Genomic DNA, 72,089 nt, shown 5'->3' with positions numbered 1-72,089 from the left:
AAAGGAACAGGCGTTATAAACAAGCTTCATGGCTTAGAGTTGCACACAATTTTATTCACATGGTGAGAATATTTCGTACAGAAGTGAGGAATGTGGAGTAATGTTTTGAACCAAGGAGAAAGCCTACCGCCTCGAATAACACATCACATGCTTCAGTTCATCACAACTGAAAAAAGCACGAGCTACGCAAGGACTGCTCCTCTTCCCCCTTTTCCCTTTCTTGTCCCTGTTTATCTTGCACTTTTCTCGCTCCCTTTTATGCAGGACTGGAAACTTTGTAACGTGCGTCTGAAGATATTGATGCAAATTTGCGAACTACCTGGGCGCACGTGCTTTTAGCCCGTTGTCTTCTTTTTTATCAATCCGGTCTTATAAATGAGACGCGGAAAAAACAATTTGATACCACCTTGAAAGGCAGTGTGACTTGCCGGGCACCAGAATACATGCTCCTGAAGAAACAGCTATCAAAGGCCAAAATGTAAGTGATCCACGCCTACAGCGCAAGTTATGGCAAATTTCCTGCTGGGATGCAAGTGACTACGCAATGAGCACCCTGTGTAGAGTGTAGTGTAAATACTGCAAAAACAATGGCAGTGGTTTAACCAAGCTAAGCCAGGATACACAAAACAAAAGTGGTAGCAGTCGTGGAAGAGACCGAGTCGTTTTTTGTTTCTTGCTGTTGTTCTTGTACTTTTTCCGCCGCCTTGCGTCGTCGCTTTGCAAGTTCCTTTTCTCGAACTTCAGGAGTTTGTATGGCTCGTTTAGTTCTTTCAGACTAATTGGTCATACGTGCCGCTGCGTCACAGTGACTGATGTCGACAGGATGAGTAGAATCGGTTTTTAGGCGAGCATAGCGAGCGCTCCCACTAAGAGGTTTTTTTCCTTAGACATGGCATATATCAATACAGACTCATCACAATTATCAGCGTACGCATATATGCATTCGCAAGCGAGCATTGTGTTGTTGTGGCTGCAGGTCAAAGGAAAGGAAAATGCACGGGCCTGCTACAGGCTCTGTAGCTGAGCCACCTCTGCTGCCTCGTGCAGACAGAAGAGACTGATGATTTATTGATTGATATATCTGATTGATTGAAGAGAAGGAAAGCGTAGCAGGGAGCGGCAGAAATTGAGGTGGGCGGATGAGGTTAGGAAGTTCGCGGGGGTCAAGTGGATGCAGTTAGCAAAGAACCGGGTTAAGTGGAGAAGTATGGGAGAGGCCTTCGCCTTGCAGTGGGTATGGTCAGGCTGAAGAACAAGAAGAAGATATAGGAATGGAAAGGCGCGGTAACTGTCTCACTTGTTTCCTGTGGACACCTCTACCACGCCGTAAGGGAAGGAAGAAAGGTGGGAGTGAAAGTGGAAAGAGAGAAAGAGTAGCCGTAGTGGAGGGCTACGAAGTAATTTCGACCACCTGGGGATCTTTAAGTGCGCTGACATCGCGAAGCACACGGACGCCTCATCGTTTCGCCTCACACAGAAGAGAAAATAGAGAATAAAGAAAAATAAGAGGCAGAGAAAGACGCGCGCCGCAACAACGGCCGTCGTCCACCACCAAAGCGGTGGCGGGTGAAATGACGGCCTACAACAGATAAAAATTCGGTGGCTGGCTAGCCCCCGCTGCAAGCGAACGGCTGCTCCTCGCCTTATATCCCCGGTTGCGGCGCAGCAGCTGAATAGCATTTTTTTTATTAGCTGGGACACCAATCTGGTGTCCACCCGTTACAAAGGCACTAGCTAACACTATCATCATCATCATCATGTGCATGCGCAGTGAGGCGCATAGTTAAGTAATGACGTCACGTCTTATGGCGCGGTTGAGGTGTCCACAAGAAACAAGTGAGGCAGTTACGGTGGCCTTCTCTTCCTTTAAACCAATCTCTTCTGTCGGAACGAGGCAGCGGAGGAAAATTTCTCTGAGACTCCCAGTTGCTGCAATGCCGTACGAGAGATGACCGCATTGGCAAATGTGTTATCCGAACCTTGCAGCGATTTGCGGAGTTTCACTTGCGGACACTGGTGCGCCAATCCGATCCTTCCAGCCGCCACCTATTGGCTGGAGCAGAGACGCCGGTACGTTGCTACCGTACACGCCAGTGTGCTTCCAATCCGCCGCCGAGCTCTGTTCACGGGCCTGCCGTTCTACTACATGGCCGCTTTCTACGCGTCCTGTGTCGGCGTGCTCGAAAGTAGAAAGGCCAGCATCACAGATTCCTGGGCTGCCGCCGCCATCGACGTGCAGCGCTGGATGAACGTCATCGACTTGAGGGCGCTCGTGGCGCTCATGGTGGATGTCGCTAAGAACTCTGGCCTGACGTCCGTCTGCAGGATACGCTTTCTTGACAGCTCACGTTGAAGGGTGGTTTGATCTTCGTTTATATCGACGTTGTAAACGACGCAACGCTGCAAGTCAGAGCCTTCAACTGGATACACTTGCAAAGGCACTGAGATCTCACTTGTGACTGGAATATAACTAAGCTTTTGGATACCTTCAACCGCAGTAAGTGTCAGGAGCCACACAGCTATAGTGTTTGTCTTCTTCCTTGCCATGAAGCCCCGAAAACCTCTGGTTCCGAGACACGCGTCTAAATTGGCCTGGGTGATCCTGTTTGGTATGTCGGTGAGGCTTTTGTTGGCTAGAGATTTAATCGCCACTTTGTAAGATGACGATCCCGGTGTAGGTGCAACCTGGTTTTCGATAGTAGTTAAACAGGAGCGCTTTCCTTGATAGCCACTACTTGGCGAGGATGAATTCGGCTGATTATCTTCGGAAGGACGCTTGTGAGGGGCACGGGTTCTCGTTGACAGGGATGATGGAGCTGAAAGTCCATTGGAGAGCACGTCTCCTCAGGTCGCACTGTTGGATGTCCATCTCGGCGTGTTAGCTGGGTGGCCATAGCCGTGCTCCGCCCAGAGAACAGTTCACCTATGGGCTGTTGTGCATTTTGGGAAGCCTGAATGGGCGCTGGTGCTGAAGAACCTGAAGCACCAAGCTGGACCTGAGGCCGATGGTCAGGTTGAGTTGTCGACGGCAGGGCAGAAGTTGCAGCGAGCAACTCCGGCGCAGCTACCTCTGCTAGCGTGGCAGCGGCAGCACTAGGCCTAGACTCCGTGCCGACCTGAGCTGCAATCATGCATGGGTAGCATGCTCCGGAGGTCTCGCAACCTGACTCCGAGAGGACGTCTGGAGCTTCCTTGGAAGTAGATATGCACTTCTCTGGAGACAGGACAGGTGCTTACAAGGATGGCAAGAATTTTCAGAGGAGCGATGAAGCCACCTTAGCAGGGATACACTTCTTCTGTATGCTGTATGCAACGAGAAACCGTATGTCATCAACTACAACGCTGTACGAGAAAAAGGATTACGTCACAATCTTGGTATAACTGGTGGGAGCACTGTCGCCGCATAGAAGTACGCCTGCAGTGAGTACCTCCGACTCATGATGGTTTTAGTCGTGGGGACTGCTGGACAATTTTCAGTTATTTATTCTTCGAATTGAAAATAAAATCGAAGATATATAGCATGACACACATGCACATACATACTTGCGCATACACAAACGCACGCACGCACATACATACACGCACGCGCGCGCTTGAATTTTCTATAGCTGACCATAGAGAATGCTAAAGACTGCAAATACTTAAATTAGGACACCAGAATGAGTCCATAGGTTATAGACTTCTATAGTTGCATCTTGCCTGTACTCACCTATGGGGCTGAAACGTGGAGGCTAACCAAGAGAGTTCTACTTAAGTTGAGGACAACCTAGAGGGCTATGGAACGAAAAATGGTAGGGGTAACATTAAGAGATAGAAAGCGTGCAGAGTGGGTCAGAGAAATAACTCAAGTTAACGACATTCTAGTGAAAATTAAGAAGAAATGGACATGGGCAGGACATGTAGTGCGAAGAGAGGATAACCGATGGTCATCTAGGGTAACAAATTGGATTCCAAGGGAGAGAAAGCGTAGCAGGGGGAGGCAGAAAGTTAGGTGGGCGGATGAGATTAAGAAGTTCGCAGGGGTCAAGTGGATGCAGCTAGCACAGAACCGGGTTCAATGGAGAAATATGGGAGAGGCCTTCGCCCTGCAGTGGGTGTAATCAGGCTGATGATGATGATTATGATGATGATGATAGCAGACTATAGCTTTTTGGGCCAAATATCTATAGCCGACGATACACAGGATTTTTTATAGCTGGCCATAAACGTTTGTATGCGACCATACAAAATGCTAAAGACTGCAGTACATAGGGAGCCATAAGTCTATAGAATAGGCTAAAGACTTCTATAAAATAGATTATCGAAAAATTTAAAGACTGCCACAGGAACGGCTATAGCTTTTTGGGCCAAATATCTGTAGCCAACCATACAAAGAATTTTCTACAGCTGACCATAAAAGTTTATACCTGACCATAAAAATGCTAAAGACTGCAGTAAATAGGGAGCCAAGGGTCATTAGAACAGGTTAAAGACTTCTATAGAACAGACTATAGAAAAACCTAAAGACAGCCATAGAAACGGCTATAAATATTTGGGCCAAATTTCTATAGCCGACCATACAAAGAATTTTCTATAGCTGACCATAGGAAATCTTTGTATGGGGTATTAACCTGCCCTCCTTAAGTTTGTCGTTGACTGACAGGTGCGATGATGTAATCAAATATCTCTGATGTTTGGAAGGCAGATGCATATTTTAATGTTGCGCGTTACCGCTAGCTGGTTTTCGTCAAAAGTAGATACGTTTAAGTCTACTGCGAACTTAAAATGCAAAAATCAAATCAGCTGATGGGACGGTGGGCATAAAGTAACAGTAGACAGGCTGAAAGACGATGGGAAGTCGAGTTAGAAAAAACTGGCCTACCTGTGTACGCCATTCCTTGCAACTTTGAGCCTATGGAATTTAAGGGATGCGAACATTTTACTCAGAACGACGAGGGCGACCAAAGTAAGTCTGAAAAATTACCGATTTTTCAGTTGTCTGTTGTCAAGGCAATATTTACTGATATATTAGCCGGTAGAATCAAGGCGATATTGGAACTTCACTCAGCAAAAGGGCCAGACAAACGTTCATTGAGGCTATTCCAATATATATATATTGCACTATCATTCACGTGAGCAAGCGATGTATATAACATACCAAGTGTCCACCCGTTGCCATCATATATTACGAAACAGAATTTGACGCAGTGCAAGGAACAGGGATAATAAAAACATTATTGAAACTAAGGTGTAAAGTAGTCTGATGTAAATATTTACTGGGTTATGCTCTAACTGCTGCGCAGCCAACAGTAATAAAACACAATGACGAGGGGTGTTAGACAGAGACACGTCGATGACATATGCTGTATGCGCAAGTTGCGTGTAAATGAGGCATTCATGGTCTGGTTTGTGAAATGTTGGGAATCAGAATTCTTCGGCAGTCTGCGATTGCCCAAGTAATCACAGATTACTCGGGTAATCGGAGACTGCCAAAGAAAGGCCCAGCTCTATGCTGGGCTTTTGAGCCTCGAGCCAACAAATCACTTTTTCCTTTTGACTCAGCACGCTCAAAGTTATTTAAGCGCAGTATCATCAATTCATAGAAAATATACCTGAATGCATCAGTGTTCGATTGTTGACTTGAAACAATGTAGGCGGCCTGTAACATAGTACGCCAGCCAGCCACATTAACCATTTTTGCGACAACAAAATTAGGTAACCAGAGAACAGGAGCCGTTGCATACTTTATTAAGCACACTTTAAACGTGGTATTGTAAATTAGGGATTTTTGTGTATTTATTACGACACACATAAGCTAATTTACCCACCCGGCGGCGAGAGAGCGAGGATTCCTTGGTAGGCGTATGCACTCCTGGTTTTGCGGCTATTACAAATTTCTTCCTATTCGTCTAAGGACGGCATATGTAGCTTTAGGCACCGCTCCCATACTCCTTTTGATCCGAAATTAGATCCTCAATTAGATCATCATGAGAGGAGTATGGGATGGATGATGGAGAAATAATTTATATACGGGAAGTACTTCGCTGATTTTCATGAAGTACAGAAGCGAGCGGTGATGTGGTCCCTGCATCACGGCAATATTTGAAGCAGCATTTTTTGGCGAGTGACCGGCTACCGATAGGTCGATTTAAGTGCTGGGTAGACTCACAGGAAACCTACTTCCAGGCACCTTAGCGCTCCCGTCCGGATCTGGTGGACACTACACGACCGAGGAGAAGGGTTATGACCGTTTGTGGTCCAAGCCATCAGCGTAAATAAATAGCCCCTGGCGACGGAGGGTGTTAAGACGCTTTCAACAATGGCGTGCCCCGTAGTCGTTCCCATATCATTGACCTGGGTGCTTAAAAATTTATCCCTATCTCCCCTTTATTTTCCACCTCTCTTCAATGAAAGCTCCAAAGTGCACACTCCTGCTGTGCCCGAGTACGGTGACGATTTTGTAGCGAACATCATCCTGCTTGCCCGATCCGGAGCTCTTGTTGGGCAGGACACGCTTGCCAACATCGCATTCTTGGTCGCTAACAGCACCGATGCTGGCAATTGTTCCCGACTTTCTCCGCCGGAGACCGCCGCGGAAAAGGCCGCAGTCCTCAGCGATTACGTGGAACTGCTTCTTCCGGATGCCTACTACAGCGAGGTGCGCGAAAAGCTGCTCAACTATGGAACTCTGGGTGTCCTTGCAGCTATGGACATATTCGACGCTGTTGTTCCTGCAATGGCAGTAGGGCCGTATGCGGGATGCTTGACTGACTACCTGAACACCCACCTGGGCGTCACCATTAGCCAGGTAGAGGAATTCTTGCTCAGTCTTTATCGACTCTTGAGGTCCGGTTCCCCGACGACTGCCTAGTTGCTGTGTTATCGTATCGCTGACCAGAGCAACGTGATTGCTACAAGGGGTGCATTTTGTGCCTTGGTGTGGTTGACCACCTGGCTTGCGAAATTTTACGCAACAAAATCACGCCAAAGCCTATATTTAGGCAATGAGGACGAGAAATTTACAGCTCAGTTGGGTCCACATCTCCCCAGCGCGCGCTACCAGCATGATTCTCAAATCCGGTCCTGTTCGGCACCCTTATCTCGGCCACTTTATATTGGCAAATTTGTAAACGAGTACTTAATCTCAGGAGCCCGAGATGTACGACGCCTCGAAGGCGTCCACAACAATGAGCCCTATTTCTAGGAGATAGGCTTAACGCCAAAATGTACTATATACTTTTCGAGCAAAAGCATCAACATAATCAACATCTGCATTCAACCTAGCTTCGATACACTGCTGAGCAAAGGCCTCTCTCATTTTGCGTCAGTTACCACAGGCCTCCGGCAGCAGCCGCACGCTTATTGTTCCAAACTTATCGTGGACACGGCTATTTTCCGACGCCTGACCTGGTATCCACTTCATTGACTTCAGTAACTATCTTCTTGTCTTCATTGCTGTTTGTGTTCAGATCAGATTCCTTTCTTTGTCTTGATTCCTAGACGCATAATATTAGCTTATTGTTTCGAAAAATGTGCGAACAATATGTAAGTATACTGTGTATCCAAGTTGGAAGGACTGCACTACTCGAATGTGGTCGACTCATTGACGAACCAATAAGTGAAATACGCTGCTTGATGAAAAGACAGCATTAGCGCTTTATCTAGGGATGTAAAAAATTTATCGCTGTACTAGCTACGCCCTTAACCACCAGTCACGTTAGGGTCCACCTCTTTCATTTGCTTCTAATTTGTTTTGGATTCAGCCTGGCGGGCTCAATTATGGCTGTTACTATCGTTTACGCTTTACAAACCAATGACTCTCGAAGGTTCATGTTAAAATGTAATGTATTTTTTTTATTTTTAAGATTCAGGATCAAGTCCACATTCAAAACAGCTTTTGTTCTTGGACAACGCTGTTACCTGCTTGCGGACATTTATTCCACTGCATGACGACATGATGTGCACAGAAAAAGCAAGGACGTGACGACATCCTACCTGAAAAGGAAGTGTTTCCCGGAGGTACGTGCTGTTCAAAACAGATAGATTATGGTTCACCGTCATCAACCTGGCATATGCGCACAGCAGTTCAAAATCATCATCATCATCAGCTTTATTGCGTTAACGGAAATACAGGCACTTACCATTGCCCTCCAGGTAACTGTCTTGTGGGAGCTACACCCCCCCCCCCTCATAACGCGGAAGGGTGTCCTAAAAGGAAACAAGGTCTCTGCAGTGCTATTCGTCATGTACTTAAAGGAGACGTTTGGAGAGTTGGAGTTTATGAGGTGTAGATAAGAGGTGATCATGAATGCCTTAGTAATCTGTGGTTCACCAGTGGCGTTGTCTTGTTGCACAAGCACCTCTCCGGTTGATCATTTCTTGTGCCAGCACCATCCAGCTTTCACCCACTAGCTTATTAAGGTTGTCCACATCTTCCCTTATTTATTTACAAGAAAAACAAAAGACAAGTTGGTGCTGCATAGCGACGCCGGCTACTCCTTTTCACCAATTTATAAGAACCACCTGATCTGACAATATACAGATCTACATACATGCACACTACTAAATACCATTACACAAACAAAAACAGTACACAGTGTCTACAACAAAGTACAAGGGTCAGGAAAAGTAACACTGATGAGCGATATAAATGTGTGTTCAAATGTGTAAATGTGTGACTGTGCACATAATAGAACAAACTATATTATACATAACAGATGTGAATAAGCAAAGACATAAGCACAAAAATAAGTTTATTTGCGATATTCACAACAAAGTGAATAGAAAGCTTTTCAAGCACTTACTAACAGTAAATCAAAATGTCTCTCCAAAAATATTCTTGCGGGCGCAAACACAGGATAAACAAATAAGAAAGATATTAATACACGCATTCAGTTAAAGGGAGATTTAAGGTTGACTGGGCCACACGACCTAAATCAGTAGTTACTAAGTATCCAGGTAGAATGAAAGGAAGAAGATGGTTTGCTCGGCATGAAGAAGAACTGAACAAGAGTAAATGGGGTACGCCTCAGTTCGCAGATGAGCCAACGTTTCGACAAGTGGAATTGTCTTCGTCTGGGCATGCCAGACGAAGACAATTCCACTTGTCGAAACGTTGGCTCATCTTCGAACTGAAGCGTACCCCATTTACCCTTGTTCAGTTCTTCTTCATATAGTTACTAAGTATGTCACTTTTCTCAAGGACTGTTATAAACAGCACAGGTGCTTGCGTCTGCAGTGCACATGTTGGCCACGGGCCTAATAGTTTTCGTCGTCATAAAGTGTTTTTGTCAAGAACGCTCCACCGTGTTTTCAGTTGCGACCTTAATGTGTCATGCATTTGTCAGATGCGCCACGTCCTCACTTTCATAGCCCCACACACTTTGTGAGCTGTCTACATGGCCAATTATATGAAGGAAGTGCTTCGTGTAAGCCATATCCGGACTCATGCGGTCAAGGAGAGTTTCTAAACTCCGAAACAGGAATTTCAAACAGCAACAAAGAATCGACAAAATCATCATTAATCAATCAACAACCAGTTATTGACAACCGGTTATCTTGACTGCGCTTAATGTCTTGTCCATGCTCATTCCTTATACTTAACTTCGGCTGGGATGTCAACTTTTTTTGTTGACTCTCTCTACTTCTTTCTGATCAGGTAACTCTAGAAATATATTTTTATAGCTAGTAAAATTATCTTGAAATTAGGTTGAGCCGTTTGCTTAACCTTCATTATTCTGTCCCATGGGTGAGTAGTGCTTAGATACAACAGTTATACACTTTCATCTTGAACCCCGCCAGAGCGGCGCAGTGGTTACGGCGCTCGACTACTGTGCCCAAGGAAGCGGGATCGAATCCCGGCCTCGGCGACTGCGGTTCGATGGAGGCAAAACAGAGTGGCGTCCGTGTGCTGTGCGATGTCAGTGCTCGTTAAAGAACCCCCGCTGGTCACAAATTCCGGAGTCTTCCACTACGGCGTCCCTCATAGCCTGAGTCGCTTTGGGACATTAAGCCCCACAAACCACAAACCAAACCTTTAATCTTGAGGAATACTCGCAAACTTCCGTGCATTTCTTTTGTGTACCTTTCATATGCAAACCACCCAGATTTTTTTCTGTTAAATATTACCTTCAATCTCGTGGTCTGTATGTGCGCTCAATACGTGTGTTGATTAGATTCATTTATTTCCTCTTTCAAAGCTTCACTGCCTATGTAAGCTTCATTTTTGTTTTTGAGGCTGTTGAAATTACTTTCATTCTCTGCACAATGAGTGCGCTGCATTTGGTCTCGCACTTTCTCACGCTTAACCTTGGTCACACTGAAGCTTCTACCATCTCGCCTACATTAATGTTTATTTTTGTCCATCATTACTGTGCATAATGTTGTTAATTTACTCATTGTCGACAACCTATGTACAGAACATTTCGACTGCTTGGTAATCATGACTGAATAAAGGGGGCCGACAGCGTGTTTTATTCTCCGACGCTTGTTACCCTTAAATAAGTGCCAGTTCCTCGTTCATGCTATAGCATTGTAATTCTCCCTAGCTAATCAAACTGCACTGCCCACTAGAAGACCTTTACACATTATGCTCAGACTTGAATGGCGGTGCTTTTGTTTCTAGATGAATGTAGTATGGGAAGACAGAGACTGAAGTGGGCAGATGAAAAATGGAAGTTTGCAGAGAATTGGTCGGGCCGCAGGTGGCTCAGGGCGTAAAAGCTATATCTATCTCGCCGAGATCGGCTTTAATTATTGTGACGATGATGGCGATGGAAGTTCCTTGGACCTCCATACTGCAGGAAGAAAGCTTTACCGTGCTACGGACATCTTGGGCCTTGGAAACAGCGCACAGGGCTGCGGCACTCCGAGATCCGGGCGTTGTCAGTCGCTCCCTGAGGACGAGGTTGTTCGTCTTGCGTTTCCTGCGTACCCTCTGCGGTGAACCGGAGGCCACCGCAAGGCTTTTTCGGCTGGCGCTCATGACGCTGCTTTTCTATTCGCTGGCGTTCAATTGCTCTCACGTTCCTCCACCTAGCTGCTGATTTGGGGGCTGAGTGGCGGCTTTGAGAACATGGACAATGACAGTGCAATTTTAGTTCATATAGGGTGCTCACACATGAAAATTAGCTTTTCATTGCTCACTATAAACTAGTAATGCTGGGCAGTGAATTGAAGATTATGATACCTCATTCTTAAACGCCGAAGATTTAATTTTTTGAAATTGGCGCAATTCCGCCAGTTATGTGGAGACGTGGCAATAAATGGATGATACAGTAGCACTAAAATTTAGATGACGTGACGAACGTCAATAAAGAAAAAGGGGGACGAGAGACAAATATGTTTCTTGGTTTTGCAAAGAAGCATGTGCTTTAGATGCGACCTTTTGGCTAGTGACCTGCAGCCAGGATATCCAGACAGTGACATTTTTATCTTCAAAGTAAAGCACAGCTATTATTATTCATTTTTCGCTCCCATTTGTATCCGGAGTTCACCCCGTTTCAGGTTCTGATCCTTACAAAATTTTAGAGGCTGATCTGGTGGGAAGAGCTTCTCTACAAACAAAAACAATATTGTCGTAGCAATGTTAATTTTCATGTAGTTTTTAATAATGCTTTATTGATGGTCTAAAAATATGTCGGTGTAAAATGTGCATTGCCTCTTATAAACGCTGTAACCAGTCGAAGAAACGAACTACAACACATTTTCTGTTGTTACGACAGAATTTATGTGCGGTTTTTGAAGGGAAACGTTTTGGCAACAGAAAGCTCAGAAATTTCTTTAGTTACGACAGAAAAGTGCTACAGAACTACAGACAACGGAACTATGCTACAGCAAAACTACAGAAAATTCTTAGGTTTATGACAGAACTACAGAATATTTTGACGTATTCTTGACATTATCCCAGTCGAAAAAAACTACAGAACCGTTTCAAAAATACAACACAATATTCTATACTTCTGTCGTAAACGTCAAATTTTTCTGTAGTTCTGTAGTACTTTGCCGTGGTTCTGTAGTTTTCCTGTAGTATATTTCTGTTGTCCGTAGTTCTGTAGAACTTTTTTGTTTTAACTACAGAAGTTTCTGATGTTACTAGAGAACATTCTGTTGTCACAACAGGTTTTCCGGCAAAAAATGCACAGAAATTCGGTCGTAACAATAGAAAATTTCTTTAGTTTTTTCCGACTGGGCGGGTCTGTAGTTTTTTTTGACTGGGTATTAAAGCAGTGTAGTTTTGCTGCGAAATATGGGTTACTTGCATTATCCCAAGGGCCGTATCCTGGAACTACTTTTTGCCGCGCTTGTTATTCCGGACTTCTACAAAGCTCTGATCTATCCCGCCATGACTGACGGTTAAACAAGGAGCGTCATTGACAGTCCCTCGCATCGAAGGTGGTGCTGTCCAGGCTGTGTGACACCAAATATTAAGTTTCCTAATATGCAATGAAAATGCTGTCCGGACTATGGCATTCAGGGATATTCATCCACAGTTATTCGCCATGTGCCGTGAGAGCATTGGCTTTGACAGCGCCTGTAACGTGGCCACTGCTCTGGATGCTTGTAAAGGCTTAAGGACGAGAGTATACTGCATGCTGTAGTATTGTCATATAGGAGTGACAATACCGTTGGCAACAAATCAGGAGACTTGATCTTCACAGGAATCAATTAACTCTTGATTGCGCCCGGAAAAGAAGTGCCGTCGTGGATGACTTTATAGTTAAGCTATCAGATTCGTAGAAGCCCTTTGTATGGTCCGACGTACCGCCGCAAGAGCTTCTCACTCTGTCCGCGACGGAATATCTGCGTCCAAACCCCGAAGTTGAGTTCCTAGTTTTTATTCTACGTCGCGTCGCCGCAAGTTGTATCTTCGTGAATCGGTTTGTGGCTGGACTTCGACACTCAGCTTGCCGAGTCGTCGCGCTTTCTTTGTACGCTGCAGGTAGGCGACGATGTCGAGTTTGTCTTCTGTCAGACGCGGAAGTATCGTTTCGAGCATTGTAGTGGGCTCTCTACAATACACAAGCTTGAACGGGGTCGCTCTCGTTGTTTCTTGGACGGCCGTGTTATACACGAAGATCACGTAGGGCTGGATGATATACCAGGTCTTGAGCCCGGAGTAAACGTTGAAATCGTTCATGTCCACGATAGTCTTGTTGAGGGGCTCCATATCTGTTCGTCTGGGGATGGTACGCCTTTGCACGTCTGTAGATTGTATGACTGTAGGTCAAAATGGCTTCCGTCAGCACCACCATTAATGCTGTGTCCCTGTCCGTGATGAATACTTCTAGGGCGTCGTATCGCAAGAGCATTTGCTCGATAAAAACTTTCGCCGACTTGCGGCGCGGTACCATTGGAGAGTGCTTTTGCTTCGGCGTTGCGCATAAGGTAGTCAGGAGCCACAATTATACACCTGTTACCCCCAGATTAACTCGAAAATGGGCCGAGCAGATCCATCCCAATTTACTGAAACAGTCTTGTCGGGGGCAGTATGGTTTTCGGTAACCCTGCTGGTCTGATCTGAAGCGCCTTGTATTGCTGGCAGTCACGACACGTTTTCACGTAATGAGGAACGTCGGCAGTAAACCGCGGCCACGTCTGTGATCCGATGCAACAATTCGCGCCATCCCGAGGTGCCCTATGTCGGCTCATCGTGGAACACCTGAAACATTTCCTTTCGGAATTCCTTAGGTATGACAAGGAGGTATGTGGTATTGTTAGGTGTGAAGTTTATCACGAAGACGTCGTTGTGCAGCTTAAAGGACGACAACTGACGTCTGAAAGCAGCAGGAAGGGAAGCGTTCTTTCCTTCTAAGTCTTTTGCTATGTTCTTCAACTCAGGGTCCGAGCGGTACTATTAAGCGAACTGCTGGCGCTTATCTGTCCTAAGAAGGCGTCAGAATGCTTATGACCTAAATTATAGGCTGTCAAATTCTTGAAGACATGTAAGCTCCATCGAACATGGCAACCAGAGGAGTCTCAAATTGGCGAGCCAGCAGAGCTCATGATGATCGTTTACTACTTGGAATTATTTCCTGTATATATATGGGCGGAACTTTGAGGCGGCTCAGACTGTCGCCAGGCATTTCTTCTGGGTCATCCAGTGATTGGCTTCGGAATTTGAGAGGGAGGTGCTAGCATAGGCGATTATTTTCTGCAGTCCGGCACTCTGAACGAGAACTGCGCCTAGTCACACACTGCTTGCGTCGGTGCGTATCTCCGTCTCGGCGTTGTCATCAAAGTAGCCTAGGACAGGAGAGGGCTGTAGGTGGCGCTTAATTTCTTTGCAGTGCTTCCCATTGAACTGGCACTTCTAAGTTTGTAAGCTGCGTTAAACGTTCGTCGAGGCGCAAGATGTCCTTTAAAAATCATCGGTAATACACGCACAGTTCGAGTAATCGGCGTACTGCTTTCTTTTCACCAGGTTGTGCAAACTGTGCGATCGCAACTGTTTTCTATTGGTCGGGGAGAACTCCCTCCTTGCCGACGATGCGACCAAGAAACATCGCTTCGTAGGCGAAATACATTTCTCTGCTTTCAAAGTTAAACCTGACAACTTGATTGCGTCACCACTGTTGGAAGGCCTCCTCAGATGGTATTCAAGGTTTAAAGAGAAGTCAACAACGTCGTCTAAATATACCAGACAATTTTGCCAGTTCAAGTCAGCCAGTATGGTACCCATTATACCCTGAAACGTCGTTGGGGTAGAGCAGGGGCCGAATGGCATTACCATGAACTCGAAAAGGCCGTCTGGCGTCATGAACACGGTCTTCTAGCTGTGTCTTTTGTCGACCTCAATTTTCCAGACCCCACTCTTCAGGTCTATCGACTATAAAAAGTTCGCGTTACTGACGCGATCGTGTGTCGTTGATGCGGGGAAGCTGGTAGACATCGTTCATGGTTATGTTATTCAAGCTGCGGTAATTAAGGCAGAAACAAAGCCTTCCGTCTTTCGTTTTCATCAGGACGATGGGTGCTGCCCAGGGGCTCTGAGATGGCTGGATAACATCGTCAAGCATTTTATCGACTTAGTGTCGGATGGTTTGGCGTTCTTTCGCCGATACTCAATAGAGTCTTTGACGGAGTGGTCTGGCGTGTTAATAATTGATTAGGCGGTTCGTTGCCAATGGAGATCATCGCAACTTCGACGCTGACAGAAAGCTCTCGCTGTAGCTTTAAAAAAAGACTGCAAATCTGGTCTTGTCTGCACCAGGCTAATGCTGGGTTGAAGTCGGAGGTCGGCATATTTATCGAGTGGGTCCAGGCTGGTCGGTTAGGGCGAATACATCTCGGGTGTCTGCTAGTGCATCGAGGAAAAGAATCATCGTGCCCTCGTTAAGGTGCCGGTATGCATCGGTGAAGTTCCTCACCAGCACTTTTGCTTGTGTTCCCAGGAACTTGGCGATGCCTCTTGTGATGCCGAGACCTCGATGCAACAGTGACAATCATCGCGTCCTTTAAATCGAACGTATTCGTAGATCAACGGCTGTTGAACACGAAAGTACAATGCAGCACCATTTAAAAATTTATTCGTTCTTTTCCCACAGCCGCTCGCATGTGGCCTTATCACCATGACTGTAGCTCACGGATCGATTATGTACTCTTTGTGTGTTTAGCTCCTTGTCGCGAGACGTGGCTTTTATCATTTACTTTGTTTAGAAAGATTCTTCAAGATGTATCTCGAAAGATTGCTACCACGCGTGTGTGTTTCTACAATGTTCCCGGGTATAATAGTCACTGTTTGCGGTTTTATCTAGAACTTTCTTCACCTAATTTGAACAGAGCGCTGATGCGCTAAACGGACACTCGTAGATCGACGACCGCTGAGCACAATTGTTGCTGTTGCCACCGCCGATTGCTTAATTCTTTGGCGCGCACAAGTCAGCCCGATATAGAGTTGGTTCCTGCGAAGATCATGTCTCTTCATTTGTGGCCAACGGCATTCTCGCCACCACGTGACAGTATGTCTTCGTCGGGAATTGTACGGGGGCTGGCAGCGTTTTCTGCATTCTTTTATTCGTGTGTGCAGGAGAAGCAATGAATATGAAATAATAATTTATGATAGAAATCCTTCATAAGGCAGTCATCGTAACGAATAGCAAAAACCGCTCTGATAAATCTTTAGGTTACTGAAGCAGGCGGCAACATCATATAAAAGCTTCTAGCTAAAAGAATAGTTCTCGCGTGTTTTTACGAAATACAATTGGTAGACTTTATCTATGTCCCTGACATTCTGCAAGTGCATTTTTGTTAGGAAACTTTCGAGTCATGCATTCTAAGGGGTAAGGAACATATTGGCAAAATTTTTAATTGTCTTTATATGGCAATTTTAATGGTCTTTATATATATATACCGACCACTGCTGCTGAAGAAGCTGACGTTGAGAGATTTTATGCGGACCTACAATGCCTTTTAGACCGCACCCCATCATCAGACGTCGTTTTTCTCATAGGAGACTGGAATGCTAAGGTCGGGAGTGAAGAAATATCCGGAATTACTGGCAAGTTCGGTCTTGGTGAGCCAAATGAAGCTGGGCAGAGGCTAGTAGAGTTCTGTCAAGAAAACAACCTGACCATAGCGAATACTCATTTTCAACAGCACAAGAGGCGCCTGTACACATATATTTCACCGGATGGTCTGTACAGGAATCAGATCGATTATATTATTTGCCGGCTGAGATGGAGAAGCGCTATACAAGCAGTAAAAACAAGGCCTGGGGCCGATTGTGGCACCGATCATCAGCTTCTTGTTGCCAAAATTAAGCTTCGAGTGAGGAAAACGCAGAAAACTAGGAGGCCTTTCAGGTATGATCTGGATCAGATTCCACTAGAATATGCTGTAGAAGTGAGAAATCGATTCCAAGAATTAGATCTAGAAGACAAAGAGCCCGAAGAGATGTGGACTGATGTTCGTGATATAATACAAGAAGTTGCTACTAAAGTAGTTCCAAAGCAAAATAAATGCAAAAAAGCAAACTGGTTATCTGAAGAGGCTTTGCAAATAGCTGAGGAAAGGAGGATGGCAAAAGGTATGGGGGAAAGAGAAAGATACAAGGTTCTCAATGCGGATTTTCAGAAAATAGCAAGGAGAGATAAGAATGCCTTCCTGAACATACAGTGTCAAGCAGTTGAGGACAACAGCCAATTAAGGAACACAAGAGCTCTGTATAAAACAATCAAAGATATCAAAGGAAGCTTCTGTGCTAAGCTGGGCGTGATAAAGGACAAACGAGGCAAGGACCTCACTGAAGCCTCAGAGATAAAGAAGAGGTGGCAGGAATACACAGAAGAACTGTACAAGAAGGACCCGGATGTGCAAACACAACATAGGACGGTTGTGATTACTGATCTCGAGCCGGGCATCCTGAAGAGTGAAGTTGAATGGGCCTTAGCCAGCCTTGCTAAGAACAAAGCTAGCGGAATTGATGGTATTCCAGCTGAGTTGCTTCAAAACCTCAACCACGACGCTGTTAACACACTGCATACATTATGTCAAAAGATTTGGACAACCCTGCAGTGGCCACAGGATTGGAGGAGGTCAGTTTACATCCCCATTCCAACGAAAGGCAGTGCCAAAGATTGTTCCAACTACCGCACGATCGCGCTTATTTCGCATGCTAGCAAGGTGATGTTAAAACTCCTGCAAGGTAGGCTGCAGCAGTATGTGGATCGGGAGCTTCCGGACGTGCAAGCTGGGTTTCGCAAGGGCAGAGGAACTAGAGACCAAATTGCCAACCTTCGCTGGATCATGGAAAAAGCAAGAGAGTTCCAGAAACCCATTTACTTCTGCTTTATTGATTATGCGAAAGCGTTTGACTGCGTAGATCACAGCATATTGTGGCAAGCTCTCCAAGAGATGGGAGTTCCAATTCACCTCATCTGTCTCCTCAGGAACCTTTATGAAGGGCAAGAGGCCACAGTCAGAACTGGGCATGGTCTTACTGATTGGTTTCCGATTGAGAAAGGGGTGAGGCAAGGCTGCATACTGTCGCCCTGCCTATTTAACCTACATGCAGAGTGCATCATGAGGAAGGCCGGTCTGGACGAGTCTTCAGCTGGAGTGAAGATTGCTGGAAAACGTATCAACAACCTTAGATATGCGGATGATACCACTTTAATGGCAGAAAGTGAAGTGGAACTCAAGAGACTTCTGATGCGCGTACAAGAAGAGAGTGAGAAGTTTGGGCTTAAACTGAACATTAAAAAGACGAAGATCATGGCGTCTTGCCCTATCAAGTCCTGGAGCATCAATGGACAAGAAGTGGAAGCTGTGATAGATTTTCTGTTCTTGGGCAGCAATATTACCTCGGAAGGAGACTGCAGCCATGAAATTAGGAGACGCCTGCTTCTGGGAAAGAGAGCAATGGTTAGCCTTGACCGCCTAGTAAAGAGCAGAGACATTAGTCTGCCAACCAAGATCCGTATAACCCGTGCTATGGTCTTTCCAGTTGTGATGTATGGATGCGAGAGTTGGACTGTGAAAAAGGCTGACCGCCGAAGAATTGACGCGTTTGAATTGTGGTGCTGGCGAAGACTTAAGAGCTCCTTGGACTGCCAGAAGATCAAATCAGTCGATATTGTCGACCATAAACCCTGACTGCTCATTGGAGGGTCAAATTCTAAAGTTAAAGCTCAGCCACTTTGGTCTTCTGATGAGAAGAGAGGAGTCGCTGGAGAAAGATTTGATGTTGGGAAAGGTTGAGGGTCGCCGGAGAAGGGGTAGGCAGCGAACGCGATGGTTAGATGGCATTCTCGAGGCATTGCAGATGAAGCTATGTGATGTTAAGAAGATAGTGAGAGACCGGAAAGCATGGCGTGACATGGTCCATCGGGTCACGAAGAGTCGGACACGACTGAACGCCTGAACTGACTGAACTGATATGGCAAGTGTTGTCTGAAAGAAATAAAATATATTTGTGAATGGTTTGAGTAGGAGTAATGGAGATTTTCGTTCAAAGCGACACAGAATAGCATCTGAAGTACAATGTACACTTAGGGATAGAAGCTCAATAATTTACATTGTGCAAACAGTAATACAAAAAAGATAGATTGTAAATACAAAGGTGGGCTTTGAAGTGCTGTGATGTGTGTTTGAAACAAGCGCTCTGGCTCAAACCTCGGCAGATGCAACGATGCTCAGAGCTGCCTATTATATTCTTACTAATTTCCCTACACCCTATTTCCCGTTAGGTGGAAGTCTTTACCCCTGCACTTTATTGTTTTAAACTCTCGTTAATTCTCCCGATAAATTCATTCATTTATTTATTTATTCATTTATTCTTTATTTTATTGACATTTATCCATCCATTCATTCATTCACTGTCTACAATTCAGAAATACGCCACCCTGGAATCATCATGAGCTTATAGCGCTTTGTATCGATTGGTCTATTCAAAAACGTTTTATTTCTGCTACAAACGAACGTTGTGACAATCTGCCAACACATAATTCCCGGTAATACCCTTTCACTTTGGAATCTGGAACGGTTGTATGTTCTGAAGGATTGCTTGTATGTAATCGACATGCAGTAATGCTAATTGCAAACAATAATTATTTCCTTAACATACTTTTTATAAGTAATATAGCATAGGGGAAGTACAAAGTGAACATAAATCGATACACAGGTTTATAACGTCTTGACGTATTCACATTTTTAATTTTAAAATAAACGCTAACGAAGCATACTGTAATGCAACCAATTTTTTGTTGTAACTATGCGCGAAAATTTTAAAAATTTATTGGGAGTAAGCTTTAAACGCGTTTCCTCACACATTGTATACTTTCATGATAACATTCAATGTATACAGATCTGCTTTGGGAATTTGTAGTTGTCTGCTAATAATTTTAAAACAATGCGTCATCGAGTAACTATGGCAGTCTACTGAATTATATTTGGTGCGCAGGACATAGAAATCAAGATTTATTTTGCATCCAAGCCTAGACCATTTGCATCAATATGTTCATTTATAGATGTTCAATTGTACCATAGCAGCATCACAGCGTTTTTTTTTTAAATGGGGCCCACGTCGGTGGCAGATTTTAATACTCGCTGCAAGCTCAGAAAGAAATCTAAAACCAATTTTAAAAGCCTTTTATCAACATATGCATTACAGTATATAACAATATCCTACAGTTATCGCACAAGTAAAAGGACTGATAGAACCCAGGAACTTTTTCAAGGAGATTTGGCCCAATTCTAGGTTTTGAAAATAGGTCTGGGTGCCTTAGAAACGCAGCTACAAAAGCAATTTAACCAATATTGGACATGTTCAGTGCGTGGTAAAAACGTATACAGTATTGAACATCTTATACTAGAATGTTAAGGTATCCATGCGAAGCAAGTGCAGGCACACATCCCGAGGCCCTGGGGTTTAGAGACATCAGTTCTCGGGTGAATGAATCTGTCGTGCAAGTTAGCAAAAAGCGATTGGGAGATTAGTGGCTGAAAAGCAGAAAGACAACATAAGGTTTGAAGGCTAGAAATTAGAGCTTCGTAATGAAGAAATATGGGCCGATTTTACATTATTTAGGATATAAGAAAAAAAGGCGGCCTTGGTAGAAACTGTCACTGACCCGTTAAACAAGGTACCTTTCATGAAATCTATCCAACCATTCTGATTATTTCGATTTATGGCTACCGCTCTAATACTCGACCCCTCGGAAATGTTTTGATCATTTACAAGGAATACCTGAGTTGTGTGTAGCCCCACATTGTCTTCGCTATATGGAACTACAAATTGGTAATAATTTTTTTTTATTTTGTGGCGAATGGGATGTAGTCACAGTAAGCCTTGAAAGCACACTCGGGTATACCATATTTGGGATATTCCTCTCCTCATAAAACTACAATGACGAAGGGTCGGCAGTCTTAACAGGTTCGTGTTCGTACAGGTTCTGTATAGACTCTGAAGCGTAGCGAGCATGATTTGTATTACTGAACTCTCCCTGTTAGACGTCCGTTCTTTTTCAGTTGGTGACAGCTGCCATCTAAAAAGGCCTATCACAACGTAGCAAAAAAAGGCCTATCACAACATAGGACATGCGCGGGCTGATGGCCTACATCACCCCTAGGGCTTCAAAACCACATCTTCTATGTCAGTATTGCATGTCCTAACCGCTCCAGTGGATGTTTGTACACGACTGTAATCATACACAAGTAAAACCAGTGAATGGACTCTCGTTCAGAGGGCCGAGATCAACAAATGCGGAAGAGGTGCCGATCGCCTTGCAGCCTCTTATTAGGACCCTAATTTCATCCTTATACTCAAGGAGCCCACCGTGATTTTAAGCTTGGTTGGATAACTCTACTCGGCCAGCAAATTCATCGCCGCCTTACCTGTGACTGCGATCCAACTCATTGCTCGACCATTGGCTCCCCGGCCACCAAAGCATACCAGATAACGATGTCGCATGCGAGTGCCCGAGCGCTCACCGGGAAGTCATGGAAGCGCATTAGGCTTAAAAGTGAAAACTGAAAATGGCAATTTGAGGAAAGACTCCTCTCGACAATTTGAATTGTTTGAATTGAAGGTTTAATTGGAAGCATAATGGGACATTTAACGTGCTCTAAAATCATAGCACACAGACAGCGTTTCGCTTCTATCGGTAAATATGTTCGGAAAGGATTGGAGCTGTGATACAGTGTTTCATCCTCTGATGTGGCTACATCGTCTTTGAGACCATTTAACGGTTGTCTTCTTTGTACCCATCCTCTTTATGGGAAGATTCCCAACCTTCTTGTAGGTTTTTCGCTTTTTATTTGAACCTGCAGATCATAGAGGTAATTGAGAGGCATTCTATGAGAATTTTATTCAATTAGTATCGACGGCGGCAATATAAATACTGAATTGTTAATAATTAGCCTTTTAAGAGTGTTGTCGATGAAAATTTTTAATCAGGATTTGAAAAATCAAATGATTTTGTTTTCAACGTTAGTGTGAACCACGACACTGAGTGGATAAGCCAAAAAAAAAGTAATAAATACATTGTATGTCTAAGGCGTATATAAACGTACTCCATGGCAACAGGTGCTATGCACAGCAATTACTGGTGGTATTCGAAATCGTACTCAGTAAGCCTTCACAAACAAATGTGATATATTAGTTTTTTTTGTCTTTGTGCTCTCATCTGTATTCTGAATTTTCACACTGAATTAGTTTGCGCACAGTTCAAACAGCAAGACAATTCTTCACCTTCCTTTGCGCGCTACAGATATGCAGATATGAGTGTCGGTGTAAATACCGGACCCAATCTTCAATGAAGTAGCTCTATTTAACAGTCAGGATCAGGATCTAGCTTAATCGCGCTCTCAGAAACTGTTTACAGAGTCAGTGCCCTACGTAAGGGTACTTGCTTAACACAAGGCTTCTTGTTGGACTTATTACCGTTGTTCGCTATGCTTCATTCAGGCTAGACAGGGATGAGCACAGCTGTCAAAGCTGCCTATCATTCATGATACGCAATGTTTCTTTTAAAGGAACACTGAGGGGTATAGCTCAGAAGTTTTTCGAAGAAAGAAAAGTACAAAAAAATTTTATTGTTGACTGGAGAAGAGACTTGTGAAGAAAAAAATACATTAGAACTTTGCTCATGTATTGAGTCCTTTATGAACCTTTCTGCAGCTTCCAATGTATTGCACATTTCAATGGTGGACGTTTTATATTCGTATTTGCGAGCGTTCATTAAGGTTCAGCGTGAACAAGAGGGCATAAAAAGTTGCGAGACCGAAAAATGTTTACTTTAAGCACGAATTCAAATGAATAATACTGTTCTGCCCTCATATAGAAATCTTTTAAGCTACGCATAAGTTTAAATTTACGGGTTCTGTTTGTACTTTTGGAGGGGCAGACTTCACATCACCTTTGTTCGGTCAGATGAATGCCTTATTCTAAGAAAATATCCTGAGATTTAGCCCGAAAATAGAGGTAAATGAACCGCCATTTTTGAATTGGCCATCCATTTTATCGTTTCAGGCAAGCGCTGTGCTGTAAGTGCAAATTTTAAAGCTCACTTTGTGAGGACGCGATGGATTTGAATTCTATCTCTACAACGTCAACAAAGAAGAGCACAGACAGGCGCTGGCTATGTTTGCATCTGAGTTGCAGCTTTACATGTTAAAAGGCAATACTTCAACCCTTCGCTTCGCCAAACGACGCCGATGTTGGACTTGTCTCGTTTTTGCAACCATTATAAGCTGCTAAATGCAGAGTAGTCCACACCATCAAGTGCTAGAGAAGCGGTGCGATCGAAATCCAGATGTACAACTTTCTAAGTATACTGCAACAACTGCACACATCCTGTTCATCTGTTATGGCTGGCTGCACGAGTGGTTCCGTTATTCTGACACTCCGGGTTCTTATCTGACAGCCTGAACCGCATCCACCTAATGGCGTGTCAAGTAACCGCATGAATTGTGTATCTGTTTTAGAACCCATGGAGGTTCGTAAAATAGGGCTTTGAACAGTTTGCAGCTAAGCGCTCCCCTTTCACAGACTAAAATTCCGCTGCCAACAAGTGAAGCATTTCGCAGTAAAATTTCGCTGGCTGCAGTTTAGTTTTGATTCTTTTTTTTTGAAAATTTACCTGCAATGCTCACGTTTGGAGTAAACAACCAGGTTATTTCAACAGAGAAGGCAGCAGTGGAAAACAGCGCTTACATTACACATGGCCTTGTCTATAGGATGAAACACCACGTGCTGAATGCAACTGCTGTCATACATGTTTTATCAAAAATATTTTTGGCGTTGGTGAATCATTCAGAATTTGCACGCGATCGCTTTAAACATGACTCATGCTATTGCTCACCATTGTCAACATAGACCAGTTGTGGGTATCTTGTATATAAGGAGGTACGCGTTCCTGGTGGCGCCACGCTTGGAGAAGCACTCTCAACGAATCCTTCCCAGCCGAGCCTCCGAAAGGGCAACGATGAAAACCCGCACACTTATACTGCTTCTTGGTCTGGCGATAGTAGTTTTCGGTAAGTGGGCAACATTCGTAACGGCAGCGGAACGCTCTTTTGAAGCCCTATGCCAAATAAATGCTTTACAGTTAATTTTAAAAGGCGAAACAAAGAACTTTCTCCTGCACGCCCAATGTTTCTCTTCTGTAGGAGGCAAACTGTATTCGTACGCAAATACAAACTTTCGTAGCCATTTATTAAGAACTTTTGTCTAGGCAGCGAACACGAATTTACTGGTATTGCTTCTAATTTGCCCATACCGAAGATAACCTTATTGAAGTTTCAACAGCATTCTGATGTGCGGAGTTTGCACAAACTCCCACACATCAGAATGCTGTTGAAACTTCAATACGACTACCTTCGCTATATATTTGACCAAAATCACCTCTTAAATATATGCGGCTCAATTCGAGAGATGCGCGCGTGCCAAAGAGGGAAAAGATGTGTACTTTAGCAAGGGGCTTACTGTGGTGAAACAGTGCGCAATAGAACTAGGAGAATTGAACTCAGCTGTATATTGCGTCAAAATATTATAGGTGCGAAGTGTATGAAAAACGAAGCTATTTTCCCTATTTTAAACCACCGGTATTGTCGTACTTGCGTCCTAGATATTTTATTCACCAATCAGTGAAAGTTCCTCTAAAGGACTGGGGGCGGGGGGAGATGGCTTTTTTCAAGATTTTTCGACGAGATGGAAAGCGTTTACGTCCCTAGGCAATAGCAACAACTGTCCGGGGATAATAACAGCTGACTTTAATATTAATGTTAATAATGAAGCACATAATGAATATCTGCACTTACTAGACGTTTTTAACTTCAAAAACATGATACTGGAACCCACTAGGATCACATCTACAACTGCTACAATATTAGATCATACTTTATGCAATATCAAGAATATTACATCAGATGTGTATGATACAATGATTACTGACATTCTCCAGTGTTTGCACTTTATCATAGGGTACAACAAAGTTCGAACCACTCGCGTTCTAAGACCACCCGACTTAATAACGTTTTGTTAAAAGGAAACTTTAGCTACTGAATCCAGAAAGTATATTTGATGCTGATGTGCACTCAGAGTCTGCAACTTTTGTAAATGTTTTGAAGACTGCAATATCTGAATTCACAATTTCTAACCAAAGAAAATACGACAGGCCTTTTAATCCTTGGATGACCGAGACGATACTGAAAGCAATAAAAGAAAAGGATACTTGGTACAGCAAGTGGAAGAAGCAGAAAGAGAATGTGCAATATTTGCAGCATTTTCGCATTGTTCGAAATGCAGTGCTGTCCATGAAAAAAAGAAGGAAGAAAGAATATAACACGTCGCTTATTGAATGAGCTAATGGGAACACTAAACGAATATGGGATGTGCTAAATGATGTAAGTGGCAAGCCTCCTACAAAGTACGTCTATCCCGAAGTAGTGAATGACGACCCAGCATTGAAATTTAATACATATTTTACCAGCATAGGCCCGCAGCTGGCACAAAATATACCACTTACTCCGTGGAAGATGCATTCGGGACCTGCCAATAGTAGCTTTACATTCACTGCACTTACAAGTGATACAATTACTGATATAATTGGAGGCTCCATATATTTACTCACGCAATAGAGAAAAGTATGTATCCTGACAGACTGAAAATAGCAAACGTTATCGCTCTATATACAAACGATGATAACAATGAACCAGGCAGCTATCGTCCAATAATGGTGCTTAGCGTAATAAATACGATTTTTGAAAAAGCTATAGCATTACAAGTAAGCCATTATTTGGAAGAAAATAATATTGTTTCTCAATGTCAGCACGGCTTCCGATCTAACAGATCTACATCCACAGCGGTTCTCAAACTTACATAGTCTATATATACATCTCTACACAATAATGAAATTCCGGTTGTACTGTTTCTTGATTTAAAAAAAGCTTTCGATACTGTTAGTCACTCTATTCTGTTGAAAAAGCTGGAACACTACGGATTCCTCGAGTCTACACTTGACTTTTTTGCAAGTTACCTCTCAAACAGGAAGCAATACGTTTATCTTGATGGTTTTTCCTCCCCCTTCGAACAGTTGAAACAGACGTTCCCAAAGGTTATGTTCTCGGCCCTATTTTGTTCTCTTTATATATTAACGATTTCCCGCAGATTTTGCTTCATCTAAGGCTGTTATATACGCTGATGACACAGCAGCAATATTATTATGCAAGGTACTTCTACAATTGGAAGCAGTTATTAATTCCGAAGCATGTCGAATAAATGAATAGTTTAACTGCAATAAACTCACGCTAAATAAATCAAAAACAAAATGTGTTTTATATCTTCCCAGAAATAAGTTCTTTACCTCTTATAGCCTCAATATTTTAACTGATGGAGCAGCATTGGAGGAGACAGAATCAATTATATATTTAGGTATTATAAGTGACAACCAGTTAAACTTTAAAGAGCGCATTACAAATATGTGTTCGAAACTTGCTTCAGCTTGTTATATTCTTTTTCGAACACGAATATATTTCTGTACCCGTATATTAAAAATGGTTTACTTTCCATATTTCATTCTTATCTTATATATTGCAGCGGGTCGTGGGCATTCAGATTTAAGACATACACAGATCCCATCCTTCGTCTTCAAAAAAGAGCCGCACGCATAATGAACTTCTCGCACTGGCACTCATCTACACCATTATTATTATCAGAGCTTCATATACTCCCTTTTACTCTTGCATCGGAAAAGAAAGTTTGCCGTGTAGTAAATGCCATTCTGCTGAATGCTCACCCTTTACCAATTACATTATTTGTTACACCAAACAGGAACACCAGAAATGCAAGCAACATAAATTTTAACCTTCCTATCCCAAGAAACTTTTACGGTCAACGCCTAAAAGAGTATGTCGGTGTAAAAATATGAATTAGCATTCTACATGAAATTAAAATGGCTAATAACTTTTATTTCCCCTCAAAAGATTTTATTTTGACAGAACTATATTATTATAACACTCAATAAAATAGATAAGAAGTGCTTACATTTCTGGCGCTACCAAATGTCTATGTCTTGGTTGTATTCATTTTCTTCAGATAGGGAACTGTATTCCGTGATCTCTCAACTATGCAAGTCACCTAAAATAATTTCTGTATGTGCATGCCGGCTTTTCGTTTCTTTGCTGTTATATATTTTATGTTTTTTTTTGTACATTGTGTGCTCATTTATTGTTACGTTTGCGTGTGTATAAGCCTGATAACATTTGTTACATGTCCTTTAGCGTGTCTCCACTGCTGTGTATATGTAAGCATGTATGTGCGGGCCTTAACTAGCTTCGGCTATTGGCCCTACATTTTTTGCAATTCGTATATTTATTGAAATAAATGATTCATTGAATACCACCTGCCTACTCCTACGTCAGAGTAGCGCCAGAAACAGAAACAAAGTACAACGCACGAAATTAGAAGACAGCACCCCTCCCCCTCGTCCGCTTTTCGCCGAACATACACCTTGTGATGCATTTGCAATTTTTGTCCGGACTAATGTTAGTTAGACGATCGTGATATTGAAGTAGCCCGGATGAACGCACGGGTTATTTGATGTCCAATATATAGACGATAGACAGCCCAGGCTGATGCATATTGTCCTGCTGTAGCTTAATTGAGTGAGCAGCAAAGAGAACCTTACAACCTTGAGTTATCTATGTGACTCAGTTTTTGTCGCCTTTTAATTAGAATTTATCTAGAGCACTGGGATGTGGGCCGCCGTAACGCTTTGCAGCTAGTGATAAACAGCTTGTTTTTTCCACAGCCTCTACCGGACCAGGTGATATTCAGAGCTCTTCACTGCCTCCTCCGTCTCCTCCTCGCAGGGATCGCTTTCCGTTTCATTGGGTAAAGTACTCATTAAGCTGTATAGTTTCTCTCATATGAGAGAAAAACGCGAGCAGAAATAATAAAGCGGATAGAATGAGAAAAATGACAATCAAATCCAATAGTTTGAAAGATGATAGTTGAGCTCGAAAACGAATGTTCGCCGCCGGATTTAGTGAACGGCTTTTCTTGAAGATCCTGTTGTGAGTAAGAGGTTAAATTGTTGTGGCCAACAGTTTTCTTTTGCTGTCTAATATATTCTTTCGGTGCCAGCTACTAAAGTGCATAGAATGTGTGAAAAAACATTTTGATCGCATTAGCTTAAGGCCACTTTATAAACAGATGTGATATTGCCCGTACAGGATTTCAAGCTTCGATATTCTTTTCTCAGCGTCACCACCGGCGTCACCACAACAGGACCGAAGGGACCGTCAACGCAACTGGGACGGACAATTCGACGTCGAGCTCATCTGGATGAGGTTATTCATCCGCGGCAACGACTTGTGTTACCAGGATATGGAGAATTCGGCTTAAACAAAAAAGCGTTTCCTCTTTTTCTTTATAACAATAAAGCAGCAGTCTTGCAAAAACTGCCACATGCAGCGCTTTTTGATCAGCTATTAATTTCGGCTTATAGATGTGGCTGGCACAACTGTGACCAAACATTTTGTGGAGCAGGTCCTCGTTCTTCTCTCTTGATATGAAGGCTATAAAAATAAAATAAATTGCTAAAAATAAAATAACACTAAAATAACATATTAATAATAGAATAATTATAAACATTAAGTAAAAAGTGTGTAAAATAAAAAATGTAAAAATAAGAGTTTGCAAAAATATCACAGTGTAATGTTTAAAAATCGAATGTCACGTCGATATTTTATAGCGAAGTACTGTTTAAAACCGTCGAGCACTAGTAGCCGGTGAGTAACATGGGGATCCTACACACAATGCTTATGACTCCAGTTACTTTCCCTGATCTGGACTGCTGTTATATTTTGCTGAAAATTCTTGCACCACTTAAATTATGGTAGGTATGGTAACGTCTCACGATGAAACGATATGCCATGTGTTAAGCAGCATTGTTGCCTGTAGCGGCACTGCTCACCACTAGTACAAGTGCAGCATCGCCTAAATAGAGCTCTGATTTCAAGACCAGCAGGTTAATTTATCCACTCATATGCGCTTTTCTACTGAGGTGATCACTAATCATGATGGATTTGAATAGGCTTTCTACCAATGCGGCGGCGACACTAACTGCCTTTCAAGTAATCAGTCTGGAACAAAAAGAAATGAACGAACAAACTTATTACTTTCACATTATACTACTTCATTTTGAATGGGGTGCACACTGATATGTCGCCGTCAAAATACTTTAGGACCGTTTTAAAGTGGGAAATGACAAGCCATCGATATTCACTCTTTGATCACGAGTTGGACTTTAGAGCACTGATTGGATGAAGCCATGGTGAGGCCGTCAACAATGCAACAAGTTTTACAGAAACTACCATATATTTGATCTGGCGTAGTCCTTATGGCGTAGCCAGACGTAGCTCTTATGCTGTTGGATAGAAAAACGTGCCATATCCCGCTGGTGGCATTTCATGGAAGCCCCAAATTCTCTACTTCGAGGTTCCTATGGAGAGATTAATTTTGATTTATGGCGTCCCGACAGAAGAAGTTCTTGCTAATTCTTTTATGCCCAATTCTGTTTTTTTTCTTTATGCAAATCAATCCTATTTATAGATACAAAATGTAAGTCCCTGAATCGGAAAAGGCACGCAAAGTAATTGTTCTGCATCAATTTTTCTGACTGGACATACTGAGAAAGTATATAAAAATCTGAAACGACTTTGTACCTTTTGTTTGTGTTGTCCTCCTAAGCTATTTATGCGCCGATATTGACATCAAAAGGAAGGCATTGACTAAGTCACTCGTTGGGTTATGTCAAAGATAGCTTTTGCTTTTAACATAATCGGGCGGCAAGAAATGTGTCCGAACATGTGTACCGTACGAATTGTGGACAAAAGGTTATAAAGCGCTATTCCTTGCACTCATCAGACAACCTTGTCGCTTACCTACATTTGTTCTTGTAAGAAAAAATGCTGTTTAGCAAAGCGATGTGATACGGACTTTTCAAATGTGTTCAAGAAGCCTGTGCTGACAGTGAACCAATGAGGCCTGTTTGATTACATTGTAGAAATCTTGTTAATCAGACCTGACCGCTAGCGTGAAACGAAACCACGTTGACGCATTGCGCTGTGTTTAATGCGCTCGTTGCTGTTATCCCAGAGTCGTGGGTGTAACGTGCAGGCTGAGACGGCTGCATCTAAAAGTAGACAATCTTGGCGAGTGCATGCAGAGATCTCAGTGATCATTGAGGAGCCACAAGGGGTAAGACATTATTAAAACTGACTCACTGGTGATTAGAGGGTATTATTTCTTTCAATCAAATATTCATAAATACAACATCAACCAAAAATCTATTTAGCTACATAGCTTAGTAATGCGTGAAGTTGGTATTTATAACCGTGTTATTGAGGCATCATTGCTCCTCTTCGTCAGTAACTTCTGAAAAACAAAACTGTGCTGCACAATCATCCTTATTTCGTCATGGGCGCTTCGCCCATCCAGATAAGCGTTTCACAGATTGAATGCACTAATACTTTTGAAGTACCTGAGCAGGACTAAAAGAGGATTTTGGTCTCCAGTGGATCATTGCAGGCTCAGAGAGATCGACAAAGAAAATTCGAGGTCAACAAGAATAGTCGTTTAACAGGTACCGCAGGGTTGTTGCCCTGAAGCTCCTAATTAAAGATCTGCTTCAATATTTTGCTATTCTGCGTAAATATTGCCATCAAGCAGTATGTTAAAATGTCAACTTAGCGGTCGGTTCTCAAACGACCAATGTTCAGCGTCATCATAATGGAATGCAATGTTATAACTGCGTAATACCCGGTGTCTGATTTACCATGATCGTTTAAAGCGGAGTGCGGCGCATTCCTTTTGTATTAATATTATAATGTACTACTTGCTTCCAAATATATCACTGTGATGGACATTAAAGGGGTCATGCCATGGTCATCCAATATATTGCAGTTTTTAGTCTGGCATATAACACTGGACGATATTATTTTATTTCCGAAATTTTAATGCCCTAGACGCATTCTTTTCAAAATAAGCGGCTGAAGTTGAGATCGCTAAGCTCCTTCCACCGAGAACGATCGCCATGTTGAGACTATTGGAGACGTCACAGGCGGACCGGTCACTTCGTGTATTTGCTGCCGTGTCGGCGCCGATGAGCTGCCGGTACACTACTGTGTTCGCGCTTGCTCAAATCAAATCAAATGAAGTTCCTTTTTAACAAGTGGATTGCCGGGTAGGCTAACAGCTGTACAAACAGCTTGACAAAGGCCCAGGAAACCCGTACACAACACAGAAGGAGCAAACAGCAATTCTTGAACAATACGACCATGACATCCAAAAGTGTTATACAATGCATAGATCACTGCAGCAAGATATGAATGATCAATAATAAAATCAATAACAAAAGCTCAACATGGGAGAAAGTTCGTAAAGGTGGGTTAATATATAAAGTAAGAACACATGTATGAATAGATTATATTTGCACAAAGTAGGCTCTCAAATGCTTCGGACTAAAACCAACAGTGTCTTTAATTTGAGACCAGCATGACTCCGAATAAGTGCACTAAGATCATAGTAAAGCGTGATTTAGTTTTTGTTCACATATCCACCTTCAGGACAATCGCCGCCATCCTCCGTGGCAGCACTGCCCCCACTGCCGCAAACCCGTAACAATCGCCGCCGGGCCTGCCACGCCCTTCTAGCCTTCCGCAAGCGCCCGCGCAAACGATACGGCGGATCCCTCGCGCTTGTGTAAAAAAACCTCGAAAAATTGTTCTTCTCGTAATAAATATTTGCCCCGGAAAAGGGAATCTAAAAATAAATGGTTTTTGAGAAATGTTGAAGCATTCGGTGGTAGTTTTTGCTTCCAACCGCATAGCAGCTTCCGCCGGTGCGGTGCACATGTTCACGCACGCGAGCTCCGCTGCTAAGGCGTCGTCGAAGATAATAATCTCTCTCACTAGAAAACAATCAGGTTAATGGGAAACTTCATGATCGGGTAGCCCTTTTACTATAACGTCCCTGTTACTAATACGGCCCCTGTACTCCTCCTCACAATAGAGTGAAGGCAGTCCTCCAAAAGCATTAGAACTGCACATTGTAGCAGCGTCCTACCACTACTCAAGGAGCAGTTTAAGGACACTACAGATTAGTATGCCTGACTCCTTGAAAAAGAGTTAGCCGCCATTTATTTTACTTCTTCTGGTGAAATTTTATGGCCTGTGTTAAGTATCCTACCATTTTGGTTTTCATTTCACTTCTTCAAACCAACCATATGCTTTGTAGGACTCACCTTGGCCATACCTTCCTCTGCAAAATTTTCCACAGTACTTCCGCTACACGCTGTTCACTGAGGTATGAATAAATTTTGTTCACTTTACAAATTTGAATATGATTTGTGACCAAATTTGTTTTCCACATTTCTTGCAGAACAGTCTGTAATGTGAAATGAATGCTTCAATAAACAGGGACGCAAAAGACACTGATGACAACTTTTATTTTTATTCTCACGATTGTTCTGGGTGCAAGCAATGTATTTGGGATGTGCTCTGAGAGGTCTAGGCCCATCAGTGGTTTGGACACCACGGACTACATGGCATTAGATGCCCAGAACACTGGTAAAAGCCAAGTGAACCTGTCGCTCGACCACAAAGCAGCTTTCTGAGCCGAGTAAAGCCACCCAAAATATCCTTGCATTCTCTAGGTGCTTGCATATATGAGTAAAAACGATGCAAGGGAGGTTAAAGCAAACTATTATAAGCAACTACACATAATGTTAATCTCAAGCTTTTCCCTTTACCCTACAGTTAATGCAAAAAAATTGTGTGCAGGCCATAGGGTCCCCACTTAGGTATGCCAATGGCAGTTGCACATCATGACCAAGTGTAGACTTTTCATTCCGAATCAGTAAACAGAGCTAGTGATCAAGAAAGTCACACATAATTTTTCTGATTCTGCCAATTTGTTATACCATAAGTAGGAAGCCACTATGCTATATCCTCAGAGGCTAAACACAAGCCTGACCTGCACTGGAGAGTTTGTTGTCCGAGAATTGGCTTCTGATGATAGACACATGAAGCTGTACTGGCGAACCTTCACTATCTTTAGAGTTACTGAGACCGCTTCTGCATTGTGGCATTCATCTATGACGACTAAGTAGCTTGAATGAGTCCTTGACTTTAGTTATATTCAGAAGCCAGGTGAGGAATGCTTTGTTGTCAAATATTAGGAAAGGACATAAAGGCACGTTGGGTGTGATAACTTCTCTTGAGGCAGGATAGTTTCAGCAACATAGTGAATAAATCATGTTACAGATATTGCAGTTTCTTGTTTTATATGCTTTCTATTGCCTATAGTGATGTCTGACATAGCCATTGCTATGGTGTCGAAATTGAAACAGATGATGGGAGAGATTGTATTGTTATTTCTCAGCCATAAACAAATACCACATGGTAGCCATGTATAGTCATGCACACTGTTACAAAAGCCACACACAACAAAAAAACGGGGTACTTAAACTCTACTTTAAGCGTATGATTGAGTACGTTGAGGCTCCCTTGTGGATCCTCATTCATTTACAGCCTTTTTAAAAACGTTAGAGCCCAAAGGGTTTATTTTAAGCTGTATATTATGACTTCTTTAACAGTCATGAAAATTTTAGCTCTGGAGAGGGTAGGAAGAAAAATCTTCTTGCCTTCAGGAAGCTTGGAAACCTGGGAATGCATTACAAGCCATATAGCATGGCTCAGAAGTAGATCCCCTGGGCACTAAGCTTTTGACAAAGGCTACACATGCACTTTACCACAGGGTAAATGAGTAACCCCACAATTTGTCCCTCTATTGTGTTGTGGATACGCATTAACAGTCGTAGGCCACCGAATTATGTTAAAGACCACTTAACACTGATATAGAGACCTGCTTTTACCAAGGCATATGAACCTGCCTGAGACACCTGGAGATGCCTGGTTGAATGGATCCAAATGTTCTTTGGATCCAGGCAAAGACATGCTACCCCTAGGACACTCAGGCACATTCAAACGGCATAGTTAAAGCCGGAATTCCTATCTGCCAACTTGGCCGTGTCATGTACACTCGTTGCATGCATAACCACAGAGCAGTGTCAAGCTATGCCACCAGCCAGCCACCACCTGCTAGAGATATGCTCATGATTTTTGCCCAAAATGCCTAATCCAGAATAAAGCGATGAATGCTGTGGCAATATTATGGTGTGATTACAATTTTAGGTTAATGCTACGACTCAGGCCAGACCGCGAAAACGTAAATTTTGAAGTGACGCTGCTTTTGTAGTAACGAAATCCATCAATTGACAAATTACATAAGGGAAGACAGCAGCCAACGAAACTAGAAAAAGAACAAAGCAACATTTTCGATTTTTATTCATATTTGTATTCTTTGTGCCTACTGCAGCCAGACATGCCAGGATGATTTTATGCTGGCTGTGCTCCTCCAACTAAGAGACAATAGAGAGGTGAAATGGAAGGGAGAAATGTATAAACTATTTTTAAACTGACTAGAAGGGCAGGGGAGCAACATGCGATATTTAATTTATCGGAGGGCACCATAGGCGCTCTTAGCTAATCTGCTATGCACATCTATGGTATCTTTTTCTTTTTTAAGTTTTGTTGCTTATATTTTATATACATGTGACACTGTTTCCCACCAAGCAAATGAAAATTGCAGATTTATGTTTCATAATGAACTCAGTGATTTCGGATTCGCAAAATATATTTCCTCTGTCAAGTGCATAGCCTCGGCATATTGTATGGTACCGTTTTAGGACCTTCTCGAGTGTGACAGTAGATCATAGCCCCCAGTACATGTTCAGGCATGCGCATTCATGCAAGCATATCCTCAGTGTGTCAAGCACAATCTGAGTGTATGGTATTTTAATTTTTCAATGCAGTGAAAATACGGACATGCTCCGGTAATAGTTCAGGTATATTTGAGATGTACCACATACATGCACTACATATTTTACTTGTGTCATCAATAAACAATGTTTCTCAAATGGGAGCTACAATTTTTGTAGTCCGCAAAACATATTGTTGGAGACTAGACGGATGAAGAGACTAGTTTAGTGTAGGAGGACGAAGAAGTGTGTGGGCGTTAAGGTGTCATCTGGCTCGGGTGCACTTGTTTTGTGTGAGTAACGTTAGTTTACGTAGTAACATCAATAGTGTTACATTTGGTGGAGGTGCGGGATTCAAAAAAATCTCAAAGGTGACGACACAGATTTCAAAATAGTTAAAACGGCACAGGTTTAAAGCTGACTAGTTTCTCAAAGCCCAACATAAAAGGAGTGCGGAAACAAGGAGCATGCGAGAGAGCAAGAGAGAGTATCAATGGGATTTGTCGATGCCAGCATTAGTGAGACTCGAACTTTGGCTCCAGTGCTGGTTGAAACTGCACTAAAGTGTCAGGGATTTGTCTGGGGAAAAGAGGACGCTATGTGGTACAGCTGACGCTAAAGTGTGATGTGTCGCACGCCGTCATCCATGCATAACGTCGATAAGAATGTTTTTAATATGCAAACGCCTCTACCAATAATAAAAGTTTAGCTGCACACCAAAGGTTTGAATTCGTTATACAATTGGGGCTGGTACAAAAGCAGCCATGCGTGTGGTTTGCAATCTCTGTGGGGAACAACCGCTAGCATGACCAGCCTGACAGTCCGCCCTTGCATGTTGGTGTCCCAGCATGATGGCTCAAACAGGGAAGATTGGGAACAAATAAAGTGATAGATAGTGCATGTATTTGTCACTTCTCAAATATTTCTAAGTGTTTCCTAAAACACTCCATTTAGTGCTGTGCAGAAAAATGAAATGAAGATGTTAAAAATGGGAGCACTCATGATACTGATGTGCATGCACATATTATTGTGCCTTCCTGACTACGTACTAGGATCTGCTATCCGCGGCAACGCTCAGAAAGCCCTGAAACACCAAATTATATAAAATAAATTGAGTATGGACTTGAGAGATTAAACAAATTTTGCGAATCAATTGTTGTTGACTTCAACCTTGTTGCTCATGAGCGTTTCTTTCATTTGCTTTGGTTTAGCTATATAGTACTGCTCGTCTTCTGCATTTGCAATGTGAATTTTGGCTTCATTTTTGTTGTTCATACCCCTTTTTTCAGTGATTACAGAATGTAGTTGAAGTTCAGCGCCTGTGTTCGTCTTTATGTGTTCTTTACTCTGTCCGTGTGGTTAAGCGCTGTCAATCATGGCGCAGAAGAATGTGCATATTCTGCTGTAGCTTTATCTTTCCTCTATCCTCATGTCACACTGTGAAAGTTGTACCTTGAAAAGCTTTTTGCAAAAACAGCGCGAGCAAACGGGGACGAAATAAAGAAACACAGGCAAAAGCGCAATTGTTCCTTTCGTCCCCATTTGTTTGCACTGTTTTTTGGAAAATGTATCACGAACTAGCCCGCTTAGCTATCCTGCTGAAAAGCTTTGTAGCAGATTAATTACACTAGCTTGGATTCCTACGGTCGCTGTTATGAACGCCTTTGAAAACATTTGAGGCATAAAGGCTAATTTGCAAAAATTGGTCCTGCGCACTGCAAATTCTGATGAGTTATGGAAGGCCCTCAAAAGTGCGTTGGAAGAGCTGATGCCGATGCAACACTGAGTTACTAGTGCTCTATGACTCCTTGCATTGCCACGCCTGCTGCCACTGAGCCCGGCAATGACTTCCTCATCTACTCAACTTTCTGTGTGCTATCCTCATTGGGCCTCACCCTCGTTTTCTTTTTTTTTTTTTTTTTGAGTGTGTTTCAGCCAGCACGCAGCAGATCACTAAAATTTATAGCGATTTTTTTATGGAGATGTAAGACATTTTGCATTATTTTGCACATCAACAAAGACTGTTCTTTATGATCCCAAAAATTAATTCGTGAGCCGTTTTTAGCAGTTTCGCTTTCCCATGATCATGACCTAAATAGCAACTTTACTTTTTTGAGGTTTCAATGTAACTTTATAACAGCACGTCCATGATGCAGCTATAAAGCATGCGTAGTGTTGATAAGTGACTTTTCTGCAGAAGAAAAAAGCACGCCAGGAAGTAAAAAATGAACGATTCATTTTATTCGAATTAACTCATGAATTCTTCCCTGATTGGCTGCTACACACGGAACAGCACATAAAGTGCCAGCAAACATATTCGCATACTCAAGCTACTTGCTAATATCAAGTGCCCTAATATGCAATGACGCCCTTAGATGGAACCGCCTAGGAGACAATGGCAACAGCTGATCGCACTTTGTGGTGATGTGCTTAGCCTAAGGCCGCGGTTCCTCCAATTGTACGACACATGCAGGCAAATAAAGCATTTACCACCATTAATCATGGGAATGCGTCTTTTGAGAGTCATGTGACGGAAGGAGAACACACTTACGAGCTTAATGCAGTTCACGGGACAACGTTAGCAACCAAGCAAGCATCCACCCTGAACAAGCAGCTTTCTCCAGGACCGCATTTTAAAGATAACATCTATGTCAGTGCCATACGTATTGCTGTACACCTGGAAGTGCAAGAAAGAAAACTATAATGCCTTACTCAACCGGACATAAAAGTGACTGCCGATGAAAATTTGTGATGATACACAAATGGAAGTTAATAAAACACGTATGCACAAAAAGAAATATTTGTGTGTCTACGGAAGAAAATTGGCCGTTACAACACTGCCAAAACAAGCAGCACCTACGCGCTTTCCATGTTCTAACAAGTAATAACACCACTGCTCCCAGTAAAAGAAAGTAGCGCTTGGTAAAACAGAGGCCCCAAAATATGTGGTAATGAACAGAAGTCTACAAGCGTTTGCGCGTAGTTTAAACTTGAAGTTGCGGAAAAAAAACGAACCCTACCTGAATGACTCCATTATCGTCCGGAGACCGTTGATGCCGTTGGCGAGCGAGCATTGAAAGTTACTTGTGGGTGATATCCTGCGTGTGCGCTGCAAATAGTAGACGCTGCAAAGGCTTGAGGCTTGCGATGCATTTCATAATGATATCACAGGGTAGTTTAAGAGGTGAAGTTTGTAATAAAGGATTTCTAAGCGAAATGCGACGCAACCTACAGGCCGCAAGAAAAAACAACGCACAGCTGACATCAGCTGACGCCGGGTTTGAACTGAATAAGGAAAGCAACAGTTGCGCAACAAAATGAAAGGGGGGTGAGTTTTGTAGTTATCAATCATTTGTAATAGCATAATTTGATCTTCAACTACTAAAGCTATTTTTTGAAGTTAGATGGTTGTAAGCTAATAATTTCATCATGTAACTTTGGTTTGAGTGGCTGACAGTTTCGTATGTGATAACAGGAGCAGAGACACGTCTGGGAGCATTTACCCTTGATCGCTGATTACTACCATTTTTTGCGGTATCACGCAGACAGGGTAGAAAAAAAAAGGAACAGGCTGTCAACAGCAGTTAGACTCAGCGTCAATCTACTATAGAATGAAATCGAAAAAATAAAAACAGGAAGAGGGAAGTCGTATGCACCTGCAGCCATTTTCACTCCATTCAAGAGAGCGATAATTACATAGTTCGCATTGCATTCAGGATCGCGCCTCCACCACAATTGTCCTAAAAAAGCCAGACGAGTGTGTTTTTCAAGACCATTTTCATGACGTCGGGAGACGAATTACATCGCGAAAGTAAACATGGGCTGCCGATAAAGGTGCCTCGCTGGGGTGGCGCAGTGGTTATGGCGCTCGACTACTGGGCCCAAGAAAGCGGGATCGAATCCCGGCCTCGGCGGCTGCGTTTCTATGAAGGCGAAACGGAGTGGCGTCCGTGTGCTGTGCGATGTCAGTGCACGTTAAAGAACCCCAGGTGGTCGAAATTTCCGAAGTCCTCCACTACGGCGTCTCTCATAGCCTGAGTCGCTTTGGGACGTTAAACCCCGCAAACCAACCTAAGAGTGTAAAGGTCTCATTTGTTATTTCGCTCCCGTATGTACTCGATCGTCAATAGAACATGTTTTTGCATGCATGAAAAATGCACACTTAATCTACTAGAGGCCTACGCTTGCACAGCTGCGATTGGCAGCGATGACCTGGCAGGCCGACGATCGAGCCTGTCAAGTAAAATACGCGCTGCACCGCGGTGCACGTGAGTGCATTATTCCCGGAAAGTCAGAACGCGAATGATCGATCCGCGTCTGTACGTACGGTATAATAACAGCGATCGACGTCCTTCACCTTTCTGTATTTAGGGGAGAATAAAGATTAGTACTCAATCTGCAGCTTTTGCACCTTTCTAAGTTTAAACCCCATCGCCTGGGCATATGTTCGAGGTTGTGCCGATCAAACATACCCCCGCGCTTACACGAGCGAAAGATTTGCCGCGACGGACGTCAGAAAATAATGCCAGAATGAAAACAGGCAGGAGTAAATTTGCAGTTAAATGCTGCAGCTAAGCGACTTGTAGATTAAAAAAAGACGTGCTTTTTTTTACTTGCGCCACTTACAACACGAACTGTAAGTTTGTTGGTGACGCAGATCGAAGCTAGTACAAACTCATCGCACAATAATCGCCCCATTGCTGCCAGTGTACATACGCGAAAAGCCGTGGCTGATGGTACTAATCGCGCCACGGACTTGTGCGAATGTGTCTTGGATTCCCGTACACCGAATCGTATATCCGTGGTACATATGAATTCCTAGGCTAAAGCCTCGCGTGAAATCGATCGGATATGTTGAACTAATTCTAACCCGACGTACGACGTATACGTGTCATCAAAACACAGCGTCGGTGCCGTCGAACGTGCCACAAAATAAAGCGGAACCCCGACGTATGCGTACCTATACTTGCATGCACCTCTTTTCTTTTAATGAAGAACCAGGGAGATAAAACCTGATTCTTTCTGTGCGTGTGATCAGTTCGTATTTGCTCCTCAGCTGCACTAAAACATATGACAATTCAGCTTTCCACTCGAAAATTGAGCTGTAAATTTGGGGTCGGTTGGAATATCTAAAGTAGCACTGCAACCATCGGATGTTCTAGCTGTATTCGTCAATACAGTCGAATGTGTTGTACGCTTATTTCGAAGTGTGGTGAAGCTTATATACTGCCTGCGCGGCAGAAAAAAATGTGCGTGACTGCCTGCTTCAGTGTTCAATATGGACGCTTGTGCTGCCTGAGCGATGATCGAAACATGAGTAGTACGGAAAGTTATAATTCGTCAATCGCAGGAGTGAAAGGCCATTTCACTCTTGATCGCATATGGCAGAAGTATAGACGTGAGATCTGCTGAAGTAATTAGGCTGTTCGAATCTTGAAGTTGGATTTCCAGTTCGTATAGTGTACGTTATTTGAACGGGCCAGCTAAAGCGGCCTTCGTACTCAGGCGCTCACATGCTCCCGAATCCCACCCACATGCATCACTATTTCCAACGCTAAATGCGCTAACAGGGATAGAAAAGCAGCCTGAGGTAACCGCGGGTTGGTGATATGACTGCTGTTTGGTCCGCCACATAGGCTCCGCGCAACTCTATAATGTTTAGAAAGCGCAAACGCGGTTGACAAAAGAAGACAACGCCGCGCCGATTTATGTCAGTACCGGCTACACCGGTTACCAGATCAGCAAGCTGTTCACGAAGAAATGAAAATACTACTTTTAAAAATATTTGTAGCTCCGATGGAGCTGGAACTTTCACATTTAGTTGCTTGTCAAATCGGGAATAAGATGCAATTAGGAGTTTATATTCAAGACTTCGTGTCATAATCTATTGAAGTCTCTTGGTGAAGGTCATGCGAGGATAAAAGTGTCACTGAAATTACTTGGATTTCTAAAGAGGTTGAATAAGTTTTAGAAATCCAAGTAATTTCAGTGACACTTTTATCCTCGCATGACCTTCAAATCGCCAAAAGACTTCAAGAGATCATTTTTAAAGAGGTTGAATGAGTTTAGTTATGTGATGTTAGGAAGATAGTGAGAGACCGGAAAGCTTGGCGTGACATATGGTCCATAGGGTAACGAAGAGTCGGACACGACTGAACGACTGAACTGAACTGAATGAGTTTATTGGTTCCGCTCCCTATGGCACATTTGAAATGGACTTTATTGCTGAGTGAAAAAGATATGAATGGCGTCGAGGATGAGCACTACATAATAGGGCAAAATTATATGACAGCAAATAAGAAATTTACGTCGTTTTGACGCACAAGGAATTCGGTATAGACACAACATATTTATTATGTTGTATGGCAGTGAAAGAAGCAAGAACTTTACTCATTATACTTCTATAGGAACAATATGTCAGTTCATAGATGACCTCTTCAGAGAAATTGTTTAAATCGTAAATGATTTATAAAGAAAGGGTACGTTATATATTGATTTGCAACAATTGTACACGCGGATGATTAGAAAGGTTCACTTAAAAGGAACAATATATAGGTAAGGCTATACTGGTAGTTTAGCGTTACGCCATTGCCAAAACGGCCTTTCTTTTCCGAAACAAAATTGCCATAAGCAAACATAACTACATAATAGAGATGTGCACATGGCGGTGGCTTTCTACGTTGAATTACTGACTAAATGCGACAAAACCATTGCAGAAACCGCGGCCACGATTACAAGAGCAAAATAATAATGATTTAGAACATACGATAGCAAAACAATCTGGGCACAAGGACTATAGCAGTGCATCTTCGCCGTTACATTTTGCGCCCTCAGACGCCGTGTTCAATACCGCAAGGCGCCAACAGCATTTTGGCTTTGTGATGCTTCCTTCCTAAGCGGCCAGTAAAGCAGTTGCATTGAATAATGTGCTGTGGTCACATCGGTGATTATTCATGGAAAAGTTTCTATGCGTCCTCTGCTGTCCCCGTTTCTTTTGCACTGCCCCTTTGAACGGTTTCATTTCCACTTCAGCCGTTGAATCGGGTATTTTGGGCAGGATGTGGAAGTTGTAGTATTATAACGTGCCCATTTCCTTTCCGTACGCATTCGTGCCGACACTTGCATAAATGCATGTCGTCCGCGTGGATGGCATGGTGCGACCACGTGGTGTTCCCATTTTTCAGTGGAGTGAAAAAGCGGATATGCTTGATATATGCCGAAACATAACTGGTAAGTTCCACATGCATGAGCCAGAGCCTATTATTTCAGTTCGAAGAAAACGTTTCCAAGCGAGGACCCTTTATTTCCAAAGTGTGGCGTACGGAGTAACGAGGGGTTGACGCAAAAGAGAATACACAGTGGAGAGCACCTGCATTTCAGCGGGCCATGAAGGCCAGCGCTTTCACATTGCCGTTGTGACAACGCATTCGTTCTACGAGCTAGTTCCGGTTTCTGGCCGCGTTGGCACTGCTGGAAATGGCGCCCTTGATAGGTCGGGCAGATCCTCTGCAAACACGTGATAAGCATGACGTAAAGGCTCTATTTTCTGCAGAGAGTTTGAATAAGAAAACTTTCATTTGCGCTTTTGTCACCAAGGCAGCCTCATTTTCGCCCAGAAAAAGGGCCATTAGTGCAGCAGAAGAATGAACTTTCATCTTCGTTAGTTCTATATTTCTTGCTGATGTCTATTTAAATGGTTATTGAAGCGGTGAACTTATGAGGGCTTATGTTCATCGTCTTAAAAGTATTATATGTTCAGAACGTACAGCGAATTTCGCATTTTTAATGTAAACAGTGAAAAGGTGTCTTTAACGAAAGAATAAACCCTGCTTTCACAATAATGGTCAACATGGCAATTATTGCATCAAAGCGAATATTCTGGCCGTATTGCAATGTGAGTCGTCCTGATGAGTGTTCGTTTTGCCTTTAGCCGATTTGTGGAAACGACAGATGCGGATGTGAAGCGGTAGCGACTAAGAACTGCGGCAGAAAGTCACTGTGTTCCGGCCGCCATACCAGAACGCTTAGCACCACTAATGCTCTTTGCCGATAAATGAATATGAAAGAGCCTTCAGCCCTACTCTGTTGCAATGGCGTTAAAGGACCTTGTTCCGCAGGAACTCAGGTGCGGTCGTTGTGAACGAAACAGTTTGGCGGACTCTGGGGGTTGCTATTTGACAGATGACATAGCGAGTATTATTGATCGGCGGTTTGCGTGAAGTCATGACGAATGATGACTGACTGATATTTTTTTTTTTTATGGTCCAAGGGCATTGGGCCAAATAGAGATAAACCCAAAGAACGCGTGACGTCCCGACACCACGTGACAATGCCCTTGCTTTTCACTCCGCCTTCTCCTTTTAGACGAGATGGTGACATTTGGGCTATGATTAAGAATGGCGATCCTTGGACCATGCAAGCATGTCCGTACGACTTGGTTAAAGCGATGTTTCTAGTTATCTACCCTTACAAAAATGGATATTGAATTTCTGTTACCCACGTAATGTGTTTTTGATGAGTCATCAACCACTCAAAGGAGATTCAAGATTAGATGTGTTTTAACATCATATCCGCAGCAGACTTTCCTTTGAGATCACACATGAAGTTTTGTGCTTGGAAAACGCAACAGTATTTTTGGGTAGGATCTAATGTGGAAATACATTGACTTTCTCAAATGAGGAAATGTATACATCACTAAGTGAATATATATTATTTCTTTGTTAACTGCACACTTTCAGAGCCCTATGTTTTCATTTCTGATTAGCATATGTAGGATGTTGCCTAAGAAACAATTTTTATGTGTTTTAACATGAGATCTGCAACAGACTTTCATTTGAGATTACGCAAGAAGTTTTGTACTTGGAAAACAAAACAGTATTTTTGTATAGGAGCTAATGTGGAAATACATTGACTTTCTCAAATGAGGGAAATTATACATCACTAAGCGAATGTATATTCTTTACTATGTTTTCATTTCTGTTTAGCATGCACTGTAAAAACAAAAACAACTTTTTGGACATTTGTTTCATTCAAAACACGCTTACACCCTGCGTCTTGGGTGTTCGTGCCATTGCAAATCACTTCTTGCCAAGCGAATGGGTGCTGTGGTTGGACAATATGCTTGAGGGTGTTACGGGCAAGGATATTGTTGTGTACGCGAACCGACGCACTGCCACACCGCCTCCAAGCTAACGGACGCAAGGCCGCTCCATTTCCAATGCCTCCTTGCACCTGCGAGCAGGCCGTTTTGGAGAGACCAGCAGGGGTACCCCGGCCTGCGCCGACGACGACGCGCGGACGTAAGCCGAGCCGTGCGTTGACTCGGAACTGGACCGTCCTGGGAGCATGTGCGCGACCAGGGCACGAGAAGCAATGTCTTCTTTATAATGCATGATATTTTGCGTGTTTCTTAAGCTTTCTAGCTCCTTCTTGCTCTGCGTATAGATTAGCCGAGCCCTCAGTCATCGCAACGCTTCCCGAAATGTTTAGATACAAATAAGATTTAGTTACCAGTAAAATAGTGTTGGCGCTGCTGCGCTTGCCGGTATTGAAGCTTGGTCGCACTTTTTTTCCTTAAAGGTTCGCGCTACAGCTCCGTGTTCAGCGAAAATTACTCCCAAGGTAGTAACCACCGAAGAGCCAGCGCTGATAATTTGCCAGCGATGCCAAACTCGACATGTTAAAATGACTGCAGTGGACAAAATAGTGCGCATAGGTATCTAGAACATTAGATGCAAGTTCTAATGGTCAAGAAGTTGTAATTGGTAGAGCAGCCGCTATGGCCTGTACACTTCGAAACATGCTTCGAAACAGTATGTCCCAATCTTATGAATGCAGTCCAGACATAAGACGCAAATACGTTACCGACATTACCAGTTCCCCGAGTGGCCGAGTGGTTAGCGTAGAAAGCTAAGGAGTAAGAGGTACCGAGTTCGAATCGCGCCAGAGCTGCAGTTTTTTTTTTCGCTTAGTTTTAATTTTTTTTTATTTTTTAGCTTTTTTTAATGTAGTTGAGGTGCTTCGCTACGTTTTAGCTTTTACTTTTTATCAAAAAGTGCTCATTGGTCAACACTCATGAACGACACACAATAAATGCACACATTAGGTACCAACCAGAAACACGGTGGCCAACTTTCTTGTGAAACTCATCAAAAATGCATCAAGAAAATGTATAGAAATGTTAATGTGCATGATGAGGAATGTAATTACCATTTAATCAGAAACTCATTAAACTTTTTTGTAAGGAAGGGGCCTTTCGCATAATTGGGTAGCTACTATTAACTGTAGGATAATGAACATCTGCGAGATAACAGAAACACAGATAAAGTAAGGAACGATTAAGCGCCTAATAAACCACACACACGCGAATGAGGATCAACAGGAGCCACTTACGGGAGCAATTAACGGTATGGCGTCATGCACTCGAAGGCCTATCTTAATTGTTTTCAAAGTCTGATGAGCGACGAATGTCACATGTAGTGAAAAATGACTCCGTTCATCTAGTCAACCGGAATGTAGTCAGAAAAATATTTCAAATACCCTTTTCAGCACTATAAATGTGGGTGGCGTAGTCTGACAAGAAAATATACTAAGAAACTGTGCATGGATTTGCATACATACGGCTGTATGTGCCTCTGTCGATTGCGAATGATAATAAAGCTAGCGCATGCTTAAAAACGATAGCTTTTGTAGTGTTATGGTGAATTCTCGCGTACGCGAGATGTGTCCACCAGATCTGTTCACGAGATTTTCTGATATGTGTCCGCCAGATGTCGCAACAGGTCCTTACCTGGCCATACGTTTCCCTTTTGTGCAGTTCGGCCTAGTGTCAATAAAAGTCCCGTAGGGCCAAGTATAATTCAGATAGAGGAGAGCAGGTACTGAGATGCCGATGTCGCTGAGGACAAAGCTGAAGAAAGAACGAAAGAATGAAATTCAAATATAACAAGCGCACAAGGACGCAAGATGGAGGAAAAAAGAGTGTAGGTAAAGAGAAGAGATAGAGAGAAGAGAAGGAGGAATGCTTTCGCAATTAAGGTATTCAGCGAAGCTAAGCGCCTTCCTGTAATTGTTTTCACAAAACGGTATTTAACATTTATTTAGGCAGACTATGAAAAGGAATTATTTATGGGCTTCAGTGACTCTCCGCACAAAGCAAACCGCTGTTGCTTTAAAACACTGAGCTACCTTGACGAGTTGCTGCCAGTAACAAAGAGAAACATAAGATCCTGGAAATGCAAAAGTTAATTCACGCTTTTTATATGTTTTATGCAAGTCTCGAAAGGAGCACAAGATGTCGTTATTAAACGTTTACTTTCTCTGTAGTAAGCAACTACGACGGACGAGGTAAACCTTACTGTGCATCTCCACACATACGCAGCGGGAGATTCTGGAGATGAAATTGGCAGACTTTTACTTTTTATAAGAAACTTTTTGACGGACGCCAAATTTTACGCATATACACTGTTTCGACCGATAACTCAGAAGGCTTGTGACTGGTCCAAGTACAAGAATTACTAGCAGGTACAGCGACTGAGTATCTAGGGAGAGAAATATGTTATACGCTCAATACTATTACTATCACTGTGTACATTTTCAAAAACACACAACAATGTATACATGAAAAAGTTAACAATTGTTAAATATATAATAGTAGCATAAAAACGACTAAAACGCGATAAGTCACGAAATAAGCAAGTCAGGCACGTTTTCGATACAAAATACACACAATCAAGTTGAAGAAAATTATACAACACTCACAAAATGTGATGAGCTGTGCCAAACAAAAACTATTACGCACATGTAGGAGCGCTGTAAACAGTATTTCAAGACTAGGGTTTAAGCGAGAAATTCACTAAGGAACAAATAGAATTAGCTAGAATATCATTTTCGCGACCTCCGACATCATAGCTGATGAAGAGATAGCGCGACGCCTTCCATACAACCCTTCGGGTTAACAGATCCTCGACGATCGGACCTCATCGTAAAAGAAGATGGCCTTAACGCCGCATGATGGTTCATCTAAAACGCAAGCACATCGTCAAGCGAGCTTTGAACATAGGGCTGTGCACCGAGGCACGTGATGTCAAGAAATCGGGAGCTGGGAATGCTATTGCATTGGTAAGGAATGACTGAAGACTTACAACAAGGGATTGCACATGGTGAATGACACGACGTAGGCTCTTCTTCTTGACAACAATCCGGCAAAAGACATCGCTTCTGTCGCCAGGTTTGAAGAATTTGCGACAGAAAAATGGCGCTATTCTGCCACCATGTCGAGGTTCAGCCGATGCCACATTCGGCTGCTCACGTCATTTGCCGTCCTACCGACGCTGTTACTGAGCTTTCTACCGCCGCACAGAGACAACCATCTCAGAGTGCTGCAACTGGATGACGAAGCGGCGTTGGCTCACTGCTGCAAAATTTGGCCTTGCTGTGCTTCGACAGGGACATGTCCCAATGGCCAGCTTTTGAAAACATTTATCGCCACGCCAGCGACGATCTTTACATTTACTGGAGCCTGCTCAGTGGAATGGCGGCCAAAGCGACCGAACACATTCAAGTCTAGAAATCTTGTACGGTGATGCCACCTGTATCTTGAAGGTCTACTTCGGTAATCAGCAGCTTGTTTTACAGAGTTACACACAAGCCCACCGGGTGGCTAGCAACGTGGTTGGGTTGTTTAATCTCCTGGATTGCGATCATACCAGCATTTGAGGGCTGCATGCGCTTGGTGTCCCGGAACTGTGCTACGTAGCCATGCTTGTAGAAATCACTGTCAAGGTCATACGGTGGGAAGTCGCAATCGATTATACAAGCGGTGGAGCTTCGAGCAAAACGTCACCGAACGTCATACGCCAGTAGAGGACTTTGAACGGTTGCGAGGCCACCTCCGAATCAAGGTGGAATCTGTAGATGAAATTTCGTTCATCGTAGGCAATCAAAGAGGCGAGATACCGTTCAAGGTAGCTACCGTCGCTGCCGCACATAGAGGTAACGATGAAGCACGCGGTTTACTTCGGAGCTTCTTTCTGTCTTCGGCACCTGTTCTGCACATTGTCGCGTCTACCCAAGACGACCAGTAATTGTTCTGCGGTTCAACTATGCACTGAAGGAAATAGTGCAATTGTGGCAGGAGCTTATGGAGCGGGGAGGTCTGTTATCCAGGTCCGGTTGCTGTTTTAAATGCAAAACCAGTGGACATCAATCAATAGAATGCCTCCGTAACGACGGCAGCCTCCGAACTTAACCTGCATCTCTGCGTACCACTGTGAACGGCGTCAGCACGTACGCTCTGACTAATGCTACAAGGAATAGTCCCATGGAATTAAAGTACTGCTGCAAACCTTTGGAAAATGATTGATTTATAGACAGCCAACTTATACATTAGAGATGCCTTATATAACGGCCCTCCAAGGACGTTCACTAGAACCAGCGTATCACGCACGTTAAGATTGCGACCAGTGAACACGGATAATTTGGTTATGGTGATACAGATTAACTGAAGCGCAAGTTCATGTTTATGTGCCTACGTTTAAAATGTAAATTCGACAATATCGAGCGTGGAATCGAGGCCATAGAGATTCGTTTATATTCGGCGCACTCACTCAAATCTTCAGTGCGCACGTGTGAGTTAAGCAGTTGTTTAATGCCAAGACTTTTTTGGCTGATGCTCTGAGCCTCCCAGGTTTAAACTAAGGAAATGAATTTGCATAGCGTATTGGAGCAGATCAACTTTCGAAGTTGCTGTCTGACAAAGACCGCTCCGATGGCCAGGAAAACGGTGTCTCAGCTATGAATACTAAACTTGGTTAGATTTTATCAAGAAACTATTGTGTGTGTAATAGACGTATTTTCTGTGGTGATGGAACAATGTGCATTATTCGCGCAGGTTGTGTCGATTCTTATGTCTCGGACACACTGGAACAAAAAAGCAATTCAATGTTCTACTTCCCATTACAAACGCCGGCTTCTCAGACGACTGTGAATGCCGGCTATAAGAATACATAGGTTCACGATGTCTCGCATTGATGAATTTCAATGGCCGCAATGCGGTGCCAGCAGTCATAGTGCATAGTTTTTGCTGCGGTCCTGCTGGACACGTCATAAATTAAAGAATTTTCTTCAGATACGAATTAAGATGGGGCTGTCCCAGAGTGAGAAGTGGATCGATTAAGGGGCTTCAGTTGTGGTCATATAAAAAGATAATTCTGGGGCACCAACGAAAGAATTCGGCTGGGTAGGCGTTGTTAATCCGCACAGAAAGTCACAAATGGCTCATATTTATTGAGAGACCGAGCAAGAAATTAAGTTCGATGGACAGGCAGTACACCACAAGTACACCGACAGCTCGATAAGTTCTAGAGGACTTTATCCGGGTTAAATCAGTTTCTGAATTAGGAAGAAAGGCTTAACGCAGGGCCCATGATGAGCCTCTTCTTACGGCGACGAACTTTAGTGCCAACGTGGAAAAAAAATGGAGCCTTTTTGTGTAACGACTTACAAGGAGGAAATGCTTATCCGACGCAGCGAAGACTAGCTCACAGGAGAACATAAGAAGCTGTGAGCAGAAGAGGCTGAAAAGGTAGAGATCAAGAAGCATACTTACATCTCCCCGAAAAGTTCTCTTGTGCAGTTTTCCACGAAGAAATCCAAGAGCGTGAAGCCGTGATATTGACGGCAACCGAAGCACAGAGAGCACTAGCCGGACACAACATACTGCGGGTGAGGTAGTCGTGAAGTGTGGAGAGCTTGTCACCGGTATTACTAAACCGATGCAGGAAGAGAGTCATGTTACTGTGCCAGTGATTGCGCAGCGCGCAAAGTTTCGCAACATTGAAAACGACTTTTTGAGCAGAAAGGCCGCGTGTCATCAGCTTAACAGCACAGGAACGAAGGATGGTCGGCACGCAAGAGAAGAAAAAGTAAATGACGTGTATACTATTCAGAGTGTTGGTTTCGCAGCTGCGCATGTAGAATTCTGCTGCGCAGCTACCAGCATATCGGGTATATCGAACTGTTGATCACTGTGTCCCCTTGGGGCGCAGTTTGTTGAAGGTACGGGCGTGCGCGTTCGCATTGAAGGAAGAGGAGGAAGTCGTTTTGGACAGGGACTCTTGTAGGCGACTGAGGTATAATCAACAGTTGATGACTGTGTCACCTGGGGGCGCGGATTCTGTTTATAGTTTGTGTGTGTGCGGGCGCACGGAAGGAAGAGAGGAAGTCGTACTGGACAAGGAGCTTGTAGAGATGACTGAGTGCTGTACACAGACAGTCAGGATAGACTTGTCCTGTGCATGCACTCTATCCTGTACAGAAGTTGAGCTAGTTTGACAAATTCATGTTGAGCATGATGATATTCTTATCAATAAATGCTTCAACTTTTTGATTGGTTAGGGCTTAAAACGTGTGTTAGTACTAGCTTGTTCTGTTATCGGCATGTAAGCTTTCCAGCTTTTTATATGGCCTATTGACTACTGACGCTTGAAAAGTATCGGGTGATTTAACTCAGCAGCCAAAGCACATTACTGAGGGCTGTATATGTGCCGAAAAATTCTCTTTTGCATATACAAAGCATTGGTCCAGTGACGCGCCGTTGGCCACTGGCGATCCGCATGTTCAGTAATTTCATGGTGCTGTATGCATGATGCTAAAACGCCCAGACGGCATGTGAACAGTTCCTGAGTAGCGAAGGCATGTTTTGCACCACAAACATGTTGAATTTGGGTCCTCATCATTCAACGTTCTCAGCGGAGAAACAGTATTTCCATTGATAATGACATCTGCTGGTTTCATTAAAGTCAACCATTTTTGCAATAAACCGATATTTTCATTAGGCCTATAAGATGCCACATTGTCCAGGAAAATAAAAAGTAAATCAAGTTTTCACTTGGCACAATCAGTATTGTGCGTGTATTGCAAGCTAGTTTGTTCATTCGCCTCATCTGAGTATTCCGAGCCTGGTGAGCTTAGCGGATCGGCTAATGCGTGGAGATAAAACACTTGAAAGAAAGTGGAGTTCGCAAGGTAGAGAAAGGCTTATGTTGTTATGAAAGGCTTGTGAACTATGCATGCTCATTCTCTATAAAGAAAATTTAGAGGTGCTGAAGCAGAGATCACGCAGCGAGGTGTATTGTAAGGTGTTCATAATCCTTCTGCAAATGTGAACCTTGCTTTCACATTCCAGATTTCAACCCGATTGCGTTCGACAATGCGTTCCCTACAATATTCGACGTTGGTTTAGCCCGCGTAGTAGTTATTAACGTCAACATTGTAGGAGAAACATCATGAGCATGTCTGTTTAAAGTGACAGTTGAAAGCTGAAGAACCTCACATTTTGTGACGTCACAAGACCCTTGGGCAGTTTCCAGGCGCTACTAAAGTAGGCTTCTTTTTTAAGGCTAGCACGTTTTCTTTGAGGTATAGAGTGAGGTGAATCGAACTCACCGTGACTCTTGAATCGCGAGTCAGACGCAGTACCCCTAGGCCACCCAGAAACATTCGCATTCGTTCTTTATACTGGAATATATATTTCCGTTTTGGTATTCAACATATTGTGATATCCTAGGCGAGAGATATGGAGTATGCGTGATGGCGTTGTGCCGTTAAAGAAATATTAAACTGTTTTAGGAGTCAGCGTAGTCGTTATCTGAACATATTTGACCGTTTGTTACGTACTGCAAATGATTGCGCCACCTCGAATGCCTAAGAAATGCAAATTATATAAACATGTGTTATATTTCTAGAGCTCAAAAGCATAGAAGAAAAACTACCTTTTGTGATACCCAATGAACGGTCATTGGTGCATTGTACGAAAATTCGTTTCAATGCATTCCGTACAGCGCAAAGGCTGTCTTTCTACCATGTCTCTTGACCCACACTGAATTTCGGAGATGCAGACTGCGGGCCAGGGATCGCAGGGATTATAAAGGCTGAACGCCTTCCATGCACTGTTTCATTCTTGGAAGTGTCGAGCAGACGTGACAAGCTTAGACACTACTGTATACGCTCTACGCTTTTTCTCTATTCTAGCTTAGTCGTTTTTATTGACATCGCAATGATATACACAGGCCTGGACAAAACGTAGTTTTGTTTCGTTTATGGCATTTAACTTCCCAAAGAGATAGAGGCTTTGAGAGACGCCTTATTGGAGGGCTCCGGAAATTTCGACCACCTGGGGTTCTTTAACGTGCACTGGCATTGCACATCCCACAACCGCTTCGCTTTTCGCCTCCGTCGAAAATCAGCCAGCAACGCCAAGATTAGAACTAGACCCCTCGGGCACAGTAGGCTAGCGCCCTAACCACGGCGCCGCCCCGGTGGGGCTAGACACAAAGTAAAAAAAAAAAGAAGATTTGGCTTTAAGCCTCTCCAAGGCCTTTCTCTTCTTTAGATATATGTACATATATGTCGCCTTATTCCGTTCCCCAACTGCCGGTATCAAACCGAGATGCACACCGAATTAACCTAAACACTTTTACTTATCCTCTTCTTTAATGCTGCTTGCCCACTGCGCTGAAAGGAAAAACAGAAGAATGTCACGGAGGAGGAAAAGCGGAAAACTCTGATAAATATTTGGTGCGTATTCGGAACGCGGGGAAGAGGGAAGGCAAATTATTACCTTAACAATTGGCTTGAAATTATTAGAAAAACTGCAAGGCACTCAAATGTTACACAAACATTTATGGTAAAATTTCTAACACATAAGCTTTTTTGTTTATATTTACTGTCTTCGTATTAGAGGATACCACAATGTGGTTGATGCGAGCACGCTCATATAACTGTGAAGAATGACAGGTAAAATTACCCCCGCAACGTTCCTGTGAAGAGTAAAGCCTCGTATATGTCTTAAATGAAAGCGCAATGAACTATCTGTTTGCTGTACTGATACCTGTTAGCGTTCCATCGATCAGAAACAATCCACATGCGCTAAGAAATCAATTATCTACTAGGCAGTATGATATCTGACATAGAAAGTGTCTGGTAAGCCTAAATAAATTTTAATACGACGGTGTTTTTTACTGGTTTTGACTATTTGTTATACGTAATATCCGCTCGTGCAACAGTGGAGGTTGCCGCTGGTTAAGAGGCCACTAGCTGTAAAAACTCCCAGATCTGCCATATTTGAATGCGATTGATTTTCGAGTGTTGCGATTTATCATTATTGGCCAGCAGGGTGCTGTGAGAAGCAAATCAAGAGTAAACCTGGTTTATTGTTGGCACATCCACAATGTGAAGCAACGAAACTTAAAACTTTCTAGAGACCAACTAAGAGGCACGGAAAGAGTATTTGGCTCTTTCATTTAACTTTTGTAACTCGTTAGATTAAGACTAGCTCACAGTACCTACGGCAGACTGAAACACCGCGAAGCCAAAATCCGGGAAAGTTTTTTCAAAGTAAACCAGAACACCTGTACATATGTTTTTCGTGTGGTCGCTCGCTCCAGCCGACAGCCTAAAATGGATTCACCATACGATGTGTCGTCTACAACCGGTAATTTGCTTCCCGGATTTAAAGACAGCGCATGCTTATTGCTTAGTGCTATACATGGTCGCCAACAATTTTTGTTCTGTATGGTGACAATGGTTCCACAGTCAAGCTGTAAAATAGCTTTCAACGACTTTTGATTTCTTTGTTCTTAATACTCTTCTGAATCAGAACCATTTTTCTCTTTTTTCTCTCTATTATGTGACGCCTGTAGGTGCCTCGGTAGAGTTGGAACGTGTTAGAAACAAAAAGCTTTCAGCACACAAGCATCCATATATGCCAGCTTCCTGCCATGACAGACCACCACGTGCCAGATTTACCCATAAGCATGTGCCATGTATCTTGCCTATATTTAGACAATGCTGAACATTCCTGCAATAAATACGCTCTGCTCATGCACGCAAAAAAAAAAAACAAAACACGCGGTTTCCTGCCCTAAACAAAAGACTATTTCTAGAGAGAAAGGGGGCGGAACACAGGGGTGTTGATCAAGCAAAGTGTCCCTGTACTGGGGAAAAAGAACGAGGTGATTAAAAAGAACAAGTTTATAGCTTTCTATAAAATAGACTGAATTGTTCAGTTGTGCCAGTGTCCAAGGAACACCTTTAACGACAACTCCTTTGTCTCGGCTCGGAAATGGCGCCAACTAAGGCCTTCACGCTTGTGCTGTTGCTTGGTCTGGTTATTGGGGTTTTCGGTGAGTGGCGTTGATGATTTGATAGGGTATTTTTGCGCATTTGGTTCGTGGAATGCAAAACCACGAGCGCGATCTTTTTCAGTGCTTATAGAGAAAACCAACAACTTTGCCAGAAGCGCCTTCTGTAACTACAGTCGGAATGCTAAGCGTATGCTAAGCGTATAAGCGTACAAATAGTTTTAGCGCAAAAAAGCCGACACAGCAGCCTTTACTTTCCCAGATATTCGTGAAAAATCAGGAAATTAGAATTAAGACATATGCATGCGGACTCAAACCCTATCTCGGTGCAATAAATGCATTCTCCGGACATAACGCAAAAAGCTGAAATAAGCGCATGAATCCAGGATGACTGAGACCTTTAAATATTCTGAAATGCTGTCATCTGTCCACCAAATAAATTATACTTTGCGCAGCCGGCATTGGGAATTTCCTGGCTGCCGCGTGAATGTCGACCGTTGCCTAGAGCCGAAATTTTCACACCGATAAATCTGACGCGAGATTTTCTAGAGAACATAGTATAATGAGTGAGCTTGAAGAAATACAGCGATGCCGTTTTTGTTTATATTACCTTCACAATCGCATGACTGCTCTTTCGCAGCTTTCCAGGGACCGGGAGGTCGGGGCCCTCCTGAAGGGGGACCCAGAGGTCGAGGCCCCCCTGGAGCCGGAGGCCCTCCTGGCCACGGGTTTCCACCACCCCTGGTAAGACACGCCTTCTTTTACAAGCATATGCTTTTACTCACTCGGTCACAACTTGACGTGTCTGCTAGAATCGAAAATGTAAGTGAACAAGTGAGTTACAAAGTTTCACATCTTGAAAAGAGTGGAAAGAGTACCTATGAGAATTACCACTAGCGCACATCAGTTAAAATGAAGGCAGCAAAATGTTTACATTATTGCTTCCTTAGACCGACCATAGTGCGTTTAAGTGAGGTATAAGGAAAGAAATAAAAATAAGAGAGAGCTACAGATAACTTCGGCAACAAATCTATTTTTCGTAGCACGGAGTCTGTTGCTTCTTTCTTCTTTTTTCAGCCTCCATCTCCGCTCGGACCCTCTTGCGGCAACGAAACTGGTGGATCAACTAACACAACAGGAACAGACAACTCGACGACAACCTCATCTGGTTAATGCCTTACACAACAAGTGCTCTTCTTACTCGGATAAGGCGAAGCCGACTAAGAGCAGGGCCTGTACCTCTTTCACAGTAATAAAGCACAGATGTTGCACGAATTGCTGATGCAAAACAATCTGTGCGTGGGCTTTTATCTTGACGCTTTGGCGTGAATAGCAACGTGTAACTACCGAAGCTTAGGCGGGATATTGACTTGTTTTGAGGCGCATGTCCAGCAGTAAAAGATTACGATACTGAAAGGCTTTCAAATTAGTTCGTAGTATGGCGAAAAAATAGGGGTGGGTTAGCTCTGCGGTTGTCGACGAACAGAATTATCGTCGCATCAAACTGCGCTTTAGATAAAGTTGAGGAAGGGGTTTCAAGTTAAAGAGTGAAGCTGCATGTAAGAGTCTAAGATTATAGAACCAATTGCGCCAGGCTGCAATACTTCAAGTACATTTGACAGCATCTGTCACCAGAAACAATGCAAAAGAAGCAGTCTGGTAGTTTTCAGCATGAACAAACATGCCAAGCTTTGAAGCAATTGCCTCGTCTAAAATACCACGGGCCCTATGCCTCACAACAAAAAGAAAAATAGTAACTCTGAAGCTAAAGTTTATTAGTATACGCCTACGCATAAAATGTATATTTCACAATATCAAGCAGAAAATCAATGTAATTGAGGTTGCATTTATATGCTACGCACTAGCGAAAATTTCCAGTGCGCACCTTTTCGGTAAACAGTTGTTTGATGCCAAGGACTTTCTGGCTGATGCCCTGAGTCTCCTAGGAATAAACAAAGGCAATGAATCGCATTGCTTATTGCAGTAGACCAACAGATGAATTTCCTTCTGAACGGAGTCTGCTCCCACGGCCAGGACAGGTTTTTCGCAGCTTTAAAGCCTGGTTGAAATGTAAAAGACCATGTCCTGAGTACTAGTAATTTCTGTCATGATGGAAGAATCTTTATGATTCCCACAACTTGTGTCGATTCAAGTTTCTCGCACACACTGCAGCGAAGCAAGTCGATGGCAGACCTCCCGGTACTAACGCCAACTTCCCAGACGACAGAGGAAGCCTGCTACAAAGATACATAGTGCAAATTTACGGCGCCTTGGAGTGGATAAATTTAATGGCCATGATGCGATACCAGTATTCATATTGGAGTGGCTACGGCCCTGCTCGATGTATCCTGAAAACTAACGAATTTTTATCAGACACCGATTCCCCAGACGGGGCTCTCCCAGAGTAAAGACAGGATCAAGCAACTGACATGATTTGGAAAACAGGCAGGGGCTTCATTTTTTTTTTGTGTGTGGAAATAGTTCTGGGGCTGCCAAAGAAAGAATTCGGCCAGGCAGAGGTTGTCGAGGCGCTCATGAAGCTACACGATGCAGAGCAACAAATTAAGTTCGGCGGACAGGCAATATATCCCCAATACGTCGACGGCAGTCTGGTTAAATACATACCTGACGACACTATCCGAGCTAAACGAATTTGCAGTAGGAACAAAGATTAAACACCGCGCAAATGTGAAGCCTCTCCTAATAGCGAATGAAGTACTTTAAGTGCGAGCATGCAAAGAAATTGAGTCTCTTCATCTATTAAAGTACAAGACTTACGAGGAGGAATTGCTTATGCGACGCAGCAAAGACGACCTAACAAAAGAACCCAAGAAGTTGGGAGTAGAAGATGCTGAAAAATTATTTGTGGTTTAGCTCTGGTTAACCCCAGTTCTATGGCGAAAGCAACAGCGGAAGCGTCTTTTTCCAGCTCATTATTCCCCTGTCAAGCCCTATCAGTGTACGGTGCTACGTTATTGGGGACACTTAAGCTTATCCTTTAATATGACGCGAGAACATGAGCTAGCAGCGCACATATAAAGTCATGCTTCAACCAAGCCGTATGGACGTGCCTGCGTCACTTAAGGGTAGTGAGAATGCAAACGGTCCCAGCAGGCTGATTCTGATATCACCTTCCCATATGAAAGAAGCGACCCGAGTTGGCTGCTCCTGCTGCTCGCGGCATAGGGGTAACGTGAGTTCAAATGTCATGGCAGGCTGAATTTTTTATGAGGAGACCTTAACTACGCCTCTTCATGGCGTAGCTGCTGCCACCCGAGGTCTCGCTTTGGCTGGCATAGTGCGTTCTTCGCAAAAAAAAAAAAAGTCATTACTCCGGATGCATACATAGGTCACCTCGAAGAGTTCTGTATTGTACTCTCTCGTGAGGAAATCAAATAGCAGGAAGCCGTGCTACTGACTGAAACCGAAGCACAAAGGGCCGTAAATCGACACTACGCGCTGCGACCGAGATTTACGTGAAGCGCAAAAAGCTGGTAACAAAACAGATGCAGGAAGAGAGTAGCGTTACGCTATCAGTGACTGCGCAGCGCGTAGTCTCGCAACAATGAAAACGACTATTCGAACTTCAAGGCAGCGTGTCATCCGCTTCACAAACACAGGAAGGAACGAAGGCCTACGCACAAGAGAAGAAAAAGAAGACGATGTAGACTTTTTAAACTGTTGGTTTCACAGCTGCGCGTGTTGAACATTGTTTCGTAGCTACCATCATATCGGCCAGTTTCAACAACTGATCAGTGATGATCAGTAGAGCTTGTTTAAGATTCGTGCGTACGTGTGCGCGTGAAAGGAAGAAAAGGAAGGCGTTTTCAACTACGAACTCATGTATTGGACTGATTGCCGTATACAGACAATCAGGATAATCAGGCATGTGCACTTTATTTCTGCAGAATTTGAGTTATTTTCAAAAACAATATTCGTGTTCGTGAGCTTGATGCTATTCTCATCAATTAGGTTTTCAACGTTTTGATCGTTTAATGCTTGAAATGTGTGTCAATCATGCTTGTTGTGATATCGGCCTACTACCGCTTCAAAAGTTACCGCGCGAGTTAACTTGCCAATCAAAAGGCCGTATTGAGGACTGAAAATGTGGCCGAAAAAACCCCTTGGCATGTCCAAGCATAGGTGCAGTGACGCGACGTTGGCGACTGGCCATCTACATATTTAGCAATTTCATTTTGCCACGGCCGATGCTGTACGGCTGTGAAGGCTATTTGAGTGTTTCAGAGTAGCGAATGCATGTTTGCGTACAGTAAGCACGTACCTTTTGCGGTTTTCAGTCATCAACTTTTAATGTTCGCAAACAGAGAAACTGTAACTCTAGTGTTAGTGGCGTCTGCTGGTTTTGATAAAGTAAACTATTTTTATGACAAACCGATCTTCTATTATGCCTGCGAGGCGCCAGATCATCCAACGAAAAGAAAACAGAAACGGACCACATTTTCATTTGACATAATCCGTATTGTATGCGTACTGCACAGTAATGAGTGTATACACCTTGTCCTGAGCCCGGTGAACATGGTGGATGGCTGATGCTAACAGATGGAACACATGAAATTAAGTGGAGTGCACAAGGAAGAGAAATGCTTATGTTTTTGCATTTGCAGGGTCCTGCCAACTGCGCATGTTCATTTTTGATAATGAAAAGTTTGAGGAGCGGAGACAGAAATTAAAAAGCTAGGTGAATTTTCACGCGTCTATTATTTTTCTTCAATAGAGTAAAAAGACGGACCAAGAAACCCGTAGGGGTCCCGAAATGTCTTTTTTCATGTTGTCTTGGTCAGTTACTGGTCTGGTCAGGCATGGTCAGTGACCATGCCTGACCACACGAACTTTTGTCGAACCCATGACTACTTCTTTTGCAATGTGAACTTCGCTTTCAATTCCAAGATTTCATCAAGATTTCAAGACTCTCTCCAGGCCTCTTGATCCGCACTAAATTATCGAGATGCAGAGCATCAGTCAGTGATCGCAGAGATTACTGACAGTGAACGCCTTTCAGGCAGTGCATCTTTCTTCGACGTGCCAAGGCGACAAGGCAAGTTCAGACTTTGTTTTATGCTCTCAGATATTTTTCCATTCATGTCAACACGTTTTCATTTTCATCAAAATCATGTGAGTGGGCCTGGACCGAGACTGAAAATAATTTCGCTAGAAGGCAGTTTGGGCTCCCTCTATTTTTACATTTATCACATCACTCCCTTCCCCAACTGCAAGGTAGCCAATCGAGATGCACTTCCGATTAACCTAAACACTTTTTATCGTCTTCTGTAATAGTGCTTTCTCATTGTTCTGAAAGAAAAATACGGAAGTACGTCACGGCACAGGAAACGCAGATTACTCTGATGAATTGTTGAGCGTTTCCGGAAAGGTGAAATGAATTTTTGCAGCGCATTTTAATTCGGACAGATTATTTTCTGGTCAGTTCGCTTAAAGAAATTTTAAAAGCTACAAGGCATTATATTCAGGCTAGAAAGAGAGGGCGAAGATGGCTATACGGTGGGAAGAAGGCACTGAACAAGGGTAAAGGGGGGAGACGGGTAAACCTCTGTTCGCAAGTCGAGTCGACGTTTCTCAAGTGGACTTGTCTTCTTATGGGCAGGGCGATTATCACTAGCATGAATCTAAATACACTTTTGCTTTCCAAGAAGAAAAGCTAGGGAGGGGGAGGGAAGAGGGTAGGGGGGAAGGAAGTAGAGCGAGGAATAAAAAATGTTGCTTAAAGGGACACTGCAGCTGTTTTTAAATGTGTCAGTACTATACATTGTTGAAGTAGGTTATTCTTTGATCATGTCTGTGAAGTTAGTTTTTCGATTATGCATAAAGCGCCTGCGCAAATGCTGACTGAAAGCGCGCAGTTCAAATTTCTCGCACCCCGCGCGACTGCTACAGAGGAGGAAAGCAGAGAGCGAAACCTCGCTTCTCTGTGCGTCGTGATGTCACTGTGAGGAGCCGCAGGCATTCAGAGCCAACGGAGAGAGCTTTCGGCCTACGCTGTTCCTCGTCTTGCGTGCGTTGCGGATGTTCAAAACACGTCAACTTGGTGTTGTGCGCCTGATACAACACAACTCTGCATATGCTCGTATGCACGAACATCTGGGGACGCAACGATGTAGTCTTCCATTGTGTCAAAAGCTCGCGGCGCAAAGCGGTGCTGCTGAGAAGAGAGATAAATTCAAGTCGACCAAAGGAAAGATTCTACTAGAAATGTTTTGATGACTATGACTTTTATTCCTAATGCGATTTCAATAGGGCTTTGTCAAAAATGGTATGGCTGAGCCATTACGCGGTTCCTTCTATTTCCTTCCACAAAACACTCGGGCCAGTCACCATTTCCTGAAAAAGTGGTTATTAAAAAAAGAAAAGGATGGTAAGGCTTGTACTTCGTAGTTTCATTACTTTCTCACTATTCAGGTCTCATTTGTATGTGAACCGTTGCGTTTAGCGTTGATTGCGATCCGTTCATGGAGTGCCATCTTGCGATGGGATGCGCAGACAGCATCAGCGCATGGTTGTATTAGCGTGTCTCGTTATTCTTTTTTTTCCGCAAAAGGTCCGCGCAACGGCTTCTGTGCTAGACATGGACAACTCATCAGCAGCACGCGCTGATGATCTTTGCGAACGAGCAGATGATTAAGAAGAGCCCGTTCTTGTGTCGCAGCTATGTTGTTAAGGCTCTGCACTATCGTTTCCAGCACGGCACGTGCCTGATATGTTCGTGGATCCCTTACGGGAGCGTTATTAGAATATAGAGCGTGTACCGCTCAACTGATTTTAGGCGCATTCAGGTAAGGAGAGCACAGAGCGAGGTTTATTTCGATGCGTCCGAGCAAAGCAATCAGCGAAGTTTTTCATATATGGCCTCGTGATTTTGCAGCCGTTGCTGCCTCGTCATTTTACATAGTCCTGTCTTGTTTGGTGATGCAAATTAAGATATAAATGAAAACTACCAGACTCTTGTAAGAAAACATTTCACAAAATTGTTTTCTCATTAAGACATGGGGGCGGCGGATTTGTCGTTTGGCTTTCAAGATACGTCAGCCGTCAATTCACGAAGCGTATAGAAGCGTACGATAGACGGGAAAGGTCCTCTATGTCTGCTAAATGTCCTATGACTCAAGCCGCATTCTGCGCGCATTTGACTTGGTCTCCAGCACCATGGCTCCATCAATGCCTCGCATGCATTGCAGTGCTCGGCCACCGGGCTTCGCTTATTGTTCATTTGTCTGGTCGCAGCTGTGCACTGCTTCATCCTTTCTATAAAATTCTTTGTTTCCCCAAGGTAGGACGACTGGCCCTCAAATCAGCATTTGCTACACCAAGCCTTGGGTCCTCTTTTTTTTCACAGCAATGACTTTTTCGGGGTTTGGAAGGGGGGGGGGTGGGGGGAGGCCTGAGGCGGAGATAGCAGATAATTGTTCGCTGCCCTTCCTTCCGAAGAATATGAGCGCGGAGGGCCATGTATACTTAGTCTCAAAAAATATCCGCAGCACTGCAAAAGGCAGAGAAGCCCTTGCGGTTGTGCGCCTAAATTTCTCTTCCCCTGCGCACAATAACAGAGAATTGTGCTTCTACTGGCACCCTTGCCAATTTGGGGGATGGGGGGGGGGGGGGGCGAGAGGCGCGTAGGAGCACAATTTCCTATTGCAGTGCACGTGATCCTGATTGGACTGGGGTGCAAACATCCCGTGAGACAAAGTATAGCTTCTGCTAATAATAAACACATCCTTTTTCAAAATGCCTTACTCTAACCAAAGCAATCTTTCATGCCAAATTCATGCTCTTCACAACGGAAGTGATGTATCATTTGTGGGCGCATCTGGTACGGATACATGCGGCGAAAATCCCGATGGCCATTCGTGTGGAAATGGCGTGCCATAATGACATTCACAAAGCCGCAGAGAGCGGCGATCAGCACACAGAGCAGCGAAGGAGCTGCATCGGCAGCTTCCTCGGTCCTCACGATGTCGTCACGCGACGTCTGGACCAATCACAGGCGGCGACGCGACCCACGGTGGACCCCATCGCACGGGCTGCGTATTTCTGCTGAAAAAAGACTATTGCTGCTTTTTTTGCCTAATTTGAATCTGATATTCGAGTTCGCATCATGAAAAGCAGTGGGTTTCTGCTGAAAGCCCAATTTTCGCAAAACGTGCTGCAGTGTTCCAAGGAAGACGCAGTACCTTTCCTGTTCTGTGAACACCTGACCCACGCCGCAAGAGAAGAGAGGAAGGTTGGATTGAAAGCAGCGAAATAGGAAGGGGTGCCGTAGTAGAGTACTATGGAGTAATTTCGACCACCTGTGGATCTTTAACGTGCTCTGAGATTGCACTGCACACGGAAACCTCTTCGTTTCGCCGCCATCTTTTTTCAGTATATATTTAGCAGCTTGGAAGTGGTGATATTGCGGCTTGAAAAAGAAAATAAAATGCGGAAGCAGCAGGAAAAACTACAATGAGGGTAGACGGTCAGTCAGCACTTAAAGCAAGTTGTATGCTACTGTGATCCTCTGCTCATCACGTGCGCCTTGGCGGTCACCGCCTCCACTTGGCAGATATCTCGGAGGGAACGGGGGATTCTTGGCCTCGAGGCAAACCATCCGCGACCGAGAACCCTCGATCCGTGCCTCGGACTTTCTATTCCTCAGGCATGGACTTCCCCTACCGAGACAAGACAAGGAATTGTTTCTGTTGGCAGCGTCTCTTTATTGGGTTATGTGCGTGCTTGTGCGTGATTTGCGGTGCAATGGATAATCGAAAACATCCCGTGGTTTTTGTGGACCGAGGAACTACAGCGAAGCCCAGCGTCCGTGAAGAGTGGCCAGCCTTTCTTTGTAATCGAATAACGCTGGCACTTGTGTACACGCGTAATGCTGTCGGATTTACATCTTCTGTCACTGCATTCTGCAAAAATGTGAATATATTCAATGGCTTGAACGCTCCTGTCTTCTCGTCCTGCGACCTGAAAAAAAGCTGCCGCTGGACTTGCTTCTCAAAAATGCAGAGGGTACAGGCATTCCAAAGGGTTCTGATAAGAGAGAGAGAGAACTTTTATTTCTGCAACAGAGTGACTATTCCGCTCTTCTGGTATTAGACCCGGAAAGTGAGACACACGCCTTAGTTGCATGCCGGTAGTTTTTAGACCTCGGCGGCATCTTCGACCAGTCGAACAATTTCTCTTTGGGCTCTTGTGTCTGAGTTTTGCAGAATGGTCTCCCTACCTGGCAACTTCGCACATTCCCATATTATGTGATGTAGGGATCGCCTTTCTTTACATAATGAACATAGGTCTGATTGTATTTCCTGCCATATATGGTTGACTAGAAGTCGTTTCGGGTAAGTATTTAACTGTAGCTTTCTCCATACTAATGCTAAGATGTTATTACTAAGATGTTGCCTGAAATGCCTTCTACAGGTTCAATCCTAAGATATCTTTACCATATTTTGATCTTGATTTTACTATGTCGTGGTGTAGCCTGAGCATAATATCTTGCATACTAAGCTGTGACCCTCGTGGCCATAGCTAATTCTGGTCCATGTAACTGGTCTGTTTTTTTTTTTAATCACATATTCGTATAGGTTACCTAAACTTGATGTGAGTGATATCGATCTCAACTTATTGACCGTCGGAGAATTTCCGAGTTTGGGTATTAGCACTATCTCAGCAAATTTCCATTGCTCTGGGATTTTGCCTGTTTCTCAGCATCTCTGTATGCAATTAGTTAGCTCCACTGTTGAGTCATTATCCAAGTTCCTTAGCATCTTGTTTGTTATCCCATCTGGTCCTTCGTCCGATTTCGCCTTTAGCCTACGGATCTCTTCCACCACTTCAGTTCCCGTTATGGGGGCCTCTAGTCACTGATTTAGGTGTCTTTTCTATTTTTCTCATTTATCTCTGCTTACTTTTTAATATATTCGTCTTTAAGTATTTAAGGAAGTCCTCATGGCTGCCTCCATGATGGTGCGTAGCCTTTATCAACCTAATAGAAGTTTGCGTTTTAGTTTTCTCTGGTCTAGCAGGTGTCGCAATATGCTCCTTTTCGCAGCCATACCCATTTTGTTTTTCATTTATTGCATATGTCTCCCCCGCTTTGCTCGTATTGGTTTTGTGAGTGATCTTATACTTCTTTGTTAAGCTTCGCTATCCTCATATAAGACACCGCTTGAATTTTTGTTTCTTAAGCATTTTTTCTGACTCTGCTTGCCCTCCCACATGTGCAATAGCCGGCTGTCTACCACCTCTGGAGCATCCTCCCCCTGCACAACACAATTTCAGTGCGCTTTTGTATGTCTCGTTTAAGCCTGTTACACCACTCCTCGATATTGTTTATTGGTGGAATTTCCTCGGCGGTTCTCCAGTGTCAAAACTTGTCTTGCACTCAGTGATTTGCTTTTTTTGTTTTTTGGGCTGTCAGCCTTCCTTCTATAGTAATTACTATCATATAATGATCGCTTAAATCAGCACTAAAAGTTATCCAGTGGAACTGTCGTTCAATTCTAACAGCTTCAACAGATTTAGTTTACATTTCTTTTCAGTATAATTTACATATAATTATTTTGCAAGAAACTTGGCTGACACTGACAAGCATTTCTGTTTACAAAATTATTATTCATTCCGGTAAGATCGCCAATCAGAAGGAAGAAGTTTAATTATATTTGTCTCTACAGAATTCTGTCACAGGGCAAAGATTTCTTTCCAGCTATCTTCTATAGATTGTGAGTTATTGGCCCTAGCTTTGGACATTCCAGGGCACTGTCCGTTTTCCTTAGTGAATGCTTATTTTCCTAGCAGTGTACAAGATACAAAACCTTTAGATCTGCTACTTGTTAATTATCGGAACTCAGTTCGTCTGGCTGGTGAATTTAATTCGCATGTGTTATGGGGCTACAAGACAGATAGTTGCGGCAAGTGTCTTTGGGATTGGGTAACACATAATAACTTTTCCTGTAAAAATTTGGGTTCGGCCCCTTTGGCAAGAAAACGCACTGAATCTGTGTTAGATTTAACTTTTACTTCTCCCAGCCTTTTTGTTAATAATTGGTCGACACTTGATTGTGGTACCTCTAGTGACCACATACCGACTGCGTTTGATGTTATTCGCCCTGTAACTCCAGCGACTTCTTCGTTGAAGTCATTTGTTAATTATAATAATTTTCAGGTAACATTACGCTCTAATTTGAGTCAGTGACTAACACGGAGGAAGAACAAAAATCAAAATGCTTATGCTCGGTGATTAAGGATTGCCGTGAGAAGTCTGAGATCTTGGTACGGAGCTCAAAGAGGAATATTTCAGCTGTTTGGTGGAATGCTGATTGTTCCCGAGATTACAGACGTAGAAAGGAAGCATGGAAAAGGCTTCTCTACAACCAGTGCCCGAAAAACTGGCATGATTATAAGTTCATTGCAGCTACTTTCAAACGTACAGTTTCAAAAGCGAAGGACGAGTATGATGTTAAGAATTTTGATTTCCTGTCTAAATCTGGCAACCGAACTGCTCTTTTTGGTTTTTTATGCTCGCGGAAAAAGGTTTCGCAGTCAGAAATTCTACATTCCCTTATTTTAATTCCCATGAGGAAATAGACACAACTGAAACAATTGCCAAAGGACTCGAGAAGCGTTTCTCTTCTATACTTCTTTCTTGCTCGATATCTGTAACGCCAATGAATCCAGTTAATTATGATCCTCAAGTTTTCGTTTCTGAGCTTTCTCCTATAGTTATTAGATTAACAGCCGCTGCTCCCGGTACTGATAACGCAACTTCAAAAATGTTAAAAATTCTTTTTGAGGAGTCACCTGAGACGTTATTAGAGCTAGTAAATTATTCCATCAAACATGCTTGGATACACCCAGAATGGAAACTTGCCAAAATAATTCCTTTACTTAAGAATAAAGGCGGTGCCTTGTCCATTGATAATATTAGACCAATTGCATTAACATCAAACATTGTAAAATAAACTGAAAGAGTCATACGCATTTCGGACTTCATGGACCAAGAAATATCCTCAGCCCTTGTCAAATTGGTTTCCGTCAAAAATGTTACATCTGGAATGCGCACGCTGGCCTCGAGAGTTGAGTTCTTTTAGCGCGGCGCTAAAAAATGCACGCTGCCTTGATAACGCTAAATATAGCCAAAGCCTATGATAATGTTGAACATAGCATTATATTGCGAAAGTTAAAAGATCTTCAGTTTTCACATTATTTAGTAGCCTGAATACCTGAATTCCTCCAAAACCGAGAGTTTTACTGTGCATTAAATGGCGTTCATTCTGGCAGATATAAGCAAGCCAGGGGAATTCCGCAGGAGCAGTCCTCTCACCAGTCCTTTTCAGCATACTACTCAGCTCAATTCCAGTTAATCTTGACGTTCGCACTTGCGTATATGCAGATGATATCGCGTTTTTTGCAACTGCATTGGATATTCAATCCCTTTATCTCCGCTTGCAAACGTGCCTAAACTCTATTGAGAATTGGTTGTGTGGCTTGAGTCTCACATTAAATATGAACAAAAGCGCGGTCCTTGTATTCAATATAAAAGATCCTGTAAGACTGTCTGTAATGTATCAGCAAAAAGTAATACCACAGCTTAAGTCAATAAAGTATTTAGGGGTCACTTATGATGATAACCTTTCATGGCAGCCTTACTTAACCATATTGCTACGAAAGGGGCTCGGGTCGTGGGCATGTTGCGCCGAAATAGTCGTCCCCGGCCTGGAATGCGGAGAGATGTGCGTTTAATGGTTTATGTTATGTATATGCGTCCAATTTTATAGTTCGCTTCAGTCTTCTTTTCTGTTTCAGCAGCTTATACAATTGGACCGCTCGTTCTCTTGGAGCGACAAGCGCTTCGGTTGTGTCTTGGACTTCCAAAATTTGTTGCCAACAATGTGCTATAACTTGAGACCAGGATTCCTTCTTTGATATGTAAATTACAAATTACAATTTTAACTGTTCAGACGTACCTAAGAATATATAAATCAGAGTTTCACCGATCTTTGTCTATTTTTTGCTGTCAACCGACCTCCTTTTTCGACGTCCATTGGCCTAAATTTCACACCCCGAAGGTACTTATGGTCAGACATTTGCTGGACTCTTTAAATATTTCCCTTCCTAGTATTCTACCCATACAAACCAGCAAGCCGTCTGCTGAAATAGTCTTTGACGACATAATCTCAAATAATGCTAAAGACTTATCATCAATTATTCTAAACAGAATATTAGAAGATCATTTACCAAGCCTTTCTGCTAGTTTACTAGTAGCTACTGACGCATCTCAATGTAATGAAAAGGCGGGTGTGGGTATATATTGTCCGCATTTAGAATGGTATTTTTTTTTGTCCGGCTTCCGAACTACACCCTAATTTTTGAAGCGGAGTTTCTGGCGGTAGTACTCGCTTTATGGAAATTAGACTCCTTTTTTTCTAAAGTGGCTGTAATTTCCGAATATCTATCCTCGTGTTCATCCCTTTCTGCGTCAGTGGAATTTGCAATAGTAGGAACCGTTCTCTCCCTGATCCCTAGACAATTGAAACTTGTACATATGGTATGGGTACCAGGCCACAGCAATGTGACTTTAAATAAATATGCCGATAGTTTGGCAAAAGAGTCTCTCAATGACCCCGTATTATCTATCCTTCCGGCAACAGCGTACATCACCGCAGCGATGTTTCGGAGAAACCTTCTATTAAATATGAAAAATGGACATCTTTTAAGATCTGAGGACTACCTGCATCTAAATGATTCTTGGAATACAAAATTATGTCATTCACGGCAACTTGAGATTTCTCTAACAAGGTTGCGATGCAGTATTCAACATTTAAATTTCTATCTTTGCAGATCTGGTTTGGCACTTTCTCCAGTATGCGCATTTTGCGGTGAAAAGCTATCATTAGCTCACTGTTTATTGTTTTGCCGCCGCTCCACTACGCTGAGGAGACAGTTGATGGAAAGGCCATTGCAACAGCTTGGCCTCAGTTTAAGTAGCCGCATATTGTTATCGTTTGGCGCCACTATCCTTGGACAGTCACAGGTCTGTTTTCACCACCATGCAAAATTTTTTACTGGAATCAAGTCGTTTGCCTTGCTAAATTATTAAACGTCACTTGTTCTAGAAATGCAGTGTTATCTCCCGTGTGTGTTACCACTTTTAATTTTATATTTCACTTATTTCCCGTTTTGGTTCCTTACCCCTACCCCTAAAATCACTTTTTTTAGGCAGGTATACTTCAAACATTTTCTTTTCTATCCAGTTCTTGGCCGATCCCCCTCTGTGGGCATGTGCCATAAGTTATTTGGTCAACAACAACAACAACAACGGCTTGCCGGCACGATGATTCCCGATGAACCATTTCCCAGGACACACTCGGGCCACACGTTGCCACGACTCGATGGCGGAGGCCAAGGCACGCAGATTGTGACATAGGCAGGGGAAGGATGTCTAGAAGTGTAGCGTTGTTTTGGGTCGTGGGGTCTTTGGTTCGCACATTTGGTAAGTGGTGTCACATATTGTCGTTTGGGTCTCTCTTGTGTCTTGTGGTCATGTGTGGCGTCTCGGGTCAGTCTCTCCTTCATCATGTCTTGTGGTCGGGGCGGGAGAGACGGGGCGGAGGAACGGCAAGATCTTGCTGGGTCCGGCAGGCTGGGGAACTGCCATGCGATGCCCCCTAACCTTCCGCCGACGACACAGGAAGATGTTGGGCGCCGAAGCTCCGGACCAGGATGAGGGAGGGATGATGAAGCACCCAGCACCTCCACCAAATGTTACGAAGCGGTAGGCCGATGAAAACAGAATAGAGGACTGATAAAAGATGTTCGATGGCAGTGAGATGACGTTTTAATAAAATGTTGCTGGGACTAGCGCGAGCTCTCCTGTCCGCGCCACTGCCCGCTTCGTCTTGCTTGATATCGTCGGTAAAATATCTTGGAGTAATTTTTGATTAGCATATGAATTGGCAGGAACAGATCAATACTGTTTGCAAGACTTTGGTATCTAGTTGTTATGCTTATTTATGCTTTGTCACAAGCACAGAACTACTCTGAAGCCGATTCACTGACACTTGTTATATTGGGCCGAAATTTGGAGAAGTACATACAAAAGCTATATTAATCTTACTAGAATATTACAGAGACTCTTAGTTAAGATAAAGATTTATTTTTCTTATACTGTTCCTAGAACCACACTGTTTTCTCAGCTAAAAATGTTACCGTTAAATCCGTTACGTGACCCAAAGTTAGCGGAGTGTGTGTACAATGCCTTGACGTTTGACCACGCATGTCCAACTACAGTGTTCTACATCTCAGCGCACCCCACCAGAAATTCCACGCTAGGTAAATTAAAGCTTACACTTAGGGAAATATTTATGGTCAACATGTAACAGCATTAACCCGGGCGAAAATATGAAACAGTATACCGTTTGCTATAACACACTCTTCAAAATTTTTAAAGGGGCTGAAAGAATTTTATTTGCACCGATTTTCCCTCATATGATTTTCGCCCTTCTTTCGCACATTAATGATTAACAGGTTATTATGATTGAATCGCTTTGTTCAACATATCTGTGAGCATTTGCGGTATACTCTTTGCTGATTCATGCCTTTTGAATCGGCACCTCGCAAAAATGACATCGCATTTTTGTCTTCTTATACACCAATCAGAACTGTAGCATTTTGAATGTTGCGGATTTATGTACCACATGTTCTTATTCTGGTTCCCTTTTCCCTGATACCTTTAATTCCACTTTGTTTTGTTGTACATGACATGATAACACAGATTAATGCTCCCTATGTATGTAGCATTTTTTTGTGCAGAAAACACACTCACCACCTTATTTCGGACTATCTTCCGGCCAATCCTTTGCCACTTTATATATATATATATATATATATATATATATATAGTCTTGAAGCCATAGGTAGCGTAAGAGCGTTCTAGCACAGCTTTCCCCCTCGGTCTTGATCACGTTTTACGTGACGCTGGCGGTTACACAACACAGGACGTTCCACGTCCACCGCTATGATTGAGGGTAGCGCTGGTGAACACTCCCAAGGTTCGTATACAGACAACATTAATACCCAAAAAGTAGCAGCGGGACAGCGGCCGAGGTAGCTCAGTTGGAAGAGCAACGGAAGCGATATTCGGGGGTCGTGGGTTCGGTTCATACCATCGGCACATTGTTTTTCTTCTACTTTGTTTATTTATCATTCCGCTAAACAGATTACATTACTAATTTATGTAATTACCGAAGTAAAAACTAAAAAAAAGGACAAAGTACAATCCCCAATGCTTTCCTTTGCAGCGGCGACTGTTGGCTTCTTTCCTTCATGTATTATAACTAGCACCCTCATTTTCCCTTCACTTTTCTGCTTGTAGCTTACGGGGGTCTCGGTTCTGGCAGTCTTGAAGCCATAGGTAGCTCAGTTGGAAGAGCACTGGACGCGATATTCGGAGGTCGTGGGTTCGGTTCCTACCATCGGCACGTTGTTTTTTCTTCTATTTTGTGTTTATTTATCATTCCCTTAAACAGAATACATTACTAATTTATGTGATTACCGAAGTAAAAATTAAAAAAAAGAGAAAGTACAATCCCCAATGCTTTCCTTGGCCGACTGTTGGCTTCTTTTCTTCATATATATATATATATATATATATATATATATATATATATATATATATATATATATATATATATATATATATATATATATATATATATATATATATATATATATATATATATATATATATATTGATTTGTCTTTAGAGCTATTTTTGCAGTCGGGCCTGACACTAACCTTTGGCTATAGGTCCGCAGAGTACTTAATATAAAATTGGGAAAAAATCTTGGAAATCTTGGATTTTCGGAAACGCCCACATAGTGGACATCGGAGGAGTTGTCGTTTTGGAAGGCAAGACGATTAAGCGTAATGAAGCTAGCTGTGTGAAACGGGACACTGATACAGCAAAAGGAGAAGCGGATGGTCAAAGTTGTGTGCCAGTTCGCTTAGTTTTCTTCATGACGCGAATATTTGTTGTACTTATGATTCAGTGTCATGAGATGCTTTTGAAATCACTACCCGACGCCGCATTTAACTACTGGAGGACATTTCAGCGTTGTCAGAAAAATGTTGCTCTCAGTGATTTTGTATGCAGTTTCAGGCCCTGTCAGGATGGAATGCAGCTGAGGGTGCTTGTAAAAGAGCAATTCGTGAGCCGGCTACATTCTTACTTCGTCCGCCGGTCGTTCCCAGTGCGAAGAGATCAGTGGTTCATTCCGAGTTATATGTATTTAGGACAGGTAGCTAGCGGCCTAAGGCCAAATGTTTGAGAGAGGCTGCAATAATCAAATTAAGGTAACTGAGACTAAGAAAACTGAGCTAATTCGGATGGGGTACTAACCAAGCCCACATTCGTCGGGCTTCGAAGCCATGAAGGAAGATAGATTGTAGCTATTAAAGATGGCCTTATTAAATGCGCGAGGCAAACGAGAGGGACATAAGAATGCGATCGCTTTCAAATATTAAAAAACGAACTTAAAGCATCATACCAAATGTAGCAGAGCTACAGATTGGGCTTGTTGGCGTGATGGCGTGTCTAGAAGGAACAAAGCGAAGATACGAGGACAGGAAGAGCGGCTGAAAGGACAGGCGCCGAGTTACCTGGACAGGTGGCCGGCTACAGCTGGGCTTCGCAGTGCGCAAGTTACCTTTGGGATGGAATCACAGGCCAGAGGCTGAGCTGGGATGTCGCAGAAAGCTGGTCAGAATTTAATAATTTAATTCCAGTAGGTGACAGGGCAGGCGTCAGAAGGCATCTGTAATGTCAGCTTGGGTGCTTGTTCTCTTCTTTTTCCCTGCTCCTGTATTAATACCAGACATTATTTTGTGCTTTTATAGTTAAGAAGTCTCAAAACGATAGGATCAAGAGATGCCTTAAATATATCTTTGTGTAATCTCCGAATACGCGAAGTATTCATTTGTTATTGTGCTTCTTCTGTTGCCTTACAGCACGTATTGGTAGCTTTCCCTCGCGTGGGGCCTCCGCCCTGACACGTGCTTGTGGCCGAGTTTATTTTCTTAGTGTCTGAGCCCAAGTTGGACGAACTTACTGAAGCCCTCTACAACAACGGTTGGG

The sequence above is a fragment of the Amblyomma maculatum genome, chromosome 3, assembly GCF_055883805.1.
Source record: "Amblyomma maculatum isolate TAMU_Amacu chromosome 3, ASM5588380v1, whole genome shotgun sequence".
In the NCBI taxonomy this organism is placed as follows: domain Eukaryota; kingdom Metazoa; phylum Arthropoda; class Arachnida; order Ixodida; family Ixodidae; genus Amblyomma; species Amblyomma maculatum.
Note: the sequence above shows the minus strand (reverse complement) of the source record.